Source organism: Phoca vitulina, unplaced genomic scaffold, assembly GCF_004348235.1.
Source record: "Phoca vitulina isolate PV1807 unplaced genomic scaffold, GSC_HSeal_1.0 scaffold23, whole genome shotgun sequence".
Lineage (NCBI taxonomy): Eukaryota > Metazoa > Chordata > Mammalia > Carnivora > Phocidae > Phoca > Phoca vitulina.
This window is the reverse complement of record NW_022589726.1, coordinates 19,108,216-19,178,899: the sequence shown is the minus strand read 5'-3', so window position 1 is coordinate 19,178,899 and position 70,684 is coordinate 19,108,216. Positions and strand designations below refer to the sequence as shown.

At 47.9% G+C, this 70,684-nt stretch overlaps 2 protein-coding genes across 5 annotated transcripts in view; both read left to right on the top strand.

Annotated features, from left to right (window-relative positions):
* Positions 1 to 35, top strand: part of ACVRL1 (activin A receptor like type 1) — a 14,307-nt gene extending 14,272 nt beyond the window's left edge. For both annotated transcript variants that reach the window (XM_032421050.1, XM_032421051.1), the window contains exon 10: positions 1 to 35. This exon is cut by the window's left edge. The gene's annotated coding sequence lies outside the window, so the exon portion shown is untranslated.
* Positions 36 to 28,462: 28,427 nt separating this feature from the next.
* On the top strand, positions 28,463 to 62,078 carry ACVR1B (activin A receptor type 1B). 3 transcript variants are annotated; one of them, XM_032420560.1, is made up of 9 exons: positions 28,463 to 28,574; positions 44,908 to 45,147; positions 45,959 to 46,207; positions 49,164 to 49,394; positions 51,842 to 52,009; positions 53,047 to 53,203; positions 54,365 to 54,489; positions 57,768 to 57,898; positions 59,417 to 62,078. In XM_032420560.1, the coding sequence occupies exons 1-9, from the start codon at positions 28,484 to 28,486 to the stop codon at positions 59,540 to 59,542; spliced, it is 1,518 nt and encodes a 505-aa protein (XP_032276451.1). In that variant the 5' UTR covers positions 28,463 to 28,483; the 3' UTR covers positions 59,543 to 62,078. The 3 variants fall into 3 exon arrangements, with proteins under 3 accessions (XP_032276451.1, XP_032276452.1, XP_032276453.1); XM_032420561.1 differs by lacking the exon at positions 28,463 to 28,574 and adding an exon at positions 29,827 to 29,976; XM_032420562.1 differs by lacking the exon at positions 28,463 to 28,574 and adding an exon at positions 42,265 to 42,743.
* Positions 62,079 to 70,684: the final 8,606 nt, after the last annotated feature.

The following is a 70,684-nucleotide window of genomic DNA, read 5'->3' as shown; positions in this document are numbered from 1 at the left end:
TTGTGCCTAGCACATAGTAGGTCCTCAATAAACCATGCTTGAATCTCGAGCTCCTGCTGAGTCTTGCCAGGCTGGCGCCTCTGCAGTGGTTTGCTGCAGAGGAAACCTGACGGGGCAGGGAAGGAGTGGGTCCCAGGGTATCATGCCCGGTCTTTGCCCTGCGGGGACAAGTCACAATTGGCGCAGACCCCTGCGCCCGACGTCCACCCCACGGCGGCGGCCCAAATCTCAGTTCTGTCCCTGGGCTGGGAGCAGCCGGCTCGTGGCGCCCGCCACACCGCCCTCTGCTGGCCAACGGCTGCCCAGCGGCCGCCTCCCGCCCCGCCCCTGCGCCGGGACCCGCGGGCCCTTCCCGGGGCGGGACCGACTCCCGCGCGCCCGGCGCCAGCGTGCGTGCGCTCCGCTGGGCCTCGGTTTGCAGGGACTGTCCGCTGAAAACCACACCTAAGAAGGAGCTTTCTGCGTCTTTACGCGGAGGCAGCGTGCACTCATCCGCCTCAATTTCTCTGTTCTCGATTCCCTCCCCAGATGGGGCCCCCACCTTGCCTGGACTCCGCGCTCATCCCTAGAATGGGAAGGAGCTCATCATCCTCTGGGACCCATCTTGGCATCCTGGGCTTAGAAAGCACCTCCCCAACCCCCAACCCCGGGAAACTGGGGGCAAGGAAGTGTCATGGGGGAGAAAGGTACTGAAAGAAACAAAGAGGGTTTCCTCCATCTGACTTACCAGCCTCGAAAATTTGTGCCTTTGTGTTAGAGGCCCTCTTAGGGAACCGTAGAAAGGGTACCCTAATTCTTTCTACCACACAGGACCGACCCGACTCCCTGCAGACCCCAAGTCAGCCTCATGCCTGGTGCCTGTGTCCATGGACCGCCCCCTCCCTCCCCCAGGCATTACCCTCCTTCCCAGAGGAACTCTTAGACCAGCTTTGGGGAAATTAGAGCGTTCCTGGCCTCCCACAAAGGCAGCCTTTCTCCTCCCTGGTCCCTACATCCCCACCCTGATGTCCACACTATGGGTGGACATGGCTGGGGTCAGAGAAAGGAGAATCGACTGGTTGCCCTCCAGGGTTAGAAGAGTCCTTGGGAGATCACCATGTCCTAGCCACTGTCTCCCACGTGGAGTCTAGGGAACCTGCCTGTGGAAGAAGAAAACCCATTGACTTCTTTGCAGTTTTGCCCTATTTTCCTGGGGGGCCCCAACCTCTAATTTCCTTACCTGTACAAAGAGGGAGAGGATCATCTATGTAATAAGAACCCTCCCTAAGGGGTGATGAGTGTCTGTAACATGCCCAAGTGGGGGTGAAGGTGGTCTTCGGAGCATGAGCTTCGAAGCTGAGGACCACCCCTTCCCCTGCCAAGGTCTCAAGGAACCCAGGCCCCGGAGGATAGTTCTCCCTTCCTCCATCCGAGTCACCAGTCTCCCTCAGTCCCACACCACATCAGCTTTCAAGGAGGGTGCTCTGCTTCCCCCCAATCCTCCCTTGCATCAAAACTAACAGACCAAGACATGGCCTCCTTGTGTGTAAGAGACCCAGGCCTGGGGGCGGAGCGGAGGGGTGCGCGGCCTGAGTCCAGTCTCCCGGGGCGGGGACCGATGCTATCTGTGCCGCCGTCACTCTAGGTGGGCGACTCTTGGAAGGAGCTGCTTCCACCAGGGCCACATTCAGTTTGCTAGAAATAGAGACAGAGGGCTTCTTGACTTTGCATATAATTTGCATAATGTCATAGACACACAGTCTATTTTCAGGCAGATTTCAGGTTAAAGTGTTGTCACTGCTGCCCTGCGGGTGTCACGTCTAGATGAGTCTCTTCTCTGTTCTTTCTCACCCACCCACTCTTACTGACCTAGATCCCAACTGCAGGAGCAAGTGGTGAGGTGAGGGGGAAGAGTGGGGTTGTCCAGGGAGACACGGGGACAGGGCAAGAGGCACGCTAGAATCTCCTTTATTCCTCCGGCCACCACCAAAAGCAGAACGAGGCTGCAGAAGAGCAGCTGATGGGCAGAGGGCAAAGGAATGGGAAGCGAGATAGCCCGTGCTCTGTTCTACAGAACCTTTCCTGTGTCTCCTAACCAGGAGAACAGCCAGTTCTCATACTCTTGATTCAGGCTTCTGCCAATTTGAAGAAAGACGTCTAGATAAACCTGTTCCTCTGAGCCACCCATAAAGCCTTGCTTGGCCCAGCTCTCCCTCTTGGGCATTTATTTTCAGCACTAAGATTTGATCTTCGCCTCCTGTGAAATCTGACCCTCAGTCTGTCCCTCTCCTGGGAGCTCCATCTGGGAGACCAGTATCTTGGTCTGACAATCGGTGTTTTTAAAGCACCTGGCACATAGTAGGAGGTCAATCAGTGCTAGAGCTCCTCTCCTCCCCTTCGTCTAGAAGTCTGGGCCAAGTTCCTAATTGTCCCAGCCCTGGATGCCCAGCACAGGCACTATCCTCTGAGGGCTCGAGGCAAACACACTAGAAGGGCCAACTGGGGTGATTGTCACTAAGTTGTCTGTGACCTTGGCAGGTCATTTGGCCTCCCCTCAGCTAGAAAGGAGGGGATTTGGTGGGTGTTAGGGCCAAGAGCAATTCTTATTTCATAGCTTGAGCTGTTTGGTGACTTGTCCTTGGTCACAGAGGGCTCGGCGTGGAGCCCTACCCTCCTGCAGACCGTTTGCCCTCAGGGCCTGTCTCATGTGCTGTCTTACTACACAGACCTAAGGATTCACCAGATACAAAGGCAACGAGCCTTACTGGGTCCTGGGAATCATGAGGCCACTCGGTCAGGCTGGACAGCAGCAATGTGCTACCCAGAGTTCCCAGTCCCTGGCGTCCAGTCCCCCTGGACCTGCCTCGTCCCCTTAGGCAGGCGTTTCCTGTTGATAAGAAGCTCAGTCACAAACACTGATAAAGAGATGAAGAAAGGAAATTGACGGGCTTGGGTATAATGGGCATTTTGTCTGCCTTTTCTACCTTCTTCCTTCTCCCAGCATCCCTCCCCCACTGCTTCCCAGAACTGAGGGGAAAACATGCCCCCCACCTCCACTGTGGGCCCTATTTTGTAGTTTCCAGGAATTTGACCTTACAGAGCCCTTAGAAGCAGGGCCTCACTTGACCCGGTTGCGGGGGGGCGGGGGGCGGCACGGGGTCAGAGCTCAGAGGCAGGAAGCACTGGGTGCTGTGAGGCCCCGAAGCCCAGGGAGAAGGGCAGTGGCAGCAGGAAGGAAGGACGGTCAGGTAACAGGTTGCATCCGTGACCTTCCCTCTCCCTCCTCCCTGTAGAGGCCTGGCTCCAAGTAGGTGGCTGCATAGTCTATAATTAGTGGATTTTCCATAATTTTAGTCTTAGGCTCATTACTGGAAAATCTCATTAATTTTGACTCTACCAGTTTGGAATCTATGCTCCTTCAGGACAAGAAGCTGGACTGATCTTTAGAAAAACAAGCACAGTAAACAAGTTTGCAAAGCACACTGGGCTGCCCTTCCTGGGTTTGGATTTGTACACTCAGCTAGATGAAGGCAGTTTTTCTCAAGCACCCCCCTACCCCACTGCAGTTAAGATAACCTGCCACCAGGTGGGTGATGAGGTCTTACCCACCACGGAGCCTTCCAGTAGCCAGCCGTTGCTCAGGGACAGAGGTGTTCTAAAGATCTCTATTCAATTCTTCTTTTTCCTTCTTCCCCAGAGATGTAATTCCTTAATAAAACCGGCAAACATCCGGGCGCCTGGGTGGCTCAGTCGGTTGAGCGTCTGCCTTTGGCTCGGGTCATGATCCCGGGGTCCTGGGATCGAGCCCGCATCCAGCTCCTTGCTCCGCGAGAAGCCTGTTTCTCCCTCTCCCACTCCCCCTGCTTGTGTTCCCTCTCTTGCTGTGTCTCTCTCTGTCAAATAAATAAATAAAATCTTAAAAAAAATAAAAAACGGGCAAACATAAAGGAGTGGAATAGATGGTTCTCTGAATGGCCAGTGTTTAAAAGAAAAACAACAGCCATTTAGCACTCGGTGACTTTCTCCTGAGTTCTTAACTGTTTCCAGTCCTGGTACCCACCTGACTGGCGTCTCCTGGCTTCCGTCCCTCGTATCTTTCGTTGCACTTCTGATGCTTGAGGAAGGAGCAGAGTAGTGAAGAGCAAAGGTTTTTATCCTAGTCAAGATTCCAGCTGGGTTTTTCTTTTTAGTAATTCAACAAATTTATTCTTATTTAATTTAATTTATTTATTTTTAAGATTTATTTATTTGAGAGAGGGCGAGGGGGAGAGAGAGAGAGAGCACAGAGGGAGAGTGAGAGGGAGAAGCAGGATCTCTGCTGAGCAGGGAGCCTGATGCGATGTGGGGCTCGATCCCAGGGCCCTCAGATCATGACCTGAATCAAAGGCAGATGCTTACCCAACTGAGCCGCCCAGGCGCCCCTATTCTTAATTTTATATGGAAGAATAGAAATTCCTAAAGAACCACATCAATTTTCCCCTTATTTTAGATGACTTTTGAATAGTTTATACATTCACATGATTCAAAACCAAAAGTGCCAAAATCGTTGTCTCCTATCTGCTCAAGTTCCCTGACCTCCAAAGAAACCAGCAGTCTTAGTTTCTTATGCTTCTGTCCCTTCAGAGTTTATATATATAATACTTATATATATAAATATATGTGTATATATATAATATATATTTTTATATGTATTTATATACTTATATAAATACATATGTGAATTTAATATGGATCCTGCCCCACCCTACCTTTTATAAAAAAGTAGCATTTTTTAAAAAAGATATTATTAATTTACTTGACAGAGAGCACAAGCAGGGGGAGCGGCAGAGGGAGAGGGAGAAGCTGGTTCTCCACTAAGCAGAGACCCCAACACGAGGCTCAATCCCAGGACCCTGGGATCATGACCTGAAATGAAGGCAGGCACTTAACCAACTGAGCCACCCAGGTGCCCCAAAAGTAGCATATTATATACACTATTCTACATCTTACTTTTTTTTTTTTTTTTAAGATTGTATTTATTTATTTGACAGAGAGAGAAAGAGAGCACAAGCAGGGGGAGCTGCAGACAGAGGCAGAGGGAGAAGCAGGCTCGCTGAGCAGGGAGCCCAACTCGGGGCTTGATCCCGGGACCCTGGGATCATGACCTGAGCTGAAGACAGACGCTTAAGCAACTGAGCCACCCAGGCGCCCCAACACCTTACTTTTTTCACTTAATGATATATACTTATAAATATTGTTTCACTTAATAATATATACTTAATAATACACCTTGGGGGTGTCTGGCGAGCTCAGTCAGTTAAGTGTTTGACTCTTGGTTTCAGCTGGGGTCATGATCTACAGGTTGTGGAGTCGAGCCCCTCATGGGGCTCCATGCTCAACTCAGAGTCTGCTTGTCCCTCTCCCTCACCCTCTGTTTCTCCCCCTGCTCCCGCTCTCTCTCTCTCAAATAAATAAATAAGTAAATAAATAAAAAAAATCTTTAAATATTAGGGAAGAAAGGCTAGGTTGTTTAGATACTGTTGGGAATGCTAGATCATGGTTTTGAGAAAAAGTGTAGCTGGGTCTCTACTTCTGCATTCCATATAAAGATGGCCTCCAAATGGACTAAGGACCAAAATGTGAAAGGCAAAATTGTAAGACCAATAAAAGAAAATGTAAAAGGACATCCTTGTGAGCTGACAGGGAGGGGGCAATACTTAAATAAGACCCCAAAACACAAACTGCAAAACAAATACATCATATAGATATGATGACATTAGTTCACTCTTCAACTATACACCATAAATAAATTTAACATAAATAAATTCATAAAGGGCGCCTGGGTGGCTCAGTCGTTAAGCGTCTGCCTTCAGCTCAGGTTGTGATCCCAGGGTCCTGGGATCGAGTCCCACATCGGGCTCCCTGCTCCACGGGAAGCCTGCTTCTCCCTCTCCCATTCCCCCTGCTTGTGTTCCTGCTCTCGCTGTCTCTCTCTCTGTCAAATAAATAAATAAAATCTTTAAAAAAAAAAAAATCATAAAATTAAAAATAGATGGTAGACGAAAGAAGATATTTGTAATCCCTAAAACTTTAAGGCATTAATATCTACAACATATGAGAAACTCCTGCAAATCAACAAGGCCCAATAAAAAATGGGCAAAGATATGAAGAGTCAATTCACTGAAAAGGAAGCCCAAAAGACTAACAATCTAGAAAGGAATGCTTTAATTCACTAGTGATCCAAGAAATGCACACTTAAATGACATAACGACTAACATCCATCAAATTGGCAAAATTTGAAAAGGGGGTAATACCAAGTATTGGCAGGCATGTGGGGAAATAGAAACTCCTGTGCAATTCTTTTTTTTTTTTTTAAGATTTTATTTATTTATCCGAGAGAGAGAGAGAGAGAGTGAGCAAGAGACAGAGAGAGAGAGAGCATGAGCAGGGGGAGGGGCTGAGGGAGAAGCAGGCTCCCCACTGAGCAGGGAGCCCGATGCGGGACTCGATCCCAGGACCCCAGGATCATGACCTGAGCTGAAGGCAGACACTCAACCAACTGAGCCACCCAGGTGCCCCTTGTGCAATTCTTGTACAGATGTAAATTGGTGTAGTCTTTTTAGTATTACTTAGAGAAAGTGGGTGTGCCTATCCCATTTGACCTCGTGTGTGATACCTTTTCTGTATCCATATCTCAGCAGAGTTCTCAGACAAGTCCACAAGGGGACATGCATGAGGGAGTTCAACACAGTGCTGCTTGCCGTAGCAGGGAGGGAGGTAACCTTGGTGTCCATCAGTCGGGAAAGAGCTAGGTAAAATGTTATAAATGAATATTTCAGAATATTATGTCATCCAATGAACCAGAGGTACATACAGCAACATGTATAGATCTTAAAAATACAGAATTGATTGGCAAACAGAGAATGAGAATTATAGCACAATGCCTTTTATATAAATTTAGAACACATAAGAGAACTACCATATGATCCAGCAATCCCACTTCTGGGTATATATCCAAAGAAATTGAAATCAGGATCCTAAAGAGATATCTGCATGCTCATGTTCATCATTATTCATGATAGCCAAGACATGGAAGCAACTGAAAGGTTCATTGACAGACAAATGGATAAAGAAAATGTGGTATATCGGGGCGCCTGGCTGGCTCAGTTGGTGGAGCACACGACTCTTGAACTTGGAGTTGTAAGTTCGAGCCCCACATTGGGTGTAGACATTACTTAAAAATAAAATCTCTCAGGAATGCCTGGGTGGCTCAGTCGGTTAAGCATCCAACTCTTGATTTTGACTCAGGTCATGATCTGAGTCATGAGACTGAGCCCTGCACTGGGCTCCGCACTGGGCATGGAGCCTGCTTAAGATTCTCTCTCTCCCTCTCCCTCTGCCCCTCCCCACCTGCTCAGGCAAGCACCTCTCTCTCTCTCAAAATAAATACATAAAATCTCTTAAAAAAGAAAACGTGGTATACATCTATATCTATATATGATAGAATATTATTCACCCATTAATTAATGTTAATATTTAAAAAGGAGGAAATCCTGCCATTTGCAACAACGTAGATGAACCTAGAGGACATTATGCTAAGTGAAATAAGCCAGACACAGAAGGACAAATACTACAAGATATCACTTATACAAGGAATCTAAAATAGTCAAACTCATAGAAGCAGAGGGTAGAACAGTGGTTATCCGGGCTGGTGGGGGGAGGCGGAAATAGGGTGTTAGTAGTCAAAGGTACAAAGTTTCATTTATATAAGATAAATAAGTTCTAGAACTCTGTGCAGTATACACCCTATTGTTAACAATACTGTATTGTATACTTAAAAATACACTCAGAGGGTAGACCTTATGTCAAGTGTTCTTACCCCCCCCTTAATAATAGAATGTGTGCATATTCAAAACAATGCTACCTTCTTCCCAAGGATATGCATGCATTTAAAGACATTAGCATAACATAACAATAAAAAAATTTATTAAAAAAAAAATAAATAAAGACATTAGCAAAGGAGCACCTGGGTGGCTCAGTCGGTTAAGCGTCTGACTCTTGATTTCAGCTCAGGTCATGATGTCAGGGTCCTGGGATCGAGCCCCATAGGGCTCTGCACTCAGAGGGGAGTCTGCTTCAGGATTCTCTCTCTCCCTCTCTGTGCCCCTCCCCCCCCCACCGCTCACACACGTGCTCTCTCTCTCTTTCAAATAAATAAATAAATCTTAAAAAAAAGACATGAGCAAGTTCACCAGAGTGCCTCTGCGGTGAGGGGAGCAGGTGGATGGAGATTGTAAAGGGGATTGGGGCATGAGGTAGAAAATAAAACCCGAGAGGCGCCTTGCTGCCTTGCACAGGCCAGAAATGCTAACAGGCAACCGCGTGACTGACCTGAGGCCCATTGTGGGGGCTGGTAAGAAAACAAAATCCACAGCCGCGGAGTTTTTGGGTCCTGGTGGCCATTCACGAGCCTGTGATCCTGGACACAAACTGGCACAGAATACTCAGCTTCCCCCTCTTAAAATGGGGATAATATACATAAGGCTGTTGTGAGCATGTGGGGCAAGGGGCCCGGCCAGAATGGTTGTTCAATAAATAATAACACCAACACCAAGGATAGGAGGCTATGCTCACTGATGGCGTTGACGGCCTCAGTTCTGTGGAGCTCCAGGCTGGCTTGGTGTCAATGCTTCTCGCTTTGTTCGTCTCTCAAGTGAGAAGAGAGAAAGGCAGTCCCTCTCCCCAGCCCCTGGCTCTCTAATCTCCCTGGCCTCCTTATCTGGGCAGCAGCTAAAAAGGAGAGATTTGCGGGACAGGGTGAGAGCCTAAGATTGCACACACATATATATGCTCTGTCTGTATGTGTGTTTATTTCAATTAGAAAAAGCCTTCTCATCCTGTACTCACTGGCTGATCCCTTTGGATCAATACTTTAGTTAGGTCTTTTGTGAAATGAAATTTATATTCACGCTCCACTGTTCCCTTAGTAACAATCTCCGGCAATCAGATCTGCTCTCTGGTGGAAATGGCCTTTGGAAAGTGCCTGTGTGTGGTGCACAGTTGCACGATCTTACCTTTGCCAGAAACAGTTTTCTGATGTAGCCGGTATCTTTTCCAGAAAAAAAAAAAAAAATTAACTACATTTAAGCAGACTTAACAAGGTCTTAAAATAGATATAAAGTGGTTTCACCCCACAAGGGGAATTCTTAAAATACTAAAGTACTGTTTTTAAGCATAGTCAAGTACTTCAGAAAAACTAATTTACATTCCAAACAATTTCTATGCTAATTACAAATGATTCTTTCCCAACCGCTAGGTAATATTTTGTGTTACTGTATGTACCTGAAATGAATAAAATTACCTTTCTTTCTTTCTTTCTTTCTTAACCAATATTCACTCATTCAAACTGGCCTTTCTGCAATTCTTCCAGATTTGCATTTTTATTGTATTTCAGGTGTGAATTTGAGAATTTGATCCCGTAGTATTGCAGTAATACCACAAAAACAGATTTATCACAGTTGTCTAAATGAGATGGTTATGAATCTCAGATTTCCATTGCTTTTGCCTTTTCATAGAAAATGAAAGCCCAGGATGCTCTCTATGGCTGACACGAAACCTATAAACTCATCTGCATCAGTCTCTCTTTCTCCTCGGGTCCCCCTTTCAGGTTCCTCTCAATCTTTCTCTCTCGGTCTCTTGATGTTTGAATAAAACTTTATTTATAAAAATAGGCAGCTGGCTTGGGGCCTCAGATTCCTCTCTCTTAATTAATGACCCTTCACTCTTCGGAATGAATCTTCAACTTGCCCTTCTCTGTGGGTCCTTCCCACCAGGGTGTAACCTCGCTGCAAACAAAAATCTCTCACCCCCACCTTCCAGCCATGCCAATCTCTCTCAACCACCCCTCCCCTTGCCGGTCACATTTATTGGAAAAGTCTCTGCTTCCTCACTTCCCACTCTCAGCCCACTGCCTTCCAACTCTGCCATGGAAACTGATCTCTTGGTGGTTACCACTGGCCTCCTTGTTGTGAAATCCAGTGGCCCCTTATCAGTCCTTCCTTATTTAACTCAACCTCTAGGCAACATCTGACTGCCAACCACTCCCACCTCTTGGCTTTCCTGCCACACACCGCTGGCTTCCCTCCGGCCTGGGGTGGGGGTGGGGCCTCCTCCTCAGACTTCTCTGCAGGCTTCTCTTGGCCTCTTCCATAAATCTGGTGCTCCAAGCGTTCTGTCCCCGTCCTCTCCATCTACACACGCCTCTGAGTGAGCTCATCACTCCTTGGTTTTAATGCTCACTGATGACTTTTAAATCTGTGTCTCCAGCCCACACGTCCCTCCTGAGCTCTAGACCTCAAGCCCCACTTCTTGGATGTTTCCCAGGCTTCTCAAATTCATCATGTCCTAAACGGAACTCGTTATCTGTCACCCCAAACCTGCTCTGTATTACTCTCCAAGCAAATGCACGAGATTTGTTCATGGCCTCCTTCTACCTACCACCGCCCCCATCAGTCGATCAGTCAAACCCAGACTCTTGTCCCTTGCACCTCCCAGTTACCTCTCCAGCTCTGCCTACCTCTCTCCATCCCCACCTTCGTCCCAGCCACCAGCATCTCTCACCTAGGTTAGTGGGAACTCCTCTTTCTGGTCTGCACCCATCTAGCCTCTCCAGTTCATCCTTCACACTGAAGCTGGAGAAGTTCCCCTAAAATACAAATGTGGATTCCATAATGTTCTCCACTGCATGCCACTGCCCTCAGGTTGAAGTCCAAACTCCTTATTCAAAGGCCGGTATTGCTTGATCTGAGCCAGCCTGCAACATTCCCGCAGGTCTCCTCTCTCTTTGTGGTCCAGTCACACTGGATTTCTTCCCTTCAGCTCCTTAGACCCACAGTTCCTCTTTTGCCTCCGGACCTTTGCACATGCCATCCCCTCTGTCCAGGATGCTCTTAGGTCTGACAAACTTACTATCAGTAAATGTGTGTGGTGATGTGATGGAGCAGACTTCTGAGAGAGACAGACCTGGGTCTGTATTCCAGCTCTGTATGTATGGCTGTAAGCCTGCCCACTAACCTCTCTTAGCCTTGGTGTCCTCATCTGTAGAAAGAGAAATAATAATGCTTGCTATGTCTGGCATATACTGGTTTTTCTTTTCAACTACCTGACCCACCTCCACTTATCCACTTTGAAATACTTTTTCAAGGAATTGCTCCCTCTTCCCTATTCGTGTAGGAATAGTGGTGATTCCTGGCAGCCGTGTTCATATAACACGGTGAAGCCCCCTCCCCACAGATGATGGGGCCGAGGTTGGCACCTGACCCCAGCTGGACTATCAGTCCCTACCTCCGGAAAGAGGAGTTGGGACCAAGAGAGAGTCACACTGGAGACTCTCCTGGGCGGCTGGACTGAGCATAGACACACCCCCCACACCCTCCACGCCCCCGCCGCTCTCAGGAGCCGTGTGTTCTGGCAGACGGGAAGCAGAGAAAGCTGGTTGCATCAAAGAAGATGGAAACAGGTGCACAGAAGCAAAGACCCGGAGAGGAAGAGAAGGTGGAGACAGAGAAAGAATCTCATGCCTTCAACATCTGTTTCCGGTGACTGACTGACACTAGGTGCACTGAGCCTGGGAGAAACTCGGGCCTCCTTAAACTGAAAAAGAAAAAAAAAATTGTTTTTTTCTTAAATAGCTAGCCTGGATTTCTACTACTTGGAACCAACAAAGTCCTGGGTAATTTACCTATCTTCCAGAGTTCAGAGTTATTGTGAAAGGTGGAAATGAGGTAAATATTCATATGGTAAGTATTCAATGAATAATAATAATAATAGTAGTAGTATTAATACGTCCAGTAGATGAGTGAGGTAAGGGCTGAAGATGTCAGAACTCTCTGTACCTGTTTCTCTAGAATAGTTCTAGAAATAGGGCCCAGTGCTTAAGACTATATCATCCCATGAGTTGTTTTTTTTTTCATTAAGAAGGCAAATGACCGTATTTTGGTAATTTTGAAGGAAAGGAAAAAATTACACATGATCTCACCCTACCAAATTGAGGCAATATTTCCATTGCATACGTACAGTGCATACTTGTAATCATGGTGCACACTCCATTTTGTGTCCAGTGTTTTTCACTTACGATATCGTTAACATTTTAATATTTCTACACAGGCTTTAGAGTAATTTTATTTTATTTATTTATTTTGAAAGATTTTATTTATTTATTTGAGGGGGAGAGAGAGAACGAGCAGGGAGGAGGGGCAGAGAGAGAGAGAAGCAGACTCCCCATTGAGCGGGGAGCCCAACATGGGGCTCGATCCCAGGAGGACCCCAGGATCATGACCGAGCCAAAGGCAGATACTTAACCGACTGAGCCACCCAGGCGCCCCTAGATAGGCTATTTTGTTTGTTTGTTTCTTTTAAAGATTTAATTTATCTATTTGTCAGAGAGAGAGAGAGCATGAGCAGGGGGGAGCGGCAAGCAGAGGGAGAAGCAGGCTCCCCGCTGAGCAGGGAGCCGGATTTGGGACTCGATCCCAAGATCCCAGGATCAAGACCCGAGAGGCAGGCAGATGCTTAACCAACTGAGCCACTCAGGTGTCCCAGGCTATTTTTTTAAAGATTTGTTTATTTATTTATTTATTTGAGAGAGAGGGCGTGAGTGGGGGGAGGGGCAGAGGGAGAGAATCTTCAAGTAGACTCCCTGCTGAGCGGCGTACCTGAGGCAGGGCTCAATCCCATGACCCTTGAGATCAGGACCTGAGCCGAAACCAAGAGTCTGACTCCCACTCGACTAAGCCACGTAGAGGCCCCTGGATAGGCTATTTTAAATTAGCTCACATTGATTGTTTTAATTGCAAAAGTAATATGTAGTCATCTTTGAAAATGTTGACGATACAGATAATCAAGAGGAAAATATTTGTCATTTCACCACCCAGAGATAACTCTCATAAACATTTTGCTAAGTGTCTTTCCAGCTCTTTTTTATGCATAAATATTCGATTATACTGTACATATTTTATAACCTGCTTTCCCCCACTTTAACTGTATATCAGAAACATCTTTTTCTGTCACTAAATATTTTTCTACAACCCTTTGTATAAAAGTACCTTACATGAACAATCCTCTATTTTTGAATATGCATTTATACCAATATTTTACTATTTCAGCTGAAACTGCAATGACTGGAATTCCCGAGTCACATCTTTATGCATGTGTCTGATTGCAGTATTTCCTTAGGATGAACTCTCACAACTGGAATTGTAGGGTCAAGAAATAGATGGATATGCTTGGGATAATTTCTAGGAGTGAAATGTGAGGTTCAAGTTTAGAAGTTCTTTAAGGCTCTTGATGTGCTGTTTTGCTCGTAAAAAAAAAAAAAAAAAAAGATTGCCTTAATTTTTAAAAGTGGAATTTTAGTGGGGGAGGAGGGAAGAGTGCTTTTTTGTCCTCCTGGAATCACTGGGTTATGCGGACCAGCTCTCTTCCATCTTCCCTTCCTTCTCAGCACCCAGGCATTTCAGGATAATGGCAAAGATCAAAGAACTTGGATTCCAGGGACTGTTTCCATATTTTACAGACTAAAGGACTCAGGCAAGTCGCTTAGATGTTTCTGAGGCCTCAGTTTCCCCATCTGTTAAGTGAGGTTCATTATATCTACTCTGGAGTAGCATAGTTTTCTCAGAGGTGAAGAGGGATAATAAATCAACCATAAATCCCTGTTCTAAGCCGTGCATTTGTTTAGCCTCACGAGGAGACAATGGTGCTCAGTACTGGGCTGTGTTTCCGATAAGATGATGGAGACAGGGGGGCGGAGAGTGTTGAATCATGGGATTTTACCTACCTGGCCAGCGGCAGGAGGGGCAGGGGGTAAGCCCCATAAACTCCTCCCTCTGGGCCCCACTGTCTGGATCTATTCTGTGGGGCCAGGACGGGGGCCAGCCTACTGCAGTAGGGGCTCCAACAGCAGAGGTGGGATTCTTTGGCTCTAATCCACAACCCCTTCCTCCCCCAAACCCAGACAGCCCCTGCAGGTTCCCATGACAACAGCACGCCCGGGAAGGACCAGCCTGGGGGGAAAAAAATAAACAGATTTTACTGTAAGAAAAAGTGGCCAGAAGCCACAGGCAGGGCAAGCAGAGACAAGGGCTAGTGGGGCGGGGTCCTCGGGACAAAGACCACAGGGGTGTGAGTATGGGCTCCACGCAGGACAGTACCTGACATGTTTTGAGCACTTACTCCGGTCAGACGCCATTAAATGCACTGTATATGTATGTTGACTTGTTGGATTCTCCCACCTAACCTGTGAGGTAGGACATTACTAGCCCTGTTTTACTGGTGACAAGACCCATACAGGGAGGTTAAAAACCGGCAGTCTGACTTCAGTGCTTGTATTATGGACCTCTAGGAAGTCATAACTCTTCTGCCTACAGCCTTTGGCGATTGATAAAGTACAGCTTCCTTCTCGCCTCACCAAAACGTTGCAAGAGAAAAATTATTATTCCCATTTTACAGATGAGGAACCCAAAGGTCAGAGAGGCTAAGTGAAGGGTCCCAAACCACACAGCAAGGAAGTAATAGAGCTGGGATTTGAACTCAGATCTGTCTGAACCCAAAGCCCATGGTCTTTCTTCTACCGAGGTGCCTAGAAGTAAATCTGGAACTTCCTATCTGCCCATAGGTACACTTGCCTGTCGGCCTGAAGAGGCAAGTCATGGTTGCTTAGTACAGCTTTAGGAGTGTGTGTAGGGACTGTTTCTGTGCCAACTCTTTCCCAACACACACACACACACACGCACGCACGCACGCACACACGTAGGCACGCACACATGTACACACAGGCCCTGGCAGGCTGATGCTGTCTTCCTCCCAGCCAGGAATGGGCCCGTCTACTCACAACAGGCTTCCCAGGCAGGTGAGCCTGCCCACACCTGCGCGCCTCACCTGGGAGAGGCTGCTGGAAGGCATATCTCCCCACCCCAACTCATTCTGTGTAACCAGGCTGGGGCTTCCCAAGGGAGGGGGAAACTTCCGGAGGTCTGGGAGGCCCCTGGGACTTTGGGGGGGATTTTTTTCTAAATAGAATGGGGAGCCTAAACTTCAGAGCTTGGAGCCTTGGAGTTGCTCCAAGGTTAGGATAGGGAAGGTTCTGGGATTCCAAAAGGAAAACTGTCCCTATTGTTCTTCCAGGGTCAATTTTTTTACTTAATGTATTTAATTACCTGTACCCTGATTTAATTCTTTTCTGGATGTGGCCTTTGATTTTTAAAAGTCCTACAATCCCTGTGGTAAGTGCAGTGGTCTTCTGTCATTCTATCTTTTTTTTTTTTTAAGTTTTTTTTTTATTCCAGTGTAGCTAACATACAGTGTTGTATTGGGTTTTTTTTTTTTTAAGATTTTATTTATTTATTTGACAGAGAGAGAGACAGCGAGAGAGGGAACACAAGCAGGGGGAATGGGAGAGGGAGAAGCAGGCTTCCCGTGGAGCAGGGAGCCTGATGCAGGGCTCGATCCCAGGACCCTGGGATCATGACCTGAGCCAAAGGCAGACGCTGAGCCACCCAGGCGCCCCTACAGTGTTATATTAGTAAAAAATTAGTATATTAGTAAAATTAGTAAAATCAAGACATTTGCTTAAGTTCAGGTGTATAATATAGTGATTCAACTATTCTGTACATCATTCAGCGCTCATCATAAGTGTACTTTTAATCCCCTTCACCTATTTCACCCATCCCCCACCCACCTCCCCTCTAGTAACCAGCAGTTTGTTCTCTATGGTTAAGACTGTTTCTTGATTTCTCTCTTTCCCTGTCTCTCTTTTTCTTTGCTCATTTGTTTTGTTTCTTAAGTTCCACATATGAGTGAAATCATATGGTATTTGTCTCTCTGACTTATTTCGCTTAGCATTATACCCTCTAGCTCCACCCATGTTGTTGCAAATGGCAAGATTTCATTCTTTTTTATGGCTGAGTAATATTCCATTGTGTGTGTGTGTGTGTGTGTGTGTGTGTGTGTATCACCTCTTCTTTATCTATTCATCAGTCCATGGACACTTGGGCTGCTTCCATAGTTTGGCTATTATAAATAATGCTGCAAAAGACGTAGGGGTGCATGTATCCCTTTGAATTAGTGTTTTTGCATTCTTTGGGTAAATACCTAGTAGTGCAATTACTGGGTCATAGGGTAGTTCTATTTTTAATTTTTTTGAGGAAACTCCATACTGTCTTCCACAGAGGCTGCACCAGTTTGCATTCCCACCAACAGTTCACGAGGGCTCCTTTTCTCCACATCCTCACCAACACTTGTTGTTCCTTGTGTTTTTGATGTTAGCCATTCTGACATGTGAGGTGTGAGGTGATATCTCATTGTGGTTTTAATTTGCATTTCCCTGATGATGAGTGATGTCTTTTCATGTGTCTGTTGGCCGTTTGTATGTCTTTTTTAGAGAAATGTGTGTTCAGGTCTTTTGCCCATTTTTATGTTTTATTTTTATTTTTTTTAAACATTTTATTTATTTATTTGACAGAGAGAGACACAGCGAGAGAGGGAACACAAGCAGGGGGAGTGGGAGAGGGAGAAGCAGGCCTCCCGCAGAGCAGGGAGCCCGATGCGGGGCTCAATCCCAGGACCGTGGGATCATGACCTGAGCCGAAGGCAGACACTTAACGACTGAGCCACCCAGGCGCCCCTCTTCAGCCCGTTTTTAAATTGGATTATTTGATTTTGGGGTGTTGAGTTAGGTAAGTTCTTTATATAGTATGGATACTAACCCCTTATCGGATATGTCATTTGCAAACATCTCCCATTCCATAGGTTGTCTTTCAGTTTTGTTGATTGTTTCCTTCACTGTGCTGAAGGTTTTTATTTTGATGAACTCCCAATAGCTTATTTTTGCTTTTATTTCCCTCGCTTCAGGAGACACATCTAGAAAAATGTTGCTACAGCTGATGTCAGAGAGATTACTGCCTGTGTGCTCTTTTTTTTTTTAAGATTGATTGATTGATTTATATAGAGAGCGCAAGAGCAGAGCAGGGGCATCTCCAGCAGACCCCCTGCTGATGTGGAGCCTGACATGGGGCTTGATCTCAAGATCCTGAGATCATGACCTGAGCTGAAACCAAAAGTTGGACATTCAACCGACTGAGCCATCCAGGTACCCCTACCTGTGCTGTCTTTTAGGACTTTTATGGTTTCGGGTCTCACATTGAGGTCTTTAATTCTCTCATTTTATCTTATATCTGAAGGACTATTCTATATTTTCACCTGGGACCTTACCTCAAAGTTCTTGAGTAAAATCATGACGTTTGTATAAGATCAGTCATTGCACAGATATTGATCCTATGCCTTTCCCTTGAAAGACAGGGTATATATGGGAAACTAAAGACACATTTAGGTGCATCCCTTCTTACCTCTATAGAGTCAAGGGAGGCACCAGAAGCCTCCTCTGCCAAGTGTCCTCTTAGGTTGTGGGCTAGATAAGGGGCAGAGACCTGAAAGACTGTTTTATAGCAGGAAGCTTCTACACACTTTTCCACTGGAAGCAGAGTTAAGGTTCTCTCCCCAACTCTAACAGCCTATCTGCCTCTATCCCGTTCCCCTCTGAAGCACCCAGAAGACATCCTTGGGGATGACCTGGAAACCATCCTAAGCAGTTTTCTCTAGCATCCAGCAGACCCTGCCCTGCTTAGGTATATTTTTTTAGAGGACCCTGACATCCATCCACAGGACAGGATGGACTCCAAAGTGGAGTGGGCAATGGGGAGAGAGGCGGCAGAGCAGGGTACTTTGGCCAAAATATGTCAATATCATGTTTGTTTTTTCCTCTCGTGGGGAGGACGGGGGAGAGCATGCCCGCCCTCTTGAGTATGGCACACCTGAGCCTGCCTCCCATCCCCCACAGCTCCCTGCAGGCTGGCCCAGGCATGCGGTGGGCATTTAGTAAGTGCACACTAGAGCTGCTGGTGATGTTGATAGGATGGCCGCACAACACTCAGTCTGCAAAGTCCAGACTTCTGTCTCTCCCGCCCCCTGGGAATTTCATAAATAAATCCCTGGCCCTGTTCCAAGAAGAATTTCAAGGCTTCTCTGCGTGTGTGTGTGTGTGTGTTTCTAGAAACACAACAATTTTACATGCTGCCTGGTGTGCAAACTCCTAAGCAACTCCTGGGGAGGGATGAGGGCCGGCACAGCATGAGAACGTAGAGCCCGAGTTGGGCTGGGCCAGTGGGGTGGCCGGGAAAGCAGGAGTTAACCGATAGGTTGGAGCTGAGTCTCTGCAGCTGGCTCTGCTAACCTGCCTCGCAGACACCCAGTCAGCCCCAGGCTCAGGTTGCTCAGCCCCTTCCCCCACTCTTTGGCTTTGGCAGTACTCTCCACCAGGTTTTTGCAAAGTGCTGGGGTCTTAAAATAGCATAAAGACACACACACTCTAGACTATAGTGTCAATTCCCGGACCACAGAATGATCAGAAAGGAACGAGAGTGGAAGGTAGAGAACTCCAGGGCATCTTCCTGAGCAGAGAGCAGTGTGAGTGTGAGTGTGAGGCCAGGCAGGAAACGGGATGGGCACTTGGTGTGAGGATGGGAATGGAGGAACAGGGAGGAGAAAACAAGGCAGAGCCCATGTCTGGGTGTGTGTGACACAGTGACAGGGCTGATAGTCATGTCTGGTATTTGTGTGTGTGTGTGTGTGTGTGTGTGTGTGTCTGGGATCATAAAACCAGAGGCTGTGTTGGTGTGATCAGTTTGGTGAGGAGACTCTGAATTTCCCTCCTGGACTATGAACTTCATCTTAACCATCCCCAAGGCCTAGCCTGGTGCCTGGCACGTAGACACTCAGTGCATGTTCCCAGGATAAATAAATGATGGATGGATGTGTGGATTTTCTAGAACATAAAATGATAGCAATAAAGATAGTCCAACTTCAGACAGCAAGATCAGAAATGGGTGTCCCAAAGTTAAAAGGTTCGATCAATCAGCATGTACTTACTGAACATCGGGAGGAAAACGGAAGTGGCGGGGTTTATGGTCTGTCTGGGGAAGGAGAGAGGAACACACCCAGGAAGGGGAATGGTTCCAGGAGGAGTCAGGCCCTGAGCTCCTTCTGAAGGATGGGTGCAATTCCTTGAGCTGGTATTCTAGCTAAGGTTCGCAGGCTACGAGGACCAGTATGCTCAAACTGATGGAAGTGAAAAGAGGATTTCCTGGAAAGACGTGGGAATCTCAGAGAAACTGGTAGTGGAAAATACAGCTAGATCTCATGGGATCTGAGAAGACACTGGGCTGGGTATGTGTTGAGGACAATTTGAGTGGGTGAGTCTGGAGGGCATGTGTGCACATGAACACCCCACAGGCACACCTCAGTAATCTCTCTCTGCCTCGGCTCCACTCCACTCTCCTCTCCTGACTCAGCCTGATGCCACATGCCCCAGAGTGGCTTCCAGGTTCAGCTCTGTAGCTCCTGTCACCATCTAAATAACTCAGTTACTATGCCTCCTGAGTTCAAATGCCCACAAGAGAGAAACTGAATAGCTCAGCCAGTCTACTTACTGCTTTTCCTGGGTTCAGATGCCCAACCCTGGTCAACCATCTGTGGACAGAAGGCAGACTATGTACTCATCCAGGAGAAGGGGTCACTGACTCTCCTAATTCCGATGGAAAAGAGGGAACGAGGGCTGTCCAAGCAGGGGGAACACCCTGAGTGAGGATTTGGGGTGTATGTGTGTGTGTGTGTGTGTGTGTGTGTGTGTGTGTGTGTAAGAGGGAGAGGGAGAGAGAAACCAGGAGAGCTATCAAGGGCCAAGATTAGTTGGGTGACCTTTCGCAATTTATTTAATCTCGCTATGCCTCAGTTCCTCATCTCTACAAAGGAGTTGTTGTGAAGATTATATAAATAATCCATAGAAAGCTTTTAGGAGAGTAAATGGTCAGTTCCTGTATGCTGTTTTTTAAGCAAGTCTGGATGGCTATTAAGTTCTCCTCACGTGGAAGTCTTGACTGCCTGTTTAGTTCTACCCCGACGAGTCATCGATCTTCTCTGAGCCTCAATTTTTCCACCTGTAAAATGAGATCAGACTAAAATAATTTCTCAAATCTCCTCCAGATTTAGAATATCATGGGCTTGGTTTTGGGCAATAGGAAGCCTGTGTGCTGTCCAGAAGGCAGATGTGACACAATGAAAGGAGCTCTCGTGGACATGGGAGTGCAGCCGTGTGGCTGGGGACAGCAGGGAGTGTGGCCAGGTGATAGAGAGGTTGCAGCAGGAGCAGTACCAGAGATGTGTGGTCTGAGGCTCCGCATTGGGCCCTCACGAAGGGCATGGAGAAGAAGGGGCCAGACAGGCAAAAGCTCAGAGGTCCATGACAAAAGGTCAATGACCAGGAGAGTCATCCTGTGTGGCCCTCGGGCATGCTCAGATAGACTGAAGTATGAATCATCAAGGCTGAGGGCACCAGGCCTGTTTACCAAGGAGGCACTGGGATGGAACGAGGTCAGTGTGAGGGTTAAAGAACAACTCTAAAATCATGCAATGGCCTCTGGAGCAACAACAGGGTGAGAAAAGCCAGGGGAGGGTTTTCCTCAAGGACACCAGAGCTCAGCACCATCCCCTGGGACCACTGAGCACACACAGCGCACGGCTGACGGTATCGGATCCCTGACGCTCTCTGGGGTCTTCGGGCTTCGAAGGGCCACGGCAGCTCCTCTGGCCAGCCTCCCATCCTCAGCCACCAGCCATATCATGTTCAATTACCTTCCATTCCTACGCTGCCCTCCCTCTGCTTCCCTCACCTCCCTGTCCCACCTGTTCACCTACCAGCCCCTACCACCCCGCTCCCTACCCCTTCATCCTCCAAAAGTCCCCTCTTCTGCTCCCACCTGGGGCTGCTAAGTATTTCCAGAGGAAACTGTACCAAAGCTTGTTATGACCTCAGCTTTATGTTCTGCGACCCTGGCTGGGCCCCCGGTGCCACGTTGGCGATCCCTTTCTGCTTTTCCATGTCCCTGCACACCACTCCCGTTCTCCACAGTGGCTTCTCCAAATGCTCACCACTCTCTTCCAGCAGGTTCACCATCATATGCCATCCTGCCTCCTGACCATATTGTACCACAGCAGAGGGCCACGACTGCAGTTTGACTGAGAACACCCAGGTGGCCCTCTCATGCCTATAAACTCCCTTGGTTCACCTTCTTCCTCCAGCCTCTGGCCAAGGCTACTCCCTGTAGCTCTGGATCCTGATCCTGTGTTCCCCATCCACTCTGGGTTCTGGCTCCATCACTTATTCCTTCTTCTTCCTATATCTTTGAACTCCTCTTGGCTCCTTTACTGCAGTCTAAGTTGCAATCTCTCCCTTCCTACTAAAGCAACAAAACACAGCAAACACTTCTGTGACCTGGTGTATCTTTCTAGAAATCTCCTTTTCTCTCTTTCTCTTGTCCAATCTGGAAATCTGAATATTGGACTATTTAGCCCATTCACATTTACTGTAACCACAGACATATTTGAATTTATTTCCACCATTTTGTTTATGCTTTCTATTCATCCTACCTTAATATTTCTTTCCTTTCCTTTCTTGCCTCCTTTTGGATGGATTATTTTTTCTCATTCTATTTTCTTCCTTCTCTTAATCTGGAAGTTATGTAATCTGTTTCTCTTTTATTAGCAAATATCTGACAATTAATAAAGTACACATGAATTCATACATAACTTATACATTTTTTATTTAGCCTTTTTAAATTTCTTTAGATTTTATTTATTTGACAGAGAAAGAGAGAGCACAAGTAGACAGAGTGGCAGGCATAGGGAGAGAGAGAAGCAGACCCCCCACTGAGCAGGGAGCCTGATGCGGGACTCGATTCCAGGACCCCGGGATCATGACCTGAGCTGAAGGTAGACGCTTAACCAACTGAGCCACCCAGGCGCCCTAGCCTTTTTTTTTTTTTTTTTTTAAAGATTTTACCTATCTATTTGAAAGAGAGAGAAGCATGAGCAGGGGGAGAGGGAGAGGGAGAAGCAGACTCCCCACTGAGCAGGGAACTCGATGCGGGGCTTGATCCCAGGATTCTGGGATCATGATCTGTGCTAAAGGCAGACACTTAACCGGCTGAGCCACCCAGGCACCTCAAGCCTTTATTTTTAATAGACATTTTCTATGAGTACAGTAGCCCGCCTTATCTGTGGTTTCCCTTTCCTTTTAGTTCCCTGTGGTTGACCATGGTCCAGAAGCAGATGATGCTCCTTCTGACATATTGTTGGAAAGTCAATAGTAGCCTAACATTACATTACAATGTTTACATCATTCACCTCATTCATTGCATCTTGTAAGCATTTTATCATCACACATTATCACAAGGAGAAGGGTGACTACAGTACAATAGGATATTTTGAGAGATCACATTTACATAACTTTTATTACAGTATATTGTTATAATTGCTCTATTTTATTGTTATTGTTGTTAATCCCTTACTGTGCCTAATTTATAAGTTAAACTTTATCATAGGTATGTATGTATGTATGTATAGGAAAAAACATAGTATATAAAGGGTTTGGTACTATCTACAGTTTCAGGCATCCACTGGGGGTCTTGGAACATATCCCCTGTGGATAGGGGGAACTATTGTATACAATATTCTAAGTTAATTGCTATTTTTCTCTTGGCCCTATTTAATTGTTTTCGGATTTTTGACAACAGAGATTATATTTCTTGGAATTTTGTCTGTGACAATTCCTTGTAGCCTGAGTTGAAGTTGGGCTCGTCTAGAGATGATCTGCTCTTCTTTCTTCCAGGTACTATCAGGAGGTACCACCAGCCCAGGACCATTTGCATCTAAATAATGTATAGTTTTTCAGATCACAACGGTAGGGTGAATTTGTAATGAAATTAAATCATGCAAGCCAGCGTGTGGTTGTGAATTCTCAGGGAAGATTTTCGCCCATTCTAACTCAGAGCCAAGGTTTAAGTCTGGCAATTTTCCTTGCTTATCTCCTGGAAGAGTGAATTATTTCTAGTCCATCATTCAACCTAGTATATTATTACCCATTATGGGTTACAGCTCTGTGCAGATGGTTGCTTATTAGTCTCCTCACCTCGGGCAGGCCTGGGTTTGTTTTCTGTTCCCTGTATCCTGCTTGCCTTTGAAAACCAAAGTTCAAGTTCACCTGGTATGCAAATGCTCTCAAGGTGAAAGCCAGCTTTGCGGCTTTGCTTTCCTCTCTTTTGTTCCTTAGTTTTTGACTTGAATATTCTTCACTTCCTTGGTAGTTTACTAACCATTTTGAGTTGCTTCTTCAGCAGAAGGTTTGCTCAGGGAAACTGGTCCATCATTCTGAAGGAAATCCAAACCTCCCCCTCCCATCACAGCCATGTTCTTTTATTTATTTATGTATTTATGTATGTATGTATGTACGTATTTTTGAAAGGGGGGAGGGGCAGAGGGAGAGAGAGAATCTTTTTTTTAAAAGATTTTATTTATTTTTGAGAGAGAGAGAGAAAGCATGAGCTGGGGGAGAGGCAGATGGAGAGGGAGAGGCAGACTCCCCGCTGAGCAGGGTGCCCGATGCCATGCTCCATCCCAGGACCCAGGGATCATGACCTGAGCCAAAGGCAGACGCTTAACTGGCTGAGCCACCCAGATGCCCCAGGAGAGAGAGAATCTTAAGCAGGCTCCATGCTCCATGCCCAGCATCCAGCGCAGAGCCTTGAGATGCGGGGCTCGACTCACAACCCTGAGATCATGACCTGATCCGAAATCAAGAGTTGGACGCTTAACTGACTGAGCCACCCAGGTGCCCCTCAGCCAAGTACTCTTAACAGATGACTCTCAGTCTTTCTAAGCCTCCAATTGCCATTCACTTGTAGCCCCCTGAGGTTAGGCCTCTATCCCATGTTGCACTAAACCTACTCAGGTAAGCATCACCTTGAAGCATCAGGCTTCAAGTCCTCAAATCCTAGACATTCTTTGTTCCTCATCTTACCTGACCCTTTCTCAACATTAGAAACCACTGATCTCTTGAAACCCTGGGTGTCGTATGCAACTGATGAATCACTGAACTCTACCTTTGAAAGTAGTAACACGCTATATGTTAATTAATTGAATTTAAATAAACAAAACAAAACAAAAACCTGCCCGCTTAGAACCCTGCCAAGAAAACTGGAGAAAAGTACATTTCCAAGTATACTTCCACATCTGCCTATCTCTCCAACATGACCTGTCCGCCCTGCCACCAGCCCCCTTCACCCCACGCCCTCGGGGTGTGCTGCCATATGCCGCTCGCACTTCCCCTAAATGCCAGGCAATTTTACCTCAGCATCGTGCTCATACTGCTCTCTCTGCTGAGAAAGACCTCCCGCTTTCCCTTGCCCCACACCGGCCTGTCTGTCTGGGGGACCTTCTTTGATCTTCCAAGAGTCAGCTGTAGCAAGTTCCAAGAGAGCTTTCCCACATCCTCAGCTCGTCCCTGCAGAGTTGAGACATCCATACCCTCCTGAGTGCCCCCACTGACCCTTTACTGGTGTGTGTTATAGCATATACAACATGTTGTTGCCTTTTTTTTTTTTTTTAGGGATGGGGAGAGAAGGGGAGAGGCAGAGGGAGAGGGAGGGAGAGAGAGAGTCTTAAGCAGGCTCCATGCCCAGCGCAGGGCCTGATGCGGGGCTTGATCTCAGAACTCTGAGATCATGACCTGAGCTGAAATCAAGAGTCAGCCACTTAACCGACTGAGCCACCCAGGTGCCCCTATTGTTGCCTTTTTAAAAATGCTTGTCTCTACTATTGTAAGTTCCATGAGGGCAAGGACCATGACTTATCTATGTTTACATGGTGCACCTGGTATAACCATAGGTGCTCCACGCATGCTTATAGAATGGGTGAATGAAGATGAGCTATTGCCTTCTTGAGGTTAATGAGCCTGCTGTTCACCAAGGCGAACTGTGCCAGATCCCCTAAGACGACAATGTCTCGGTGCCTTGTGACTAAGATGGCAGCTGTAACACTGGATGGTCTAGTCAGTGGAGCCCAGGGAGTAAGCTCTGCAGAATCCCATGACAAAGGGACAGAGCAGGGCAGAGAGGAAGTTTATAGATTGTGATGTGGGTCCAGTCCTAAGATAAAGGAGGTTTACAGAAATGGACACTTTGTTGAAGCCTTCAGGGATGGTCAGAGAGCTAAACTGTGGGCGGGACACAGATAGATTGGGCTCGGTAGGGCTCAGCTCAGGATCTACAAGGGAAGGTAGGCACATCACATAGGAAAGCCCTGATGTGAGAGGATGTGCCAAACTCTCAGGAATAGGATGTGAGGCTATAACTAAGCCCTCCCACACCCCATCCAGTCTAATTTCCCCACCTTCGGCTGGCTCCCGGAGACCAGTCCCTGGGAAAGCATGAGATGCTATGATGTTGAAGGAACACAGGAACCAGCAGACTATGCCTTCAACACTTAATTATACGTGAGCTTGGGCAAGTTGCTCACCTTCTTTAGGTCTCAACTGCCTCACCTGTAAATTGCACACACACCGACATGCCTCAACCACTTCACAGGATTGCAGTAAAGGTCAAATCGTCATCATAATAATAGCTATTCTTTTTATATCACTTCCTATGTGTCAGAGGCTGTGCTAAGTGCTTCACATATGATATCCTCACAACATCTCTGTGAGATAGAACTATTTTTTTATTTTTTAAAGATTTTATTTATCTATCTGACAGAGAGAGACACAGTGAGAGAGGGAACACAAGCAGGGGGAGTGGGAGAGGGAGAAGCAGGCTTCCCGCTGAGCAGGGAGCCCGATGCGGGGCTTGATCCCAGAACCCTGGGATCGTGACCTGAGTCGAAGGCAGACACTTAACGACTGAGCCACCCAGGCACCCCTAGAACTATTTTTTTTTAAAAGATTTATTTACTTTAGAGAGAGAGAGCACTAGGGGAGGGGCAGAGGGAGATGGAGAGAGAGAAAACTTTAAGCAGACTCCCTGCTGAGCTTGGAGCCTGACATAGGCTGATCATGACCCGAGCCGAAACCAAGAGTTGGACGCTTAACACACTGAGCCACCCAGGCACCCTGAGATAGAACTATTATCAGCTCCATTTTACAGATGAGTGAATCGAGGTTTAGGGAGGTAAAATACCTTGCCCAAAGTCAAATGTTATCAAGTGAGACAGTGGAGCTGGCTTTTGGGTTGTTGACCCAGTGTTCTGGTTCCCCAGGCTGTATATTCAGGTGCGTAGCTGACCTTGCACTCTAGGAGTAAAGCAACCACAGGCTGCTTCTGGATCTGCAGACGCAGTGGCCGCACGGAGCCAGGTTTAGGGGAAGAACAGTTCCTTCTCCCTGGCCTCAGCAACGTGCTCCTGAGGGGTCAGCTTTCTCTTCCCAACCACAGGGGTTGGTGAATGTAACTGTATTGAATAGTGTCTACCCCAAATTCATGTCCACCCAGAACCTATGCATGTGATATTATTTAGAAATAGGATCTTTGCAGATATAATCAAGTTAAAATTACTTGAACTCATAGTGGATTAGGGTTGGCCCTGATTCAGTTACTGGTGTCTTTATAGGAAGAGAGAAATTTGGACACAGAGATACGCAGAGAAAAGATGGCCATGTGAAGATGGAGGCAGAGAATGAAATTATGCTTCCGCAAGCCAGGGAACACCAAGGATTCTGGGAACCACCAAAAGCCAGAAGAGACAAGGAAGGATTCTTCCCTAGAGGCTTGAGAGAGAGCATGGGCCTGCTGACACCCTGGTTTCAGATTTCTAGCCTCCAGAACTGTGAGAGAATAAATTTCTGTTATTTTAAGCCACCCAGTTTGTGGTACTTTGTTAAGGCAGCCCTAGGAAACTAACACAGTAACCCAGTGCTGTGCACATCACAGCTGGGCGCCCTAAGTATGGGTGGAGCAGAGTTTGAGAGACCAGTTAAATGGACTGGGGTGTGTGTGCCCATTTTGGGGTGATGAGGGAGAGCAGTATAAAAATAAGGTGTTTACTCATCCAGCTACTGGCCAACTCCTAGACAGCGTCTCTGCGTGACTTTGCACGTGTGTGTTTGTGTGTGAGTTGTATCTGGGGGGTGTGGCTGCAGTCTTGTTTTTTTTTTTTCTGGATGTGAGGATGGGCGTTCTTCATTGGTAGCAACTTATAAGATGAGGATTCCCTTTGGGAAACGTTGCCCCCCACCTCCAGTCATCCTCTCCACCCCTAGATCTTGGATGATGATGCACTGTACTTAGAGAGGTTAAGAAACTTGCCCAAGTTTTCATGCCAGTTAGTAAAAAAAGGAAAATTCAGATCCAAAACTCTGGTTCCAAAGACCCTGCCCTCTTCAAGAGCTCAAACTATTTCTCGAGCTAAAGAAAGCAAACTCTTTTCAAAAAGATATGGGCGATTCAGTTAACCTTCTTTAAGTACTTTTTTTCTAAATTTGAAAGCAACGCTTGTTTATTTGTAAAATATTTAGAAAACATTGAAGTGTTTCAAGAAAAAATAAAAAAAATATATATCCTGGCAATAACTACTGCTAATATTGGGCAATTCCTTTCCAGTCTTTTCCCCATACAGTTATATATTATCAACAAAATTAGAATAATACTGCAAATAGTTTGGTATTTTGCTTGCTCATTTAACATTATCTCACAAACATCTTACCTTATTGGTTTTTATAAATATAATTTGTAATTACTAAATAATGCTCCATCACATGGATGGGCCATCATTTACTGCATAAGTGTCCAGCTTTTTATAATGATAAACATGCAACTGTTAACATTTTTCATACATATTGGTCCTCATCTCTATTATTTCTTGAAGACAGATAAGGAATAATACCAGCCCATGGGTATGGGTATTTTAAGGCATTTGATATATAATGTCAAACTGTTTACCAAAAGGGTTCTACCTCCCAGCAGAATGGGAGTGCCTCCCGCAGCACCCTCACCAAGACTGAGCGCTAGCATTGAAAACCTGGCTCTGTTCTGCAAAGGGGCACCCCAGGATGCGATCACTCAGGTTGCCTGCGTCCAGCGGACCGCAGGCGGCCGCGCGGGACAGGGAGGCCGGTTACGAGGACCCCGGCGGGACGTGAGACGTGATGGGGGCTTGAGACGAGGCAGTGGGGATGGAGGGAACAGGAACACACGCACGCGACCAGTAGAACATTCGATGCGGAGGAGGGGGTCGGTGCTGATAACTGCGCGCCGGGCGGGGTGCAGGCCAGGGTGGAGGCCGCGTGTCAGACTCGGGCCTCTCCGCGGAGCGCTCGGCACCCACCCGTGAGGTGGCCGAGGCGCGAGCCCCTCCCACCCCTTTAACAGGGACACTCCCCTTTAAGGCGGGCGCCCGCGCGCACCCGGCCCCGCCCTTCGGGGGCGCGCGCGGCGGCCGCGGCGCCGGCTCGGCCGGGAGCGCACGTGCCGGCGCCGGGCGGAGGAGAGGGAGGCGGGAGCCGGGCCGAGGGAGGAGGGGAGGCGCCGGGGGCGCGCGCGCGCGCGCTGGGCGCTGCTGGGCTGCGGCGGCGGCGGCGGCGGCGGTTACTATGGCGGAGTCGGCCGGAGCCTCCTCCTTCTTCCCCCTTGTAGTCCTCCTGCTCGCCGGCAGCTGCGGGTCCGGGCCCCGGGGGATCCAGGGTGAGTCCCGGGCCGGGGGGCGGGGGCCGGGATGGAGAGGGCCGGGCGAGGGCGAGGCCTCGCGCCGCGGCCCCTGGCTACAGCGCGCCCCCTCCCCACGCGCACAATATGGCCGGGTGGGGGGCGCGGAGGAGTCGGGGTGACCGTGGTCGGTGTCCCCAGACTTCCGAGGCGCAGCTGCCCAGCTGGGACCGAGCTCACGCAGGGCCCCTGGGGACCCGAGCCCTCTTCCAGGCGGAACTGGATTCGGGGAGCTCTCAGGGTCGCGCTCCCAGCACCCCCTTGTTCTTTAGAGGGGAGGGCAGGCTCCCTTCCCCGAGATTTGGAGGTCCGTGCTTCTGCCTCTCAGCATGTCCAGGGGCGGGGGTCTTCATTCCCTCCCTCCAGATGCTCTTGGGGGGCGCCTTTTCTCCCGCCAAGATTAAGGGGCTCAGGCGATGGGTCTTTGCTTCTCCGAGGTATCCTGATGTGGCGAGCCCTTGCGCACCTCAGATGACAGGGGAAAGGGTCTCTAACCTTTCCTTCAGGACCTGCACTTGGTGTGTCTCTTCCCTTCCCTCTGCTTCCTCCCTATGTTCTGGGAAAGGGAGTCACATTTCCCCTACGTGCAGCCCCCTTGAGTTCAGGGGGGCAAAACCCCCACATACACATGCCCTGTGGAAGCTGTTTGGAGGAAGGGAGACCAGCAGGCCCCTAAACGTTTTTGGAGCTTGGCTTTGAAATCTCTCTAACCCTAGGAAACCTGGTTCCAGAACGGTTAATCTGCATCTAGGTGTATTTGCTTTCCACCTCGCTTCCCCCACCCCACCCCAGGGGGCCCATTCAGTTAATCACTTTGTGGATGCCTTTCAGGTGAAATCCTAGAACCTCCCTCCAACCCCCAAGATTATTTAAAGATCCCACCACTGGACCGACTCCCCGGCCCTTGGTCAGTACTTATTTACCTTCCTACACAATCCCTTTTCCCAGCCCTGCCCCCCACGCACTCCCCCACCCTCACACACCCCTTACCTTCCAACCCCCACAGCCTTCTGCTCCCTGACACCACCCCCACCCTTCTCAGTATAGAGGTGGGTACCTTTCTGTGGGACACTCGACTGGGTGTGTTGTTTATGAGGCTTGGGGGCTAAGAAGAGCAGATGAAACCCTAAAATATTTAATTTAAGAGACTCGTCTGAAATGTGCTTTGGCATTGGGGTAGCAGATGAAGGTTATATTTGGCAGTTATATTGAAGTGATTATTGACCCACAGATGGATCTGGGAGAGACGATCAGGATTGTATTCGATCCCCGATGTACAAAGCCTGGGCTTTGACTTCTCAGCAGCCCTTAACCTTCCAGCTATGGGAGATCAAGTGTGTGTTCTGTGGCTCTCCTCTCTACTAAAAATAATGATTCTCAGGTGGGTTCAGGCTTCTTTAATAAACCAGACAAACAAGAAAAGACATCATCCTACTTTGGAGTCTCAAAAACAAGTTCATTATCTCTAGCTTTGATATTTGTTCCCAGTGGTGTAGTCTGTGCAGTGGGGTCTTTGTTCACTGGCTAATGCTTTTCTGTTAAGCACCTCGTGTGTGTTCCTGGGTCTCGCTGCTCTGTGCATGGGTAATATGCCATGGGGTCTGATAAACATGATGAAGGTCTACGAACATGGGCTGACAGTTGTAAGATAATGGTTTTTGTGAATAATGTTCGCTGGGCATTATTATGGGCCATGTTTTTGGATGTGTAACATAATGTTATTTCTCTAGTAGGATAGTAAATAAGGAGACTCAGCCATCAGGTTTGTCATTTTGTATGTGTCTGAATAAATCTTTACATTCTTTCCATAAAATTTTTTATACTGTCCCTAATATAGTTAAGATTTTTAACAGCCATTTCCCTGTTGATTTGGTGTAGTGTCTGTGGGGTTTTTCTTGTGGTGAGCCTAGTTAAAAATGTTTAATTGGTAATCCAGCTGGTTCTGAATAGGGCAGAGTTCATTTTTTGTAACCTTCCTAAAATGGATGTTTGTTAGGGTGAGGATGGGTGGGCATAATAGGGAGTTAGTTTCTTTTTTTGGTAAATTGGAAATTAGGTTGTGTGTCCAGCAAACATTCTCGAAGGCCTTTAAACTTCTTGGCCAGACACTACAGTTTTTTCCGGGACACATGTAGTTGCCAATAGTGCATGCTACAGAGACCACTGTTGCAAAAGGCTTAAAGTAAAACGTCAGTTCTGGGAAAATAGAGGCTGTGGGATTAACAAGAAGTTGATTGCTTTCCTCCCCTGCACTTCCTCTGTGTGTTCCCCTAGGTGAGCTGGAGGAGTGGCTGAGCCAGGCAGCCCTGATGGCTGGTACTTGGACATGACATGAGGGCAGCAAGGGATAGGTGTTCTATTAGTGCATTAACTGAGACTTAATAAAAGGCCAGTGACAAGGAGAATGAGTTCCAGGTTATAAACAGCATCCGCTTGATAGGTGTAGCAGGTTTGAAGGCCTCACTTTGGAATTTTCACATCAGTATTTAAAAATGTAAACTTGCATTAGTAATGGGAGAACATGACATAAATTTCTTAAGACAAAAGCAACAAGGGAGACGTTTGAGGTTCTGATAGGAACATTTTGGATTTCTGTGAACAGACCTAAAAATCTAATTTCAGGCCAAGTCTTGTAATTTTGTTGAGTGCACATGGATTTGAAGTACAGTGAAAGTGAACTCTTGTAGAGAAAAAGAGAATCTCTGGTTGATTTTGTTAAAAGAGCTCCTGGAACAGATGTGATTAAAACATATTAAATGGCTACTCTGGTTAAAGGTTGGAGCCAGATGGAGGGAGGAGGCCAGATCTCAGCCCCAGAACTTTGCTCCCTTACAGGTTGTCCTTGAACAAGTCACTTGCTTAACCTTTCTGTGACTGCCTCAGTTTTCTCTCTGTAAAGTAAGGAAACAGCCCATGTAGTTCTTATTGGGACATTTGTGAGACTAACTTACTGATAGCCAGTTGGCTGGGAGGTATTTTTAGACACAGTTTCTGACTTCAGGGAACAAGCAATGTTGGGTTACTTTTTATCTTATGGAGCAGAATAACATACTCTTGGGATTGATAGAAGCACCACAGGCCACAGCGTGGTTAATTTCTTCTGATTTGTGCTTTTTTTTTTTTTTTTTTTGTAGACTATTTCAGATTTCCTCAAGTTAATTTCTGTCTTTTGACAGGCTCTTACATCGTAGACCGGGCAGCGTACCTGTGCTAATCAAAGACAGTCTGAAGGGAGTGACCTGCTTTAGGCTTTATTGGTTTGGCAACGTTTTAATTCTTACGCAACTCTGGGTATGTTTATGGCACTATGTAAATGTTACATAAGAACATGGAGGCTGAGAGGGGGCTGGAATGGTGCCTGTGAACACAGGAAGGTTAGACTGAGGACTTCATCCGAAAGGACCTTGGGAAGCTGCAATCAGCACAGGAAGAAGCTGCACTTCATTTTCCTCTAAAAACCTTTTTAGATGATTGTGTCTTTCAGGTGGACTGCTGTGTTATAAATAGGTTTATTCTCCACTGGTGAGCTAATTGTAACCTTGCTACCAAAATATGAATCAGTAAACGAGGAGACGAGGAGCCGTGCTGCTTCTTTCGGCATGTCCTGTCGAAGCTGCTTGTTGCATTTTGGAACATGAGTTGAGTTGCGTTGCAGTCTGCTCTCATAACTCAGGAGTACAGGGTGTTGAGGTGGAATGGAATTCTCAGTTCATGGTGCTTTAGATCTTCTTTATTTTTGAAGGTTAAATTAGAATACTGAAGTGGCTCTTTTGTTTTAATTTTGAAATCCTTATTGTTTACTGTTCAATTTTTGCTCAGAGCAGCAGTGAACATTAATTCTGGAATCCCGCCTCTTTGTCTTGTGTTATTTGTCTGTTACAGTAGGAGTTGATGTAAGAGGGTCTTATCTCATTTTCCTCTCTGTGTTTATAAAAAGAAAATCCTAGAGCCCTCTTTCTCATCCATCCCTCTGACGCTGGAAGTGCTGCTGGCATCCGTGGCCCATCAGTTCCGCCTGGGCTGGGAATGCTGAGGCCTCTGAAGGAATTGGCTCCTCAGACCCGCAGTCTCCGCTGCATTTCTACCCCTCTGTAGGCTCCGCCTCGTGGCCAGGTTCCAATACCTACCTGCCTGCTCCAGGTTTTTGCTCTCCTCAGTGTCTCTCGCACATGTGGTTTGACCTGAGCTTGGGCTCCCGGAGGCACCATCCCTGCTCTTGCCTATTCTCTCTGCCTGCTGGCTTCTCCATCAAGGACACCTGTAACACCAAGCAGAAATACTGTTTCAGAGTGTATCTCTCTTTCCCTGGCTCGGTAGAGCTACCAGCATTTGGTTGAGCCATGGCATTTGCATCCCAGACAATCTGACCTGCTCTCTGGGTTTCAGAGACAGTGCCACCTCAGGGAGCTCTGGGGTTCTTTTTGGTTTTCTTTCTTCTCTCTCCACTTCATCCTAAGCCTGCATTTGTCTTACTAAATATTTTGAATTTAACATAATGAAAGTAACTGTCCTTCCCTTTAAAGTGTCAATCACCCCTGATATTTACACAATTACATATAGGAGATTTCTTTATTCATTAGGTTGGGTATGTGCCTGGAGTGGCTCTTGGCTTGGGGAAATAACCCTGAGAGAACAAGATGGACAAAAATCCCTAAGTCCCTAACTGTCACAGAACTTACAATAGCAGTGGCTCAGACTGAAGATAAATAAGTAAACACAATTCTCAGTCTTAAGTGCTCTGGGGAAAATAAAACATAATGATGTGCTAGAGTGTGCTGAGAGCTACCTTTTCACATCTCTCTCAACTTCATTGTTTCATCTGTAAAATGAGGCTAATACAGTCAAGTGTCATTATTCGTGGTACTTATGTTCTATAAAGTCGACTGGAACACTGGATTAGCAAATACTGAACCACTGCTCCTAGGGGAAAGATGGGGTTAGGTTCCTGTGAGCCGCTGGTCACCACCTCTTCATCGACCAGTCAGTACATAACCTTGCTATGTGTGTGTTTCTGGTTAAAGACACCTTATTTAATATACATTGGTTAATTAACCTTGGACTTAAGGCCAACAGCACTATAATGAAAGCCTGAATGACACTTACCTGATAGACATATTTTCTCTGCAAGGTACATCACTGTCTCCTTGAGCTTGGGAACACTGGAGAGCATTTTAGCCCTGCTCTTGGGGGCCATTTTAAACAGCGAAATCCCCACCACCAACACGAAAATGCAAAAAGGTGAAAAGGCACAGAGTATACTATGAAAAGAATACATAATTACAGTATGAAAGCTGAAATAGGAAGGCAGAGCATTGTCACCTTGTTCACCATCAGGTGGGGACATGTCATTGGGTGATTCCCATTTTTTACCACTGCACATGTCTGTGAATGACCATGAAAGCACTGAGAGTATTGATTTTGGGGTTACAGATAAATTTTAATGAATATGGAATCTATGAAAAATGAGGATCACCTGTATTTTGTTAAAGCCATACGCAGATCATTGTGGCAGAGATAAAATTATATGGAATTCCAAGGATTCTTAAATGGTTTCACTGAACCAGAATTTGAATATAGAGAGAAGTCCCATTTCCAGTCTGTAAATATATAGTTATCTGAAGTAAATATATATAGATATCTATATATAGTGATCTATATATATAGTGATATATAGATATGCAGTGATCTAAGTAAATGTATAGTGATCTGAAGATTCCTTTAACACATTTATTGAGCACCTAGGTTCTAGAGATACAACAGTAAGCAAAAAGACAAATGCCTTCCTTTGGGGCACCTGGGTGGCTCAGTCATTAAGCGTCTGCCTTCGGCTCAGGTCATGATCCCAGGGTCCTGGGATCAAGCCTCGCATCGGGCTCCCTGCTCGGCGGGAAGCCTGCTTCTCCCTCTCCCACTCCTCCTGCTTGTGTTCCCTCTCTCGCTGTGTCTCTCTCTGTCAAATAAATAAATAAAAATTTTAAAAACAAAACAAAAAAAAGCCTTCCTTCATGAAGCTTACTTTCTGGCAGGTGAGATAGACAATAAATAAAATATAAGGTGATTCTTCCTACCGCAGTCCACCCTCTGCCCCCTCCCCCCAAGATTTCCTGCCTTTGGAATATACCACCTTCCAGTTATTAAACACGAATCTAGGTACGCCTTGGAGGGATTATGCAGATGTGATTAAGGTCCCAAATCAGTTGATCTTCAAATAAGGGGACTGTTGTGATAGACCTGACCTGACTGTGCTAGCCCTATGAAAGCAGTTTTCACAGCTGATTGCAGAAGAGGAAGTCAGAAATGCTCCAGCTGGTTTGGAAGAAAGTAAATATCCGTGTGTGAACTGCCCATGGGGGCCACGTGGCTAGGAACTGCGGGCCAACTCTCAGAGCTGAGAGTGGTCCCTGGCTGTCAGCAAGGAGGTAAAAGGGGACCTCAGGCTTCCATCTACAAGGCAGTGGAGTTTGCCAACAACCAGTGAGCTTGAAAGAGGTCCCAGCCCTGGAGGAGAAGGCAGCCCTGGCCAACACCAGTCACGCTGTGCCTGGACTTCTGACCTACAGAAACTGAGATAGTAAATAAGTGGTGTTTTTTAAAGAGAGAGAGAGAGAGAGAGAGAGAGAGAGAGAGTGTGTGTGTGTGTGTGTGTGTGGTGGCGGCTCAGATGGATATGTGAGAAGGAAAGCAAGAAGGGAACTAACAACCCAAGATAGGCTCAAGGAGACTTGAGACCTGGTACCCAACCATGCTATTGATGGACCTCGCATGTGAAAAGTTCTTTGACCACATGTGGCGTTCACCTACTCTGCCAGTTACCTAGATAGTTGTGAGTGAGTGGAGGAGAGAGGAGATTGTGAGTACTTTGGAGATAAGTTTTTTAGGTGGTAACAATGTTTGAGGGGCGCCTGGGTGGCTCAGTCGTTAAGTGTCTGCCTTCGGCTCAGGTCATGATCCCAGCGTCCTGGGATCGAGCCCCGCATCGGGCTCCCTGCTCGGCAGGAAGCCTGCTTCTTCCTCTCCCACTCCCCATGCTTGTGTTCCCTCTCTCTGTCAAATAAATAAAATCTTTAAAAAAAAAAAAACAACCAATGTTTGAGTTGAGGAATCTGAACTGAAGCGTATCTCTTTTTATTAAGTAGTTGTGAACCTGCCTTGCCCTAGATCTTCATGTGTTGTTTTGGTGTACATTTGTATATTACATTTTATAATTGTGATCGATAAGATTGAATTGTCATCAGTGTTCATTTCTAACATCCAGGACCAAGCTGAATGGTGAGAGGGATACTGAGGAAAGAGTCTGTCCTTGCCCTTAAGAAATTTACACACAAATTGACTTTTCTTCTTCTTTTTGGAACAACCACAAGACCCTTCTCATGCAGTGGGATGGCAGTAGTAGTAAAGGCATCTGGTTAACGCTTACTGTCTACTCAGGTGTGATGCTAAGGACTTGGGTTATGTCAGTTACTCTCTGCAGCTACTCTGAGCACTCTTATCCCCATTTTACAGATGAGGCGACTGGGGCATGGTGAGGTTCAGTGGTGGGCTCGAGGTCTGTCAGACTCCAAAGCATGTGCTCTAAATCCTGTACTCTACCATATCCTACGAGGACTGTGAAAGTAATTTTCTAACCAGTCTCTGCTTCCAGTCCCCCACTGGTCGTCCATTCTATTGCTGGATTTAACTTTGGAGAGCATGCCCTCTGTATCTCATGATTCCACTGCTTTCATGTGGCCTCCAGGATCAACCCCAGACCCCTTAGCCTGGCATCATGGTGCATCTGATTTGGTCTCGTCTCCCTTACCGTCCTTGTCTCTGGCTGGAACCTTGCATCTGTCCGTTCGCCGTGGACCTAATATGCCTTGTGTTTTGCTTGGCCTTGGCCTTCTCTTCTTAACCAAAGTGACCATCCTCCAATGTGGGACCATCTTTGTCCTGCCTTCCCCTGGTCCATGGTTCCATCCTCTCTGCTCTTCTCTTTGGTCCATCTGCTCCTCCCACTCTCCCAGCCTCTGCCCTCTAAAAATGGATGCTCAGAACTGGCTTATTCTTTCTGTGGCTTTGTCCTGTCACAGAGCCTTGCACATTTTAAGTACTTAATAAGTTTGTTTAATTGAATTCATTCAGTTCTTTTCCATCCTCTCAGCAATATCCTAGGTAAATAATTCCAGTTCTGTCCCTGCTGTACTTTTAGTATCTCCTCTTTATGCAGTTTTTATCCTAGTCACTCAAAAATGCTACAAACATTTCTGAGTTACTTGGAACATGATAAGCTCTCTTCCTACCTCACCACTTTCATCTTTGTTTTATTCTACCACCTACCCATTTTATTCCAGCCAAATGCACTTGATCTCAGCCTCATTAGTTTTATTCTCAGCCCTGGCTGATTTTTTTCTCCTTCATTGTCCCAGTTGCCTGAAACCATTCCTATTCCTCTTCTCACTCAAAACTGTGACATACACTGTCTCCTCTCCACTCATCCATAGTATAGTAAATAGGTCAGGAAGCAAATACAAAATGCCACTCATAAACATCCTCCCCTGCCCTAATGAGCCACAAATACGTCTATTTAAATACAACAAAGAGAGAAAGCAGAATGGTTTTACATGTTCATTATCAACTGTAAGTAAAGGAGAAGTACCAAGGTACTCCTAGATAGTCTGAATAGGACAGCTGAGTCCATATACTTGGGTCCTAGGAACACCAGGCACGCTCCATAGTAAGACGCCACTCATTCCAGTTTTACCTTGACATTCTCCTGGGCAGCAGGTGGGCCCTTGCTGAGATATTCAGGTATTTACAGTCAGCCATAAATTAAGTTGCAATGACAGGTCTCCTTAGCATAAACATCAAACGTCTCTTTTGAGTGAGAACAAAGCTTTCATTCTCTAGACCTGAGGCTTAAGGGTGAACTTGTTTAAACAGCTCTCTAGGGTTGGGTTTGTCTCCAAGTAGAATGTCAGAAAGGCAGTTGGTAGAATAGATAGAGTGTGGAGCTGGCTTTTCAAACACCTTTCCCTTATGCAAACCCCATTCTGAGACCTTTTCCCAGATTGAAATTAAATACCAAGCTTATCAAGTGTCTTATTGTTAAATCTCTGGGTTTTTTTTTCCCCTCCTCATACAAATAGCTTCCCTTATTAAGTCGGTTGCATTTTTTTTCATAAGTGCTTTTTACCAGTACATTTTTTGGTTTTTTAGGTACCACCCAGCTGCACATGTAAAATTTGACTTTATTTTGGCACTTGGATACTTGAGAGGTTTTGTTTTGTTTTGTTTTAATGTATTTTTAAAATCTAATTTTGATGATTGTGAAGGGTGAAAATGTAACTTTCTTTTTTACCAACCAGTAGCATTTGATTGTTTTACTTTAACATTAACGTGATGTTTCTACTTAGGTTAGAGGCTTGGCTGCTGACGCATTGTCAGTTCCCAGTTACTGTCCCTTGTCAGTTCCCAGTTACTGTCCCCCCTCACCCCTTTGGGGAACCAAACATTACCTTTGTTTTGTGACACTTTAGTGCCAGACGCCTCCATTTTTTAACCTGATTCACGATTTTCCTAAACATTTTGGCAGTTGTCTAGATTAGTAGTTACTGAACAATATTTTTCTTTTTTTCTTTGTCTTTTTAAAGCAGTGCAACCCTTTAAATGTACAAATGTAGAAACGTATGTACAGCAGATAAAATCCGCTCTGGTAGAGCCCCCTTCCCTCTCAAGTTATTAGGCTGAGATTTATTAAACACAGTACTATTTGCTAGGCACTAGACACCACTGAGAAAATGGTGAAGCAACGCAGGGCAGTGGCTTCCCCCTGGTGGAGCTTAAAGGTTCCTGGGACATCTTGGAGAGCACAGGGGTTCAGGAGGAATACAATCTGAACACTAGACTTCCAAGGGTTTTTTTCCTTGTTATTTATGTATGTATGTATGTATATAAATAAGTGATCTCTGCACCCAACGTGGGGCTCAGACTCATGACCCTGAGATCAAGAGTTGCACGCAGTACCACCTGAGGCAGGTGCCCTGAGTTGTTTTTTCCATGCATGTGTGAGGTGTTTAAATGTTTTTGTTTCATAATTGAGATTATATTATACATATTGTTTTTCAAAGATGTGATATTTTTTAAAATTGTGGTAAAACACAGATAACAAAGAATTTACCATTTTTTAACCATTTTAAAATGTACAGTTCAGTGGTGTTAAGTACCTTCATAACGTTATCACCACTATCTGGTTCTAGAACTTTTTCTTTACCCCAGAGGAAACCTAGTAACCCATTAAGCAGTAACTTCCCATCCTCCTTCCCACTCCACTCCCCAGCCCCTGACAACCACTTATGTGCTTTCTGGATATTTAATATAAATGGAATCATATAGTATATGGCTGCTTTCACTTAACATAGTGTTTTCAAAGTTCATTCATATTGTAGTGTATATCAATAGTTTATTCATTTTTATGGCTGAATAATACTCCATTGGATGAATATACCACATTTTGTTTTTCCACTCATTATTTGATAGACATTTGGGTTGTTTCCACCTTTTGACTATATACATAATGCTATTATGAGCTTTCGTGTACAAGTTTTTGTTTGAACACTTGTTTTCAGTCTTTTGGATGTATACCTACAAGTGGAATTTTTCGGTTATATGGTAATTCAACATTTAATTTATGGAGGAACCATCAACTGTTTTTCGCAGCAGCTACACCATTTTATGGTCCTGCTGGCAATGTATGAGGGCTCCTGTTTCTCCGAGTCTTCACTATCACTGGGTATTTTTCTTTTTCATTTTCTTATGGCCTTCCCTACTGGGTGTGAAGTGGTGTCTCGTGGTTTTGATTTGCATCTGCATTTAAAATTCATTTGCATTTGAGATGATGTTGGACATCTTTTCATGTGCTTTTTGGCCATTTGTGTATCTTTTTTTGAGAAATGGTCTATACAAGTCCTTTGCCCATTTTTTAATTGTTTTGTGTTGTTGAGTTATGAGTTCTTTATGTATTTTGAATACTAGGCCATTATTAGATATATGACTTGCAAATATTTTCTCCCATTCTGTAGGTTGTCTTTGTATTCTCTTGATACTGTCCATTGATGTACAGGTTTTAATTTTGATGAAGGCCAGTTTATCTATTTTTCTTTTGTCACTTGTGCTTTTGGTATGCTAAGATAGCATTGCTAAATCCAAAGCCATAAAGCTTTACCCTTGTTTTCTTTTTTGAAGTTTTAGAATGTAAGTTATAGCTTGTATATTTAGGTTATTGATCCATTTTGGGTTAATTTTTATATATGGTGTGAAGTAAGGGTCAACTTCATTCTTTTGCATGTGGAGATCCAGTTGTCCACCAACATTTGTTGAAAACTAGTCCTTCCCCCTGAACGGTCTAGAAATTCTTGTCAAAAATCAGTCGATCATAAATGTAGAGGTTGGTTTCTGGACTCTCAATTCTATTCCATTGATTTATGTGTCTATGTTTAATGCTAGTACCACACTGTTTTGATTGCTGTAGCTTTGTAGTAAGTTTTGAAATCAGGAAGGGTGAGTCCAACTTTGTTCTTTTTTTTCCCCCTCAAGATCATTTTGGCTCTTCAGACTCAGAGTTGAAGTGTTTGTTCTATCCTAAGGAAGCTGTAGGGGGTTTGGATAAGGTCCAAGGAAGACTAATTAAAATAATCATGAGTTGTAATAGGCTATTCTTATCAGTTTGGCTTGTCTGATGGATGCTGTCATCTGGAAGGAGGAGGGCTGAGAGGCAGTTTATGATCAAATTGTAAAGTCGTGAAGAGGAAGGGCTACGCGAGCTGGTTTGGGCACCTCATCATGGATACTATAAAGTTAGAAGGTTGCCCAGTGAGGTTTGGAAGAGGCAAGTTTAGTATACCTGAACAGGACAGTGCCCCATTCTGGTACAAAATCAGTGAAGCTTATTATCCTCAAGGAGCGATTAATTAAGCTAAAAGTCATAAATACTGGAGCTTTAAAATGTTTTAGAACATTTGTGGATCTTTATCTATCTCAAATGTGGATGTTTTGCAGCTCGCTTCTTACATTTTGAGGTTGGTGCCACCACCCTGTGCTCTCCCACACCCTGTCCCCTGGAGATGTGGTCTGGGGCAGAATAGTGTGCTGAGTGGCCGTGAGTCTATGCCTGTATGGTGGCTCTTGGGAATTCCCATGAGCCACACCCTTGCTGAGTGTCTTCCCAGTGGGTCAGAGAGAGAGAGGACCCAGCCCCAGTGCCCTGCCTACGGTGGGGTTGTCTTTGCTGAGACCCAGCTGTGTTAGTGCCGCCATAACATGCAGCTAGACAGAGACTGCCCAAGTTGGGACTTGTTGGTCTTCCTCAAAACACAGCCTCTCTCATGAATCAAATTTGCATCTACATCCTACCGCATACCACCTTCTAATCATATTTTGGAGCCACACTCAAATCCTGCATAGGTGGTTTTGTTTTTAGTTCCGGTTTGACTGACTTTTAATAACAAAATGCTGTGCTAGTGAGAATTTCATTCTGACCACTTTTTGGGGGAGGGGGAGGGGCTGAGGGAGAGGGAGAGAGAGAATCCTAAGTAGGCTCCACGCCCCCAGCACGGAGCCTGACGTGCCACTCAATCCTACAACCCCTAGATCTTGACCTGAGCCGAAATCAAGAGTCGGACACTTAACTGACTAAGCCACCCAGGTGCTCCCTGGTTCTGATCACTTTTTAACTTGGTTGTGTCTCACGTGATTTTGTTATTCCTCTGTGATTGGTTTTCCAAATTGTGTTATTTCTACTACATAACTCCTTGGTTGTGGAATACAGAGAGTTTTAGGTATGTATTGTTTATATGCGTGTGTGTAGACTGATTTAACCTGATGAGTCACTATGAAGTAGATTATAAAGGGCTATTAGCATTCATTAGTCCAGATTTAGCTTTTCAAAGAAATCGCGATTAGGTTTATGATTTAGTGTACCTAGTACATTTACAGTAAATTCAGATGTTTTTATAATTTTATTACTTATTTTGAGAAATGAATATTAACAGAAGACTAGCCCTAATGTCTGTCTTTAAAGTTCAGGAAAAAATATATAAAATTTAAAGCACTTCCCAGTGTTGGATCAGTGATCCAAACAATGTGAATTTAAAAACAAACTGGATTCAAATTTCAGCTGGAGGATTTTAGAGGTCATCTAGTTCATTGCCTTCTCTCTGATGAATCATGAGGAAAATGAGGTTCAGAGAGGTTAAGTGACTTACCCAATGCCACACGGCTAGTTACTGGCAGAGCTGAGACTAGAATAGCAGTTTCTTGCTGTGCTTGCTGTGGTCTTACTGTAACTTGCCACTTCCTAATTAGTGGTTAAAGAGACGTTTTACGTGTGCATGCCTGTGTGTGTGTCTGTTTGAGTCTTACATTTAGAGGAGAGATTAAAGTTTATTGAGCACCTATTTGCCGAGCACTTTTAAAATGTATTATTTCATATAGTTCTTACATAGTCCTGTAAAATGATTATTAACAGTCCCACTTTACAGATTAGGAAACCAGGGTGCAGGGAGGTTACTAACTTGCGCAAGGTCATGTGATTGGTGTTAGAGCTGCTATTTGAGCCTTGGGTCTTTCTGATCTGTTCCTGCCATCATAACCCTGCTGTGGCTCTAGTGATAAGTAACTGAAGCCTTTTCAGGGGTGTGGGCAGTAGTGATGGTTATCTTAAAAATGTATCTTTTTCAGACTTCTTCCTCACTCTGTAAACTGTATAGATGTACACAGATGTGTGCAGAGCAAGTCCTTCTCTGAATACTCACAGCGCTTAGCGGGTGTGTGGCTAATCTTCCTACCATCTCTGTAAGATAAATGGTATTTTCTGGTTAGGCGGCTGAGGCCCAGATGGATTCAGGGACTTGCCTAACCCCTTATCACAAACACGCACGGCCCTGCTCCCAGTTCCGTTCTTCATCCCGTCTCACATAGATTTCACCACTTTTGTTCTTTCCTGTCTTACACCAAGATTGTTGAAGTACTTCCCAAAAAGAATGAGCCACGTGTGGGTGTGTTCGTTCTCCAGAATGAATCACTGTGAAAGAGGCCACGAACCAACGAAGGGAGAAGAAGTATCTGGAATCAGAGGCTCTTGGCTCTCCTGTCTGCTAATTGACAGACTCTGAAGTGAGCTTTTTTTTTTTCAAAAGGCGGCTGCGGGTCTGGCCTGTGTGTCCCACTGTGCTCAGAATAGCCCTCTTAGAGTTGCTCGTTTTCCCTTCTTGCTTCCCAAAATAGCCCCAATGCTGTTCTGTTTGCTGGATGTCATGGCACATGTATTGAGAGGTGTGTGCTCCACGGGGAACCCCTTTGTGCCTGAATGTCCTCCCTGACACAAAGGGGGGGGGGGGCATTAGCTTCCTTGGATTACCGGTCAGGACTGCAGCGTGAGTAAAAGGTTTGGCTCGAGTATTCAGAGAGTTGCAGAAGTAAATTTGAGTTAGCAAGAAGAATAAAAGAGGGAGCAAAAAGAGGTATTTGGGGGAAAATGAGGAGGTTTCTTTGCCTTTCTTGTGTCTAAAAAGGGCTGGAATCGAAGTTTAGGAAGAACTGATTTTTAAAATTGCTTTTATGATTTGGATTCTAGTCTAAAGGGTACCTGCTTTAAACTTCCTGCCCTTAAAATAGAACACTACCATCACCCTTCAGCAGGTAGCTGCGTGTTTTGGAATTTCTCCCAGAAGAAAGGGCTCTCTCTGATCAAAGGCCTTACGGTGAAGCTCCACAGCGGCGTTTACCTGTCCATGTGCGCTCTCCTTTGTTTCCGTGGGTGGGAATGGCAACGGAGTGCATTATTTGTAGAAAGCCTGAGGAAGGGGGCTTGGGCACCGGAGATATTTAGAATCTGCCTTTGGAACTGAAAAGCCGAGAGATGCCTTCCAGGGTATTGCAGGAAGAGACAAAGATAGACTGTTTACAGCCTGAAGGGGTGAGTTACAACAGGCTGGTTTTTCATGGGATTGGTCATAACGTCTCTTCTCTGGGGGCCTTGGTTTGAATGTATTCCCACTTGGTATCCAGATAGTATTCACTGAGTGGCCAGTGTGGGACTTGGGTGGGCTGCCCCCTCCATTCCCCGATGGGCAAATGCTTCATTCAGCAGCGAGTCCCAACCTAAGTGTCCTAGTGGCCACAGCCGTACTCCTGCCCGTTCCGAGAGGTCAGGGCTGGGTTAGGCTCATGGGAGACAGTGTTGGGGAGAACCGACTGCTGCTGTCTGTGCTATTCTTGTTAGATGGATAAATAAAGGATTTCAGATTCCAGGGCTGCTGAACTGGCTTTCAGAGGCACCAAATTCATTTACAGTAATTTCCTGTCAACGGTGCACACTTATGTATAATACACACCCAGCAGAACTCATTAGTCCCAGACATGATTGCACACACTGCCTATTTGGGGGGAAAAAAAGCGTGCATGTGTGTGTATATATGTATAAAACATATTTATATTTATACATTTTTATATGCGTATATATTATATATGCATATATAGTATTTTCAAAGTGATATCCAGGGACCTTCCAGAGTAGATTAAATTTATTGAGCACTTTTTATGCATCAGCTCATTTGATCCTCACAGTAACTTTATGATGTAAATATTAATGTTATCCTCGTTGGAGGTTATTCTTTTTGCTCCTCATGAGAGGTGCACCTGCCATGGACTAAAGGGAGGAGGAGGATGTTGGACTATGGGCAGGAAGCTTTTCAAAGGAAGTGATGGTCAGGCTGAATTTTAAAGGATTTGTGAGAAGTAGCCTTTTAGGAAAAAAAGCATTGCAGCAAAAGAATGTGTGAGAGCATGCATACTGCATTCAGCAAACTGTGGCATGCCTAGTGCCCGAGAAAGGAGATGGGGTTGAGGAGCCATCATCGAGTGAGGAAGCCTGGGCGGTTTTGGAGGGAAGATGTAGGGGTGGGGCAGGTGTGGTGTCCTGTATCCTCCAAGGGCCAGGTGTCTTCCTTGACATTTCAAGGAAAACTTCATTCCCAGCCACAAAATAATGTGTAATGAGTCTAAGGCAGAGTTCGAAAGGTGGTTTCTCTGTTTCTCATGGGCATTAGATAGGGCCACTTAGAAGAAAATGGTGGAGCTTGGAAGCCTGGTTTCCAAGCTGAATAAACAGGTGAAAAGCTGGTGCTCCCATTGACGGTGTCATCTTTCTGGCGCCATCTCTACAAAAGCTCCTGATTTGGGAACATCAAGTGTGCTAAAGGCTTATATTCTAAGTCTGGAAAAGGACCTGGGAGAGGATCTCACCATTAATGTCAGTGTACTCCCAAATTTCCCGCAGCTCTGCAGTGTGCGTGTACCAGCTGCCTCCAGGCCAACTACACGTGTGAGACAGATGGGGCCTGCATGGTTTCCATTTTCAACCTGGATGGGATGGAGCACCACGTGCGCACCTGCATCCCCAAAGTGGAGCTGGTCCCCGCTGGGAAGCCCTTCTACTGTCTGAGCTCCGAGGATCTCCGCAACACCCACTGCTGCTATACCGACTTCTGCAACAAGATCGACCTGAGGGTGCCCAGTGGTGAGTGGACACCCTTGTTGGACTATTGGCTCATCCTGGAGGTAGGGCACCCCCGTCATCTCATCCTTCTCTACTCCTGCCCAATCCCTTTGTTTGGTGATATGTAGAAGTACCTTTTTGATGTTCCCCAAGGTGACAAGGGGATGGGATTCCTCCCCACTCAGGTTTGTAGATGAGAGGTCGGAGGAGACAGATGGTCAAGGTAGTCCCAGGGTTGAAAACTGCGTTCTGGCCACTGGCTGAGCAGCCATGGGCAGCTGGTAAGGAGTGGGAGAGCCAGGCAGGGATCCCCCCCCAAGGTATGGAGACAACCGCTGAGCTGTGTGAAGGCAGCTGCTGGGTGAGGGTGATGGCAAGGCAGGACGAGAGGCCAGAGTCGAAAAAGAAGGACAGCAATCAAGGCTGAGAAGGATTAGCTGGCATCCCTTTTGCAAGCGTACCATTTAGAAGGCATCACTGGGGAGAGCAGAAGAGGAGGGACTTAAACCTGCAGGGCTTAAAGCAGCTGTTACGAGTGGAAGAGCAGAAGTTGGCCTGGGGCACTGAGGTGGGATAGTCCCATGAAATGTTGTGGATGACAAAGTGGCTTGTGAGTTGGACTGTTGAAAAGGGCTCCTCCATTGGAGAGGTTTGCATCTAAGAGCACCGGGCAGACACACAGCCTGGTAAGACCAGGGAGGTCAAGGGCACCTTGAACACAAGCAGAGGGAAAGGGCATTTTCACATGGAGGGAGGTGTTGGGGACAGATAAGGCCAGAGCTTTCCCGTGTTTTTACTGTGTTCTTTCCCTCTCCTCTCTCACTTGACCCAGGTCACCTCAAGGAGTCTGAGCACCCTTCCATGTGGGGCCCCGTGGAGCTGGTAGGCATTATTGCTGGCCCAGTGTTCCTCCTGTTTCTCATCATCATCATTGTTTTCCTTGTCATTAACTATCATCAGCGTGTCTATCACAACCGCCAGAGACTGGACATGGAAGATCCCTCATGTGAGATGTGTCTCTCCAAAGACAAGACGCTCCAGGATCTTGTCTACGATCTCTCCACATCGGGGTCTGGCTCAGGTACCGAGTCCTTTAGCGATTGTGTCTGTTGTTGGTCTTTGTCACCAGTTCCCAGCAGGATAGAACGTTTGTGAAGAAGGCTGGGCCTTGTACTTGTTTCTGCCTGCATTGAGGCGTTTGGCTTCCTAATTCCCCTTCTTTTGGAGTCTGATATGTAATAAGATAATGGGTCCACAGAAAATCTTTCATTCCCTGGGATTCCAAAGGCCAAGTACAAAACTCTCTATTCCAGAAACCCTGCCTCTCCAAGTCTTGCAACTATACATGTATTAAAATTCACCTGGTTCCACCTGAGCAGTGGAGTGCTCAATGGAAGGGCCCCTTTGGAGAAACAGGAGTGTGCCGGGTTTCTGTGAGGTGGTGACAGCTAATCATTGATCTCCGAGCAACCACAAGGGGAGTTTAAGGACACTGAGGAAAGCTGAGAGCTGGGGTTTAGTGAATCATTGACTTGTACCAGTTGCCCAAGGGTTTCTGGTGCAGGTTACATAAAGGCAGCCTAGGCCTGTGGCATGGGATCCGTACCATTTGGTTCCTGCCCTGCCTGTGGACCGACTCTTTCTTAGACGAGGGAATTGAACCGAACCCTGGACCTTCGTGTGAGCCCGGAATTCAGGATAAAGGGACTGGGGCTGCTCGGGTCTCAGGGCATAGCTCAGCTAGCTATTAGATGTGAAACGACTGCAAAAGAGTCTTTTTATGAAGATAAGCAATTATTTTAGTGATGGTGGTATTCTGTCCTTGTAAAAAAAAAATAATCTGCAAAGGTCTTATTGCTGTTCTAGCTAAAACATACAGAATCATATTGTGAGAATTTTGTGTGTGTTTATGTATGTTTACTTGCCGTGTGACAAAGACTATTGTTCTGTAGGGAAATTATGCCATCAGTCATGGCCAGACATTCCTCCTTGAACACAAGGAATACTTTGAGCTGTGACATCTCCTGAATTTCAGTGGTTTTGCCTTTATTAAAGCTCTGCAGTAGAGAGTGCCAAAATGATGGATATATTTAAAAGCTGCATATTTTTAGGAAGAGAGAAAATATATGTCTTGTTCTTTGCTGAAAGAGGTAGGGCAGTGGTTAGAACTGCCTGACTGACTCTGCGACTTGATTTGCTGTCACAGGAGGGTAGCTCAGGTCTCTGGAGTCCTTTTTAAGATCAGAACTAGCTGAGGCTAGCGAAGGTCCGTGGTGGTTACTTAGTCATCTGGAGTAAAATGACTAATAACTGTTTCTCCTTGGAGGTTCTAGTCCCTTCTTAGTTCCAAATATGCAGAGCTTTGAAGGTGTTGAAGTTTTAATACTGTGGTTTTTAAAGTGATAAGTGCTTATGTGACTTTCAAGTCCCTTCAACAAGTACGTGTTGAATACCCTGTGGGTGACACAAGCTAAACAAAGATGAAAACGGCTGACCCAGGATTGGATAGAAAAAATGGGGATTGCTGGGAAAGGGTCTCATGGGGGAGGATGCATTTAAAGGGGTCCTGAAGACGGAGTTGGAGGTTTTAAGAGAGGTAAGAGGACAGGGAACATTCCAGGCCAAGGAGAACCCCTTGAGCAAAAGCACAAAAAGGCACGAAAGTTCACCATGTGTTTAGGGGACGATATAGAGGCTGGCATGCCCTGCCCACACTGAGCAGCACAGCTCAGGTGGGCAGGACCTTGGGCACTGTGCTTTATCCAGTAAGGTGAGAGGCATCTACCGGAAGTTTTCATGTGGCAAAGTAAACGTTCATATTTTCCCGTGGAAGGCATTCTGGCAGTGGTGTGGAGGTTGAATTCACTCATTCACCAACCTCCTGTTAGCGAGGGCAGGGTGAGGCAGGGCTGTGTGTGGGTGTGCAGGGCAGGAACAGGGCGACGAGGGAGGTGGAAAGACCAGTTGGGAGTCTTTTAAAGACGGTCCAGAACCTGGATGGGCACAGGGGGGATGGAGAGGAGGGGTCCGATGTGAGAGACATTTTGCTGGTTCTGTAGTGTTGTAGTTAAAAGCATAAACTTTGGGAGTCAGACAGTTCTAGACTTTAATCCCTTCTTTGCCACTTGCTGCCTGTAGGAGTTCAAATGAGTTACTTAACTTTCCATTTTGAGCCTTAGTTTTCTTGTCTGTAAAATGGGGATAATAACACCATTTACCTTATAGGTGGTTGTGAGGAAATGAGATAATTTAAAGCTTTATCATAGTTTCTAGTGCATAGTAAGCCTCCAGTAAATGGGATTCACATCCACAGGACTTAGGGATTAATAACATGTTTATTTGGTCTGGGAGAGGAAGTGAGGGAGCTCCGAGTCAGTCTGATGGTAAGTGTGATTGGTTAGGTAGGGGGACTACTGAAGGGGGCAAATGAAGCAGTAAATGAGCCCTGTGAAGACAGTAAAGTTACTCTTAGGATGAGCGTGGGAAGTCTCTCCTTGCGTATCAGGAGCTTGACCTGAGCAGAGCTTTGGAGAGCGGTGGGAACCTTGTGTGCCCGACCACAGTTTGGCTTTTGTGGGCCATGCAGCACCGCCCTCTAGTGGCCGCGGAGCAGAGCACCCCCAGTCCTCAAGCCCCGTCTTTCACCTTCTCTGCCCTCTTTCTCTTCAGTCGGCATAAAGCAGTTGTGGGTGGACTGGCCCACGAGAGGCCGGCTGCAGAGTTGGTGAATCTGGTCAGACGTTGTGTGCGAATCTGTCACCCGTACTAACTGAAAGGAAGAATTGCTTAGATAAGGCACAGCTAATCTCATGCATTTCCCTTTCTGTGTTTGCTCACTGCCAGTCACTGCTGGGCTTAGCCCTCTGCCGGCTCACCTAGCCATGTGCAGGGGCAGCCACAGCTCTCCTTGGTCACGGGACCGGGGTGGCTTGGAGGCACTGTGTGGTAATGGCCTTTCCAGTGTGGCAGTGAGAGTGGGTGTTGCAAAGTTCAGCAAATTTACAATGTCCGCTTTCTTTCCATTCTTTGGTCCACAGGGTTGCCCCTTTTTGTCCAGCGCACAGTGGCCCGAACCATCGTTTTGCAGGAGATTATTGGCAAGGGCCGGTTTGGGGAAGTGTGGCGTGGCCGCTGGAGGGGTGGGGACGTGGCTGTGAAGATTTTCTCTTCTCGTGAAGAACGGTCTTGGTTCCGGGAAGCAGAGATCTACCAGACGGTCATGCTGCGCCACGAGAACATCCTTGGATTTATTGCTGCTGACAATAAAGGTAACGAGCTGGGTTTGGATATAGGGGCTCCCAAAGGCAACAGTAGCCCCAGATGGACAGGGTGACTGGGGAAGTTGAACAGCTCTGGGACCGCCTTCATAGTTATTACCCATAGAAGGAGAATCTGAATAAGCTGATGGTCTCTCCAACTTCTCTTCTATGAAAAGCTTATACCGAAACCCAGGCCATTAAGCAAGCAAACAGTTATTAAGCAGATAAACAAGATAAACCCCTCATCCTACCTGCTCACTTCCCATTCGTAACACCCCTTCCCGTCACCCCTAGTGTATTCCCCGCCCGGGCTTCATTTAGTTTACCTTGCACATCACTGGGATGAGGAATTGTGGCCTGAGCCCCTGCCAGGGCAGGGAGCCCAGAGAAGCACGTGGCGCACGTCTGTGATAGAATCTGCATCATACACACGGGTAGCGGAGCAGGCCCAGCGGGGGTGACCTGGCTGCCCCCAGGTGTTACCTCCTCGTGATCTTTCAGGCTCAGCTTTTGGTCTGCTTGGACCTGAGGTCCCTTGGTTCCTCCTTCTTCTCCCTTCTGATTTTTCTTTAGTTTCTGAGTCTCTGTTGTGTGGCCAGGCACGTCCTTGTTTTCGAGGGCTTCACTGAGCAGCAAAGTGAGAAGTAAAGAAATAGTTAATTCCAGGAAGTAATCAAATTGCAAGCTCTTCTAGTTTGCACAAATTGGGGGTGAGGTGGGGGTCGGGGAGGTCACACTTGAGCTTGATTGAGGCCGGGGTGTCAGGAGTCGGTGAAGAAGACGACTCAGTGGGAAGGGCACTGCAGACACACAGGTAGAGGTGAGGGGTGCCTGGGACCCTGCAGCTCACAGGCACGGCTCCGTGGGGGGAGAGGCAGCCGATGCCAGGCCACGGAGGGCCTCCTCGAGAGCATTACCTTTTATTCTGAGGTAGTGGGTGGTGCTTGGAGTTGCATTCATTCATGTACTCACATCCGTTGACCACTGCGGGGCAGGACCTCTGCCCGCTGCGCCGATGGTCACACGGGGGCCCCCCGCAGTCCTTGCCCTCGCAGCTCCCGGAAAGCAGAGGCATCAGGTACGTGGGCAGGTAGCGGAGAGTCTGGAGCCGGAAAGCCCATGCAGCCTTCGCGTGCGCACTGGAGAAGAGTCGCCCTGGCAGCTGGGACAGAGGCTGCTCCCGGGACATGGCAATTTCTAGAAGTTCGTGTCTCCGAAGCCTATGGAAGATGTTAAGTGTTTATTTTTCCTTCCTAAGACAGCAGCAGACTGCTGATTCCTCATATTACTGTGGGGGTTTGTCGTGGCCTCACCTGCCCCCAAGCTGAAGAGGCTCGGACTCAAACACAAGGGAGGAAGGGGAAGAGAGAATGTTTACCCCCTTTGAGTAAATTGTGCTTTTTTTAAAACAGCATCTTTTGAGAACACTTCAATTTTACATACAGTTTAAAGGCTCAGAAGATGTCTTCCCTTTTAACTTGGACTTACTGCCAGGGTCCTCATGACTTCAGGGCTGGTTGGAGCGCAAGAGTGCTATGCTGGGTGGGCCCCTTGTTCGGAATCAGGGAAGCCAAAATTGGTGCCGTTCCAAGAGCCACTCCCTTTATTGATTCTGGCAGCTCGTGTGGAACAGGGATCTGGCTGTAAAAACTCACATTAGGGCCAAGGGAGGAGAAAAATCGGACTCCTTCGTTTTTGCCTTTTTAGCATGATATATATATAGTATAGTGTCCCGGAACTAACACCGGCCTGGAATTTGGAGATCTCAATCCAATTTCCAGTCTTCCTATTGACAGCAGCATAACCTAATTAGATTACCAGCTTTGGGTCTTTCTTTTTTTCCTTCCTCCTTCCTACTACACACTGCCTCTCATCCCCCACCCCGTATAAAAGTGCGTGCTGTCCAGCTTCCATTGCTCTTCCGAGGATAAGATGACCTCTCTGGAATACTTGGAATTGTGCTCTTCGTGCACTGAAAAGCATTTTTTTGGTCTGGAATACAGGAACGCACGAAGGAGCTCTTTGCTCTGCTCCCAGAGAGCAAGCTCATGGCCTGGTAGGAGCCGTGGACTGAAAGGAAACATTACGGATGAGCCAGCTGCCGGGGCTGGGCTGCGCTCACAGGATCTTGGAGCACAGAGGAGGGTCTGCGAAGCGTTGCTCCTTGGCAGCAGTGGGTGCAGTCAGTCTTGGTCTCCTGAGTAGATGAGTAGGTCTTGTTCAGACTCCGACAGCACCTAAGGAAGAATGTTGTTCTTCTGTCCTTCTTGGACCCCCACACTGGTGACCAAGTGTAGATGGAACAGGTATAGAGGGGGAGCCTCAGGAGGTATGGAGGCAAGAAGCGTGAATTCAAGAGTCTCGTTGGAGTTCGTGTTGTTCACATATTCTTTACCGCCTTAACCTTTTTGCTGGTAGTTGTGCCTCTTCCAGAACTCCTCTGTGGTTCTCTGCAGATAATGGCACCTGGACACAGCTGTGGCTCGTCTCAGACTACCATGAGCATGGCTCCCTGTTTGATTATCTTAACCGATACACGGTGACGATCGAGGGGATGATTAAGCTGGCCTTGTCTGCGGCTAGCGGGCTAGCACACCTGCACATGGAGATTGTAGGTACCCAAGGTGAGTGGGCCCCACTGAGGGGCAGGGAGGTTGAGTAGCCTTTGAAAGCCAGTACCATCCTCATTTAGTTCCCAGAACTCCTTTTTACTGAGGAAGTTGGAGGTAGGCCTCAGGAACTGTGGCCTATCTAAGGGAGAGAGGTTTGAGTTTTTCTTGAGAACAGAAGCTGTCTCCAGTGGGGTCTTTTGACCTCCGTCTTTAGAATTCCTTCAGGGGCTCTGGAACATAAAGATTCCATTGTTTGTCCTCTGTTGGCCCAGCATGACTGTTGGGTGGTGAGCCAGTGTTCTGTCCTCCCAGAAGTCCACCACACACACGTAAAAGAATGGCGCCCAGAAGAGAAAAGGAGCACAGTTTGCTAATGTCACGTCACACATTTGTTGTTGGCGACAGGTGGCTTATGGACTGTGTGCTGGATTAGACACTGGGCTTTACTAACCTAGGAAGGTTCTCCTGGAGGAAACAGACCTGAGGCTTCTTTGTATGTTGACTGTGACATCAGCTCTTTGGGGGATCACGGTTCTCGTCCAGGCGGCAGGTGTGCTGTGCTCCCTGATTTCTGGTGGACCAGGGCAACGGCTCTTGCTGGCCTTGACGGAAAACCATTAACGTTTGATCCTGTTCCTAACCCCTGTGTGATAGTAGCGGGCCTTATCTTCGCCTCTTTGACTGTAAAAACCTCGCCAGTATAGCAGTTTTTCTTGGAATTCCTTAGCAGTTCTGTCCTGGAGCATATCAGTTCAGGGAAAGGCAAGGAGGAGGAGTAGTGAGAATCACTAATACGCATGCCCTTCTAAGCTCTTCACTTACCTACATTAATGCGTTTAATCCTCACATTGCCATCAAGTAAGGACTGGGGTAGCCTCATCTTACGGATGAGAAGACAGAGGTGCAGACGGGTTAAGTCGCTTTTCTAGGGTTACCGGGTTAGTGGGAGGCGAAGCCAGAACTTGGACCCACGCAGTCTGGCTGCAGAGTCTATGCTTTTAACGTTTATGCTATCTCTCTGTAAAGATCCTTATTTTATTCTCTGCCAGGGAAGCCTGGAATTGCTCATCGAGACTTAAAATCAAAGAACATCCTGGTGAAGAAAAATGGCATGTGCGCCATTGCAGACCTGGGCCTGGCTGTCCGCCATGATGCGGTCACGGACACCATCGACATCGCCCCAAATCAGAGGGTGGGGACCAAGCGGTAGGAAGGCCCTGGGCCTCTGCCTTTGCCCTACCCTTGTACTGAGGAGCGCATGGGCGCCCTTTCCCGTCTCTAAAGGAGAAAGAGGCATAGAGGAGGACGTGTGGCCCTTGCTCTCCGACAGCCGAAAGCTGAATTGAAGCCCCATTCCACACACTGGAGAGCTGAGCTGGTTGCGTCTAACAGATACGGGTGCTGTGAGCACGGCTCTAGAGAACTACAGACACGTAGATCTTCTTGGTATTGGGCAGGGGGAGGCAGCAGAGAAAGAGAATCTGGAGAAAGATTCGGAAGGGGGCCAGGCTGCAGGCTTGGCTGGGACAAAGAGGAAGAATGTGCAGTCCCAACAGGTACTTGTTCGGAGGCGGGGAGTGTGTCAGAGAGCAGGTTTGCCAAGCTCGAGCGGAGGTGATCGAGGGTGGAGATTGGGGGCACATTTAGGATTATGGGCCTGCTTCCTGCTTCATACAGAAGTGAAGTAAGAAGTAAGGAATTATGATTGTAGATTGACTTCATGAGTTGGAAATGGAAATGTCTTGTAATGGGACAGAAGAGGAGGTCTATTTATCTGCCAAATTTCAGTGAATTTCACTCAAGTGTGCTGCTCCTTTCCCCCTTCCTTCTGACCTGAATGAGTGCAGCGCCCCTGTGGGGGGGTTGGGGGGTGTGGGGAGTGGCTCGAGTAATACTAATTAACTGAGGGAGACCTTGATGATCACCTGGAATTCATTTTCATTTTTATTTGTAATTAGGTGAGGTAACATAAGTTCAGAGTGAAATATAAATTCAGCCCATCACTGTGGCTACATTTAATAAAGTCCAAGACCCCAGCAGCAACCAGATATTATGGATTGCCCTATGATCCACAGTACAGATACTTCTGCCAAGAAATCAAAACATGCTTAAAATACATCTTGATGGTTAAAAAAATAGAAGTACAAATAAGAGCAGCCTAGTATCACCCAGCCTCTGCTGAAGTGTTTAGATTCGAATCCAAAACATGGGAGTTTGCAATAAAGAGAACTGATCACTTCCTCCTCCCCAAGGGGCATTCTTAGGGTGATGCCTTTCCACATTCAGAGGGCCCCTGCATCACTACTTGGATTTAAACAAAGAAATCATCCTTTTCTTGGCATGATCTTGTTTCCTTTGCTATTGCAGATACATGGCCCCCGAAGTGCTCGATGAAACCATTAACATGAAGCACTTCGACTCCTTCAAATGTGCTGATATCTATGCCCTCGGGCTTGTATACTGGGAGATTGCTCGAAGATGCAATTCCGGAGGTACCTTTCTTTTTTGCCTTCTCTTGCTCCTACCTCCCAGTGCAGGTTGTCGGGTCACGTCAGGGTGCTCACCTGAGGGTGCTCACCCGAGGGTGCTGGTGTTTCCTTGCCTCCTTTCTCTTTACAACCTGTTGGGTGTCTAGTGCCAGAGCCCATCACACTTAGGGTTCTCATCAAAGATGAGGGAATCCTGGAGGTGGTTGTACTAAAGGTGTGTTGATTCTGTTGAATAGTGCTTTTTTAAAATTTTTATTTATTTTTTTAAATTATTTTTATTTATTGGGATGCCTGGGTGGCTCAGTCGTTAAGCATCTGCCTTTGGCTCAGGTCATGATCCCAGGGTCCTGGGATCGAGCCCCGCATCGGGCTCCCTGCTCAGCGGGAAGCCTGCTTCTCCCTCTCCCACTCCCCCTGCTTGTGTTCCCTCTCTTGCTGTGTCTCTCTGTCTCAAATAAATAAATAAAATCTTAAAAAAAAATTATTTTTATTTATTTAATTTTAGAGAGTTGGGGGGCAGAGGGAGAGGGAGAGAGAGACTCTCAAGCAGGCTCCACGCCCAGCATGGAGCCCGACTCTGGACTCAGTCCCAGGACCCCGAGATCATGACCTGAGCCGAAATCAAGAGTCGCACACTTAACCAATTGTGCCATCTAGGTGCCCCTGTTGAATAGTGTTTTACGTTGTGGTAACCATTCCGGAGGCTTGTTTGGCTTGTTGTTTTGTTTTAACACATTGTCCTTATCGATCCTCGATCCTCGGAGGTTGGGAAAGCCCTGGGCAGGAATAGCACAGGACCAGTGCAGGGGCGCTCCTTTACATGAGAGGCAGTATGTTCTGACACCAGCTCTCAAGCCACAGTGCTGGGCTTTCAATGATAAAATAATGGTGGCAATTTCTGAATTTGGAACAAAGTTTATTAACATATAAAATTTTCTCAAAATGAGTCTTTTTGTTCTGTAATTTTTTCTTACAACTTCAGCCTTTGTACCTGCTCACCCATGTCAGAACCCAGTGAAAGGTAGTATCAGATCTAGCAGGAAACATTTTTTATCATTAGCTTAGTGCATCAGTATTATACGGTGACTTCTAAGTATTCTGCCACGTGAACAAGTTCAAGAACCACTAGAACCTTTTCCTCAGCCGTTTATCTCTGATGTAAAAGATTCCAGGTCAGTGGAAATGAAATAAAATGAAATGAACTGGTAAGTCTTCCAGCAGAACCCTCTTCTGTTTTACTGCCCTTTTCCCTCTCTCATATGTTTGGGAAGATTCCCATTATGGAGCAGGCACCCAGGTATTATTCATGGAATTGCACATCTAACATTTTTTTAAATTTATTTTTTAAGTAAACTCTACCCCCCAACGTGGGGCTCAAACTCACGATCCTGAGATCAAGAGTCACGTGCTCTATTGACTGAGCCAGCCAGGCACCCCTAAAATTTTGATCATTATATACAGATAAAACAGATAAGAAAAATCTGGTCACACCATCCAGAAGTTGGGGCTAAGTATTCTAATAATACTAATATTTACTCACCACTCGCTGTGTATGAACTCATTTCATCTGTACTGCAAAACCTAAGAGGTTGGTACTGTTATTTTCATAATTTTGCAGATGAGAATGAGTCACAGTGAAATTAGGTGATTTGTCGCAGGCCACACCAAATTACTAGGATTCAAACACTGGCAGACTGAGGCCAGAGCATAGGTTCTCAACTACCCCTTAGATAATTATCAAGTCAGACCCTATTTACAAATCTGTCCCATTAGCTCAGAACAGTAGAATTTTTCCTGGGAAAGGGCATGGGAAAGTTACATTGGATTTTTTAAATTAGCTTTTTATTATGGAAAGTATTTCAGTTTATAGCTCTAAAAGATAAGGACTTAAAAAATATAACACTGTCACTTTAAAAAGTGAATAGTAATACCATTTAACCAGTCCGGGTTGAGATTTCCCCAGTTGTCTCCAGATTTTTTTTGAACAGTTTGTTCAAATTAGGGTTCAAATTATGTCCATCAACTGCAGTTGATTCATACACGTCTTTTTTTTTTTTTAGATTTTATTTATTTGACAGAGGCACAGTGAGAGAGGGAACACAAGCAGGGGAATGGGGAGAGGGAGAAGCAGGCTTCCCGCAGAGCGGGGAGCGCGATGCGGGGCTCGATCCCAGGACCCTGGGATCATGACCTGAGCCGAAGGCAGATGCTTAATGACTGAGCCACCCAGGTGCCCCGATTGATACACATCTTAAGTCTCTTATAATCTACGGGTTCCTCCTCCACTTTTTTTTCCTCTGCAGTTTATTTTATTGGAGAATCCAGGTCGTTTGCCCTGTAGTTTTCCTATCTAGATGTTGCCAGTAACCTTTTCTTGGCATTCACGTGTCCTACTGTTCCTGTGGATTTCCTGTGACAGTTACATCTAATGACTAGATTCACACACACACACATAATTTTTTTTCCCAAAGTTGTTCTGTTACCAGGCACATAATGCTGGTTCTCTCTCTTTCTGTGTCTTTTTGTGATGTTAACAGCTATCAGTGATCATTGTCCAAATCCAAATTCATTAGAGGTTGAAAAATGCCAATATTCTGATACTGTCAATCCTCAAATATTATCTAGATTTCTTTTTTATTTTTTTAAATTTAAACAATTTTTTCTTAAGTAAACAAACCCTACTCCACACATGGGGCTCAAACTCACAACTCCAAGAGTCACATACTCTCCTGACTAAGCCAGCCAGGCGCCCCCAGATTTCTTCTTTAAAGAGAAACTTCCCCTAATCGTTTGGCTACCAAGATATGTAATTTGAATAGGGAAGGCAGAAAAAACACTTGATTCTTTCCATTTATGTACCATTTTTCAAAACAATCAGTTTGTTCCCTCTCATCCTGCAAAGGTGACTGAGGTTTTTGGTGTCCTTTTTCTTTTTCTTTTTTTTAGTATCGTGAACTGGTGGATTTAAAATATTTGCTTCCATTGAAGTGATTAATTAGTCCTGCTTTGCTTAAATGTTCTCATCTTTGGCCACTTGGGAGCTTTCCAAGTCGGTGCGTTTTGACATGACCTCAGTAGTCTTTGATAGTTTGCTTGCTTTTGGTATGACAAAGATGTTCCTGGCTAGTCCCATTCTTGGAACCCACCCCCCTCTCCAAGGAGCCCTAGCTCCTCTTAGTGGGAAGTGGTATTTACAGATCACAGTGTAAGTGTTGTCATAGGTTTTTGAGTACTGCCCTCCTTCTGGTGATAATTCAGGTGGGTATTTTCTTTTCTCCCAGGAGTCCATGAAGAATATCAGCTGCCATATTATGACTTAGTGCCCTCTGACCCTTCCATTGAGGAAATGCGAAAGGTTGTATGTGACCAGAAGCTACGTCCCAACATCCCCAACTGGTGGCAGAGTTATGAGGTAGGAAGCTTCCCAGCCTCCTGTGGCTTTTCCATCTGCCTGATTTTTCTACTTTAGAAAAAAGGTTTCCTAATTAAAAAAAAAAAAAAAAAAGAAAATGGGGTTTCCCAACAAGGAGGCTGTGCCCAGAGGTAACCCCTGAGTGGTCAGTTACACACTACTGCGTGCTGTTGTATACTAAGCCCTGAGGGGCCATGGTGCCTTGTCCTGGGCACTGTAGGGTCCCCTTGCCAATGGACAGCCTAGTAGGAGAAAAATCTGTGTCTTGGGGATCAAGCCCAGAGAGGTAGTCAACAAGAGACAGAAACAAAAACTGAGTGGGAACTGTTAGACCTGTCTAACTAGAAAAATGGCTCTGGAAGCACAGGGGTGAGCTGAGCTCTGTGGAAGAGTCGAGAAGAGGCATCCATGAAAGAAGCTCAGCCTGGGTGCAGAAGAACGGCAGGACCGGACTTAGCGAGAAGGCATGTCTGTGAGGGAGGCAGCCTTTCTAAAAACTCAGAAGGGAGGAGGGTGTGAAGGGTTGGAATTTGGGAGAGATGGCAGCTGAAGTGGGGCGGGGACAGCATTTGGGGGGGAAATTGAAATGAGGACAAACTTATGATACAGGTTCCTAATAAACACGGCATTCTGGGGTCTTAGAGTCTTCAGGGGGAGCAGGGTTTGCCGAGCCAAGTGCATGTGGGACTCCTTGGCCCTGGTGGCTCTGCTTTTAGGGACTAGAACCACTAGAGGGCATCTGTGCATGTAAGAGCAAAATCACTTGGTTCACGTTTGAGGTGATGTCTTCCTGTTGCGTAATAGAGCAGCATTTTCCAAAATGTTCCTCGGAGCCCTCAGGTCAGGGTTTCCGAGGATGAGGGGGAGGCTGAAAAAGCTGGTCTTTAGCTGCCCCCGTCCCACACGCCCTCCAGTCAGTTTTTGAAACTTTGAAATTTTGAAAACCACTGGCCCAGGTTAGCAATTGGGGGCATCTGGGGCCCTCAGGGTTAGAGGTCTGTAGGCGACCTTCCAAATCCATCTCTTGACCTGACCACAGTGGTCGCCTCTGTAGTCCAGGCAATGGCAGTGTAGCTTTCTGCCTCTGACAGGATTGCTTTTCAGGGGCCCCTTGCCTGCTTCTCACCCCCAGTCCGTGCCTGTGAGCCGTGGGATCGCAGCCGTGCACGTGCTCGTGCCGAGGTGTGCCCCTGTTGTGCCTGGTTCCTGGGCTTCTTTAAAAAAACACGCAGTTAGTACAGAACCATACAAATGGATTCTCCAACCTGACAGAGGTGGTTTTCGGAGCCCTGGCTATTTCGGGTAGCCCCATCCAGAGCACCCCGGTGGCGGGCCGGCTGAGTGCACTTGCAGGGCAGGCCTCTCCTCGCCAGGCACGGCGTTCTCCTGGCCCCCCGAGGAAGGGAGGGCCAGGCGGAGAGGGAAGCTTGCATGGCAGTCCGTGGGCTCCGAGGAGGTGGTCAGGAAGGCCTCCTGGGGCGAGGGTCGGACTGACGCTGTCTGCGTCTCCCTGCGCAGGCGCTCCGGGTGATGGGGAAGATGATGCGGGAGTGTTGGTACGCCAACGGCGCGGCCCGCCTCACCGCTCTGCGCATTAAGAAGACCCTCTCACAGCTCAGCGTGCAGGAAGATGTGAAGATCTAAGCCTCTCCCTCCCTTGCACGCAGCCCCGGGCGGCGGGAACTACACACGCAGCTGCCCTGTTGAGCGTACGATGGAGGCCTACCTCTCGTTTCTGCCCAGCCCTCTGCGGCCAGGAGCCCTGGCCCGAGAGAGGGACCGAGCCCGGGAGACTCCCTCACTCCCATGTTGGGTTTGAGACACAGACACCTTTTATATTTACCTCCTGACGGCATGGAGACTCTGAGAGCCAACGGTGTGGAGAACTCGATGCCACAACTCGAACTGGCTGTGGTGGGAAGTCCCGCAAAGCCCAGGGCACCTGGCGGGCGGCCGGGAGGACCCAGGAGAGGCCGAGTGTCGCCAGTGCCCAGCAGCACTGAGGGTTTTCCTCCAGGGACCAGCCAACCCCAGCACTCCGAGGTGGCCCAGAGGCACCGCAAAGTACAGCCCCCTCTCACAGGCAGCTCTGGACCCCGGGCTCCCCTCCTCCCTCCCGCGGACATCTGGAGGGACCGCCAGTGGGGACAGGGTCTGCCGCCTGTCTGTCCAGCCGTGTGTGTGTGTGTGTGTGTGTGTGTGTGCGCGCGCATGTGCCGAGGTGTGTCCCCTGTTGTGCCTGGTCTGTGCCACGCCCTTACACGTGTGTGTGTGTGTGTGTGTGTGTGTGTGTGTCTGTCGGTGCGCACTTACCTGCTTGAGCTTTCTGTGCATGTGCAGGTCGGGGGTGTGGTGGTCATGCCGTCTCTGTGTGCTGGTGCCTCTGTTCTGTAGTGAGCAGCAGCCAGTTTCCCCGGTGCCCTTCCCAGAGGTCTCTCTCCCGGCCATGAACCCCAGAACCCCCATGCCACAGTGGGGCTCCCTGCCCAGCAGGCTGCTCCACCCACCCCTGTGTCGACACCTCCATTTCAGACTGTGGAACCAAAGCTGGCCCAGTTGTCCCTGTCAGGCGAGGCTTTTGGGTCCAAATGTGAGGCGGGGGGTGGGGGGGTGGGCGGGGAAAGAATCTTGGCAGAAGTCTCGGGTGTTGCGGTCAGTGGCAGCCGTGGGAAATGAGCCAGCCCAAGGGCATCGTCCTCAGTGGCATCAAGGAAGGGCCAAGGGATTTGAAGCCCACATCCTGGGACTCAGATTGGAATGTCACATCTGTCTTTCATATCCCAGATTCTGGAAACAGCAGTGTATATTTTTGGTGGTGATGGGTTTAGGGTGGGGAAGGGAGAGGGGGGCAAGGAGTGGGGAGGGAGTCGGGGGTGGGAGGGAGGCATCTGCATGGGTCTTTTACTGGATTATCTGATCACGGTGGAGGGAAGATGTGAGATTTGCACCCACTTCAGGGGCCCTATGAAAGGGAACAGCCCGAGCCAAATCTGTTCTTTTAACCTGAGTATAGTATTTAATGACGTCTAGAAGCACGGTTGTGGGTGGTGGTTTGCTCAGCATATCTTAGGTATATAATAACTTTGAAGCCATAACTTTTAAACTGGAGTGTTTTGGTTTGTTTTCTTCCTTCTTTCCTTCCTTCCTTCCTTCCTTCTTTTTCTTTTTCTTTTCTTTCTTCTTTCTTTTTTCCTTCCTTCCTTTCTTAATTTTATTGGAAGGATCTGAATTTTAACTTTTTTTAATATTGTTAAGTTTTTATAAAAGGAAAACCATCTCTATGTGATGATTACCTCTCAATCTCTTTGTTTTTAAAGAAATTCCTACAAAACAACGACAAAAAAAAAAAAAAAGATCCAATCAAACGCACATAGCTCAATCACACTGGAAATGTTTGTCCTTGCACCTGAGCCTGTTCTCACTGAGCAGCGAGAGTTCCTCCCTCTTTGCCCTGGAGGTTAGTCTCTCTTGCACTGTGCGCCCCCTCCCCAGCCCCCAGTTCTGTGAGTGGTTTTTGCATCAGGGCCCTAGACTTTTGTGCATTGTTCAGCTGGTTGCACCTTCTCCTCCAGGCGTTTATTTAACAGATGTTTGCTGAGTGCCTGTTGTGCGCCAGGCCCTGTGCTGGGCGCGTGGGATACATGATGTGAGCAAGACAGACGTGGGTCTCCCTCGTGGAGCACTGAAGAAGGGGCTCCTTCAATTTAGTGGGTGCCTGTTTCAAGACCAGAGGTTTGTACAGTGGTTCTGAGAGCCTTTTGAGCCTGGAATGATTGCTCTTAGAGAAGACCGCTGAGGAGCAGGATGCCTCCCCACCCCAAAGAGCCCGGTGGGGGCAGTGAGACCCTAAATCACTGCATTCATTCTGAGCCCCCCTCCTGCCCCCAGGGGAGGCATATGATGGATGCAGCCTGAGAGCATGCCCGCCTCCAGCCCAGTGATTCTCTGCCAAAGCTTGTGGAGGAGGGGCGAGTCTCCCTGCTTACATGGGTCTCCCAAATGCTCCTGGTCTTCCTATTTATTTTCTTGATGTGTTGCTTCTTTCCTTGCATTAAAGGAGATCTTCACCTCACCCTTTGGGCCAATTTACTGGCTACTGACTAATTTCCCTTGAATACCAATTGTGTCATTAGGGGGACCTTCTTTCCCGACCCTTGCTGATTCTCCCCCCCCCCCCCCCCCCCCCCCCCCCGCCCCCCCCCCCCCCCCCCCCCCCGCCTGTCTGCCCTGCAGCAGAACCTGGCAGGATAGAGGCGGTTATGGAACTTAGACTCCTATGCCCCAGTCACAACCAGCCTCTGGGATCTGCCAACACTCCTCGACCCAGGGACTCCCAAGCCACTAGCCTGTCCCCCAGGGGGCCCTTCCGGCCTCACCGCACCTTGGGGAAGACTGAGCAGTTTTTTGGGAAGCCCCCACCCCTATCCCCACCACTCTGAACACCAAGAGTTAGGAGTTGGAGAGCTGGGGAGAAACTAAAGCCTAAAGCCGTGGTTTTTGGCCCCTGGGGCTAACCCTGATCCATAGGGCTACCTGCACCTCTGGATTCTGGATTCACAGACCAAGTCCAAGCCCGTTCTTACGTTGCCATCAAGGCCCCCGAACGGCATTCTCGGTACTTCTGTTTGTTTTTGTACATTTTATTAGAAAGGACTGTAAAATAGCCACTTAGACACTTTACCTCTTCAGTATGCAAATGTAAATAAGTTGTAATATAGGAAATCTTTTGTTTTAATATAAGAATGAGCCTGTCCAATTTCTGCTGTACATTATTAAAGTTTTATTCACAGAGCTTTTCTGGTGCCCGCTGCCTTCCGTATGTGTAGACTGACTGCCCAGCTCTCGTTGGGGGCGAGGGCAGGGGGGCAGATGTTCCAAGGTGGTAGTGCTACCCTCCCACTCGCACCTGCCACGGCCGGTCATGTCTTTGGAAGAGGAGCTGGTCCGGACGCAGGGGGTCTTCCTCCCTGACACACAGGGGGCGGCCTGGCCTGGCCTGTGCGAGGGAGCAAGGGGCAAACCACACATCTTTTCTTGGGCTTTGTCTGTATCTGCTTTTGCCTTTTAGCCTCTTCCTCTACACAAAAGAGGGTCTTGATCCTGGTGCGTCACCAACCACGTAGCCTTGAAGACAGCCCGAGAGCTCCGCTGGGTTCTTGTTCTCCCCCTTGGCGATTAGAGAATAAATGTGAATTGGGGGCACTTAGGTGACTTTGAGGTGGAAATCTTCTCTGGCTGCTCGGCTTTTCAGTGTGTGGGTGGCAGTGAATGCCTTTCTCTAGGCCACGGGAACCCCAGATGGCAAGTCCTCGGGGTCACGGACACTCAAGTGTAGCTGGGGCCCTGGAGGTCGCCTGGTCCCTCCGTGTGGGGCACTGGCCGCCCCTGCAGCCCCCTGCCACGTGCTGGGAGGCCCACGCCTTCCCCTGCAGGCCATCTGCTCAGTAGCAAGCCCTCCTCGGGTGGGGCCAGGCGGCCTCCGGGTGACTTCTCCACAGTTGAGGGCAGTTACTCTCTCGTCCCTGTGAAGTCCCTTCAGTTACCATCCGTTAGCGTTGTTGACTAAAGTTGACACTCTGTGCTAAGCAGTGCAGCAAAATTTGCTTTATGTATATTCACTGCCCTCAACCTCAGACAGCCTATGAGGTGGGCATTACTCTCCCCACCCTCCTTTGTGGATTAGGAACCGAGGGCTAGAGAAGTCAGTAAGTTGTCCGTGTAGCTCACGGGGTGGAAAAGACCTTGGGTCCAGGGTGTCTGATCACAGACTGGCCCCTTCGTCTGTGCGCTGTCCTGCCCACATGGTTCCATATTCTTCCGCCATGCCACTGAACCTCGCAAGAGCCTGGGGCCGGAAGGACACATAGCATCCCATCCAGGCATTAACTGAAGCGCAGGCTGGAACACGAACCACACCGTGCCTGACTTCGGCGGGTCACATCCGAGGACCCCAGGACTGCATCTCATGGGTTGAGTGAAGCCTAGCCACCTTCTCCTTCATCCCGTCCACGGGAAGCTGGTATTTTGACCTCAAGTGCAGGACCTTACATGTTTGCCCTGTTAAATTTTATTTTTTTTAAAGATTTTATTTATTTGACAGACACAGCGAGAGAGGGAACACAAGCAGGGGGAGTGGGAGAGGGAGAAGCAGGCTTCCCGCGGAGCAGGGAGCCCGATGCGGGGCTCGATCCCAGGACCCCGGATCATGACCTGAGCTGAAGGCAGATCCTTAATGACTGAGCCACCCAGGCGCCCCTGCCCTGTTGAATTTTACCCGAGGATGTGCTCCTGGCTCCAACCTGTCAGTATTTAAAAATTCTGATTGTTGGGGCGCCCGGCTGGCTCAGTCGGTAGAGCATGCGATTCTTATCTCCTGGTTGAGTGAGTGTAAACCCCATGTTGGGTATAGAGACTACTTAAAAATAAAATCTAAAAAATAAAAATTCTGATTGTTATCTAGAGTTTTCCATTGGTCTCTCACCTGAGACTGTTGGGCTGGAGAAAATCAAGTAACTCACCTCTAGAAGTTGGCTTTAAGTTTGGCACATATTCCAGTAACCTGGATCAGCTGCTAATTAAATTGTCCTTGTGGCCTCGCCATAATTCATTTGTGGACAGAGACAACAGCAGAAGTCCGAATATCTTTCTGAAGTGGCAAGGTAGTATTGTGGCTGTAGCATCTCTTTGTCAACAGAAAGGTGAAGTGGCTTGTAGGGAATCTCAACCCCGCTAAAAAGCCATCCTGTGAAGAATCAGTCGTCTCGCCGGGCATGGACCTAAAATGGCCTAGGCTGTGGATTGCAGCTTCAACTTTACCATTTTGAAAATCAGAATGGCAACCGTTGTGGTACCCCTTTGTGTGCCCTTGAAGGTTACTAAGGAAGTTTCACCTTTGTAAGGCCCATGACACAGGAGACCTGAATTATGTTGACTAGCGTATCACTTAGGTTTTTGTTTCACACATTGTGAATTTTTGTCCCCGCCAGGTCCTGTCTTAGGATCTTTACAGTCTGGAGAACATGCTTGTGAAATACAACCAAAACAAAATTAAAAGTAAAGTAGTAGAGTTCAAGAGACACTCAGGAACATACGAGGGATGCATAAGGAAGGTGGCGGGAGGGAGAAAAGGCTGGATCAAGCCAGGAATGGTGTACTAGGATTCTCCAGAGAAACCAAACCAATGGGATGGATGGATGGTTGGATGGATATTTTAAGGAAGTGACTCATGACTGTGGGGGCTGGCCTGTTTGAAATCAGGCTGTGACAGCTAGAGATCCAGGGAAGAGTTGTTGTTGCAGTCTTGGGTCCAAAGGCATTCTGGAGGCAGAATTCCTTCTTCCTCAGGGGACTGCAGTTTGTTAAGGCTTTCAATTGATTGGATGAGGCCCATCCACGTAATGGAGGGTAATCTGCTTTATGCAAAATCTGCTGACTTAAATGTTAATCACACCTAAAACATACCTTCACAGCAACATCTAGACAGGTTTAGCCAAACAACTGGCACACCACTCTGGAAGTCGTTGAGCATCCCATAGTCAGACAGGCTGGGATTTAAGGAATATGGCCGAGAGCCTTGCGTCCACCTAGGAATGCTCCTTGAACAATTGGATAGACTAGGCTGTCTTTGATTTGTTGAGCAACCTTAACGTGTAACGCAGAGAGGATGCAAAGACAAACAGTCTATGGTCCTTGCCCTTCAAGGCAGAGAGAGGGTTTGTACAGAAAGAACAATAAGGCAGATTCTGGCAAGTCCCCTTATGGAACTATATGTAACATGTCATGGAAGCACAGACGGGGTGCCTAGGGAACCCCACGCACCCCTGCCCTCCAGGGGCTCCCTAGCTGGTGGACTGGACTAGCAGACAGATAACCACAGTGGAGTGAGGTGCGTGTTAGGATAGGGGTTGATACAGAATCTCCCAGGAGCACAGGACAGTAAGTTGGGGTCAAGAGAGGTGACATCTCTATTTTGTTGTAGGCATTAGCCTGCTGACTGAGGAGAGGAGAGGGTTTCAGTCAAAAAGAATGTGTCATCGGGGCGCCTGGGGGGCTCAGCCGTGAAGCGTCTGCCTTCCGCTCAGGTCATGATCCCAGGGTCCTGGGATGGAGCCCTGCATCGGGCTCCCTGCTCGGCGGGAAGCCTGCTTCTCCCTCTCCCACTCCCCCTGCTTGTGTTCCCTCTCTCACTGTCTCTGTCTCTTTCTGTCAAATAAATAAATAAAATCTTTAAAAAAAAAAAAAGTGTGTCATCCTTCAAGAACCACAGATGTCCTCAGCTAGGGCTAGAGCGAGGGAGCCAGAGCGGCAATGAGGGAGTCTGTTGGGGCTGTCACATGCTGAGACAAAAAAGACTTCATCCCAGGGGCCACCAAGGCCATCACCCGTGACAGCTACCTCAGACTGTGCGAATCAGCGGTTTGTCCTCTCGAGTCTGGCTCAGCCTCCGAATGTTTCTCAGTAGCATGCTTATGTGGAGTGGCCCATAAGTTAAAACCTCTCTGAGGTTCCGGCGTCCTGATGGAGGGAACAGGCCACGGACAGGTTTTAACAGGGGAGTGAGGTGATCTGCTTGTGCTGGGGAAGATCACACCGCCAGGACTTTGGGAGAGCGGGAACAGCTGAAGGAAAGGGAGAGACGATGGGTAGAACGCACAGGTTCGGGGCATAACCAGATGCGAACTGAGAGGGAAAAGAGGGGGGCTGACTTTGGAGTCAGGTGAGGAAAAAGTCAGTTTGGAGTGGGGGGGGAGTTGGATGCACCACACCGTCCCCTGGGAGAGGGAACCGGGGATGAACCACCAGACAGCTGTTTGCGCCAAGAGGGAGGAGGGCTGGGGTGTCCGAGGCCCTAAGAACTGCCGTTTTCTGCCCTCACTGTCTACACGTTCCGAAATGAGGCGGGGTAAAGTAACATGTATCCTGTGTCCTAACAGCAGCGTGTGGATGCTGTGAGGAAAGCTGGGGAGTTACCCCTCCCTTCTGTCAGTCTCACCTGTTTAAGTCGGAGACACCTTGCCGTCCCCACCCAAGAGGCAAGGCGGTCCCCGGCCTCTGGCCAGACTAGACCCAGAGGCCACCCGTATCCAACACAAATAAACTGCCGTATCTGCTTCGCCCTTATTCCCAGACCCCGCAGAATCCGCTCTGTGGGCTGTGCTGGATCCTCCCGGCTGCTGGGCTCCCCTGGGCCCCAGCACCACACACACACACACTATCCAGTGGAAATTGTTGGGCAATAAGAGCCATTAAGAAAAACCACCACTCCCTGCCCAGTCAGCTGCCCACTGGCTGGCTCTGCCTCCCTCGTGTCATGCACGCGGGGGCCCGGGCCCTCATTCCTGACCAGAGCACCGGCTGAGTCCCAGGCCCTCTCTCTCCCGCTTCCCCGGCTCAGAAGCAGCATCAGACCCAGAGAGGAGTCTCAGTGACCTCTTACTCTTCCTCCCAGTTCTGGGATCAAATGATGAAGCCGGAGCTGACATTGAGTTAGACTCCAGAGCGGCCTGAGCTGCTGGAGCTCTTGCCCCAAGTGCCCCGACTTCCTGGTGGTACCCTAGAGCTTGAGCCCGTCGGTGGGGACAGGATTCAGCTCTCCCCACTTCCTCCACCGGGCACTGGTGACTGTTAGGCATCCAGGCAGGGGCTTGTCCCAAAGAGAAGGGGTCTTCCTCGGGCCTTGTCCATGAGCGGAGCCCCCGCCACAGACAGCAAGCCCTATCCCAAGAGCCAAGAGCCAAGGCAGCTGGAACGAAAGTAAGCAAAGCTGGGGAGCTCATTCTGAAAGACTGACTGGCTCGGGGATAAGATACAGATTGAGTGCAGATGTCTGAGGAGCCAGAGCCTGGGGCTTTTGCAAGGAGGCCTCCCGGAGGGAGGTGTCCTAGCACGCAGTTGCAGGCAGCGTGCGGCATGCTCCCCCCTCCGCATCCTCCCTGCCACCCCCGAGCTTTAAGGAGCTGCGGAAGATAGGATGGGGAGAACAGATGCTAGACAAGAGACTCAGGCTTAAGAGGAAGTCGCGGGGGGTGGGAGAAGGCAAAGCTGCAGGGACCCCGCATGTCTGGCATGTGAGGGTTAGGGCACAGAGGAGGCCCACCAGCGGTCTGCCCTCTGTTGAATTTTACCTGCGGCACAGCAGCTCTGGGGGAGAGCAAAAACGTAACTTCCGAACTGTGCCAGCGGCGAGACTCCAGAACTCAGCGACCAAAGTGCAGCGTGGCATCTCAGTGGGACACAGACCCTCTTGGCACAGGGGAGGAGATGTGGGAGCTCCGTAAACCCTGCTCAGATTCCAGGTGGAGTCTGGCACTAACCAGACAGCCCTTCTCTCTCGTTTGAAGATTCTCCAGCAAGAGACACATGGCCACCAGAGGGCATCACCATCCCGTAGTGTGGCGTCCTGGGCTCCCCATCCCCTCCCCGGAGAAACTAATGAGATTGGGAGCAGGAAGCAGGCACAGATCTCTGAGCTCTCAGGGGAGCTACTAGCAGCTGAATTAAATAGTCCTCAGAGTCAGGAGACCTTGGATCTAGTGGGTTCTAGTGCCTGCCCTGCCGCCATCTTTCCTCCCTGGCCTCAGTTTACCTCCTCCATTCAATGAGTGCTTGGACCGCCTTGTATCATCACCCGGGCCATGAGGCCCTTCCTTTCCAGCTCTCCAGTTCCAGGATTTGAGGAAATCGTGCAATGAGCCTCACAGAAATTGCATCTCCTGGGCCCACCCTTACTCTGGGGTTCTCTGGAGCTCTGCCTGGAGGAGGGGGAAACTTGTGTGAACTTCACTTCTCTGGTGCTGTGCCCTCACTCGGAGGCAGAAAGGCAGACTGACCGGCAGACGGCCTGCACGTCAGCCTGAAGGAGGAATGTTTTAACAGGGCTTGAGACACAGGTGCCGTGACGCCCGAGGCGTCCACTTGTCCAGCTTTCAGACAAGGCCGTGTCTGTCAGGTCACCCTCTGCGAGAGCTGGGGTAGTGGTTCTTCCCACAAGAGACTGCGCAAGGTGCGCTTTTGCTGGTCCCTTCAGGGATAGCCACAGGAGTGAAGAGAATAGAAACCATCGCCTCTCGCCTCCCCATCCCCCACCGCACCCCCACCCGCACCACAGATGCCGTCTGTCAGGAGCAGGCAGCAGACGGTCCAGGGGTCCATCTGTGCTCATGCTTCACAATACAGTCCCATGTTTCCCCACCGACACCCCCTCGGCCCCTCAGCTGATGGCCACTTGGTGGTGCCAAGGGGGAGGTGGGAGGAGGAAGGGGAAGGTACTAAGGGAGCTAGCTCTTGGCTCCCAGCAGTCCCCAATCCACCCTCTGCCCCCCCAGCCCCACCCAACAAGCATCCTGCCATCTGGACTTGTGCTAATTACTGAAGGGTGGCAAAGCACCCCTCCCACCCACACCTCCTGTAGGGGCTGGGGCCCCAGGGGCCTGGGGCTGGGGCAGGGACACGAGTCAAGGAGACACGGAAGCACAGAGACTGAGACAGACAGGAGGCAGAAAGCCTTTCCTGGCCTCTCCAGGTAGATATGGCCACGTGCCTCTCCTTACTCCTCATGCTGGCCCTCGAACACAGCGTGTGACCATGTAACCAGACCCAGAGCCTCTGTAACCCCAGTGCCCAGCGAGCACCTGGCCCGGAGCAGGGCTGAAATGTAGGGTGAATGGGGAGCTGAAGGAGACAGCATCACATAGGGTTAGGATCGCAGGCTCTGGAACCAGGCTGCCTGGGTTCAAGTCTCAGTTCTGCCACTCAGTGGCCTAGAGTGAGTTACTCAACCTCTCTGGGCCTCAGTTTCCTCCTCTGTGAGGTCCCGATTGCATAGCGTTGTTAGGAAGACCAAGTGAGTTAAGACATGTACGTAACACAGCACGCGGTGTGGACAGTCCATGGTAACTGCTCGATAAATATCAGCTGTAAAGGCATAATACAGATTTGTGACGACTGGAGGAGAAGGGGACAGATGGGGACCGTACCTCCCCAGCCTCTGTTTAGTGGCCAATGGTGGGATGCGAAGGCCCCCAGCTTGTGGTGCTGACGCCCTGTGGTGGCTAGCTGCTCTTTAGACGCCAAGACTGGCCTTCCACTTCCTCCTCTCACTTCTTATTTGGGCACCTCTGACGACAGAGACTTCAGCTGGGCCATCCCAGTCTCTCCCACTGCCTGGCAGCCACGGTAACACAGCCGGGGGTGGGGGGTTGCTGAGGGAATGGTCCCAAAGACAGGGTCAGAACGATGGAGCACACCCTCCAGCCCTAAGCTCCCACTCAGCTCAGACACATTCCCCTCCCCATGAATCAACACAGAGTTAAGATCTTTCTGCTGGGAAAAGGGGTGTCTGAGCTCCAACATCAGGAGCTGGGGAAAGGTTTATCCAGGAGGGACGACTCCTGACCCTCTGAGGGGACAGGCCAGAATTACGCCCACACCCACGGCTGCTGGGTTTCCACTGCTTCCCTTTCCCCTTGCCAGGGAAGGGCAGGGAGCCTCTCTCACCTCTTCTGGGGCAGCTGTGCAAAGGGGAAATCCTTGGCCCTCACTCCCCGGGGGCTTCTGCACAGTCAGGGGTATCTCTAACCTCCTTTGGGACCTCACCCCTCCCCTTGTCCATACCCCTGCCCCTGCACTGCGCTGCCGCCACTCTTCCCTTGCCTAAAGTCTCCTACAGCCCCCTGGGTCTCCTAGAATCTTCCCTGGGCGTCCAAACCTCCTTACAACGACCCCTTTCTGTACCCCCACCACCAGATTCTCCATGAATCTCCGAAGCCAAAGCCATCCATCTCTAAA

Excerpts from the sequence above, each read along its gene's own strand:
- ACVR1B (XM_032420560.1), top strand. The coding sequence starts at position 28,484 with ATGGCGGAGTCGGCCGGAGCCTCCTCCTTCTTCCCCCTTGTAGTCCTC. Across the intron at positions 46,208-49,163 it reads CACATCGGGGTCTGGCTCAG|GGTTGCCCCTTTTTGTCCAG; the intron begins GTACCGAGTCCT and ends TTTGGTCCACAG. Across the intron at positions 57,899-59,416 it reads ACTGGTGGCAGAGTTATGAG|GCGCTCCGGGTGATGGGGAA; the intron begins GTAGGAAGCTTC and ends CTCCCTGCGCAG.